The sequence below is a fragment of the Chrysemys picta genome, chromosome 10 (assembly GCF_011386835.1).
Source record: "Chrysemys picta bellii isolate R12L10 chromosome 10, ASM1138683v2, whole genome shotgun sequence".
Classification (NCBI taxonomy): Eukaryota; Metazoa; Chordata; order Testudines; family Emydidae; genus Chrysemys; species Chrysemys picta.
The window spans coordinates 46,709,206-46,781,294 of NC_088800.1; positions in this window are offsets into that span (position 1 = coordinate 46,709,206).

A 72,089-nucleotide genomic window follows, 5' to 3' on the forward strand; every position below is an offset into this window, starting at 1 on the left:
AAGGATTAACATTTCCTGGATCAATCCGAAATAAAGGAACCTAATTCTCTCATCTATTGTGGGGGAGGGGGTCATATTCTGAGGTCCCCTCAAAAGAGCCATAGGAATCCAGATCCCTTGATCTACTATGTTCTACCTTGTTCCACCACTGGGGATGGTTTTCCAAAGGTCACGTATGGTTAAATCTCATGCAACTAGACTCTCATAGTCACCAGCACACACATAGTTAAGAAACAGTGGTTACCCCAGGTTGGGAACCCAAATATTTGTGTAAAGGATACAACCTAAACAGGAGTCTATTTTCCAGGAGTACAAGAGAAGGCTGCTTTGTGGTTAAAGGATAGGCACTGGGGCACAGGATTCTGGGTTCTATTCTTGGCTCTATCCAGAGCCAAGTCAGTTGACCTCAGTTTCCCCATTTATAAAATGCAAATAGCACCAGTCCCCTCCCCAAGATGTTCTGAAGGTAGAAGATGTTAGTTAATGTGTATCATACCGGGGTGGAAAGTGCCATAGAAAGACTAACAGCCAGAGCGTCGGTTGATGTAAATTGCCCAATGACATCAGTTGAACTACACTGATTTACATTAGGGTCTGGCTCCAAATACTATTTGGAGCATCCGTCATGCTGAACTCACATATTTATGCAACAATGGAGGCGGTAGGACAGGCCAACCCTGCTCAGCAAGGGGGATAAAGATGTGGCTTCAGAATGTAGGGCAAGTGGGGTTGCTTCAGCAGATTGGGCAAGCACAATGCTTGGGGCTTCACCACCAGGACACTGGGCATCTTCAAATCACAGTGTGGCCTGGGTATTTTTTTTGCCACAGATAGTCCCTGAGCCAAAAGGTCACCTGTCAGCACATGCCAGTTACAGTGCAGCTACAGGTAGCCTCTGGGAGGGTGGATGCCATTTCAACCATGATGTGGATTAGGGTGATTGTGTAGAAAGAGGGATAGAAAGTGACTGCCCTGATGGTATCATACCAGTGGGGGGCACTGCACACTGTCTTAGAATTGGACCCAGAGTTGCCTTTGCTAGCAGTTACCACAGGATCCAAACAGTGTGCTGAAGCAGGGCAGAAATTTTTCATCTGGCTTCTCACTGGGACATGGGATCAGCCAGAAGGCCCATGGCCAGGCCCAGCTGGAAAGATGGCTTTGTGGTACAGCACTGGAGTAGGACTCGCACAATTAGAGTTCCTTTCCCAGCTCTGCCACAGACTTCCCAGGTGACCTTGAGCATGGGTAATGCGGTCGAAAGCACCTAAGTGCCATCGAATGTCAAGTTCTTTAGAGAATTGGACCTTTTCTGCCAGCTGCCACATGGATTGGAATGGCTTAAAACATTTTTTCCTCAGGAACAAGCTGTGATGGAAATGTGCTTTTTGACAAAATGAAAACTTGCACGAGAAAATTTCCACTTTTAGCCAATAGTTTGTGGGGTTTTGTCAAAAACCAACATTTTTTGATGCGTGGAAAATGGGGCATTTGCTGACAAAAACCCAGAAAATGTAGAGTAAAACACCAAGAAAACATAAAACATGTTTGTTTTCTTTGAAATTTTTCACCAAAAATAAGCTACCTTTTCTGACCAGGGCTAATGTTAATGCATTGTGTGTCCGTCTTGTCTATTTAGATCCCAAGTGTTTGGGGGCAGGGCTTTTTTCTTCCTATATGACTGTTGAGCCCCAATCTTGGTGAGGGCTATTGCAATAGAAATTATGACAAAAGAACAGGTGAGAACAGTTGGGCTGAACTGCAGGGTTCATTGCAAGAGCAGCAGTCAAAAAGGCATTTGTGATTCTAGGCTGGAAATGAAAAAGAGCATCATGGGAGCTATCAACAGGGAAAATGCCTTGCCTGTAGTCCTCTCTTTGTCAGCTGCTGTGATCCACAGAGAGACATCCAAACCCTTGCCAGGCCTCTGCCACTCTAGCTAATGATATGGCACCAAAGAAATATATTTTCTAAATGGGCTATTTGCTTTCCTTTACCATTCAACATAAACACGGCATTTTGTCTACTAGCAAAGATGCACTCTTGCTTTTATAAGCCATCTTAAGCACCACTTTTTACATCAATGACTTTAAATGAAAAAAGAAAGCTCTTTTGAATACAAATGTGGCATTTACTTCCTTAATGCCTCTCTTGTGCTAAGCTACCTCCAAACCCATCAGAGACACTTTAATATATTGAACAGAACTCCCTTCATTTTGATGCTAATGCAGCATTTCATGCAGATAATGTGCTTGGATCATGCACTGAAATACATTAAAGGTGAAATCTAGAGCTTTGGAAAACCCGCCTGGCGAGCAAGCTCTCTTTCCTTTCCGTTTGTGCCACTGCAAGCATAGGCACATACTGCCAAAGCATCTCAGTCCTGACCCACAGCCCACAGCTCTATCCTGATCTGCAGCACACCTTACTATCTTAGTGCTGGGCCTTCTCACAGCTCTGCCAATGACCCTCAATCATACCTGGTAGTGCCCCCTGATATTCCTGTCCGGGACCCATTTCCTCCAACAATAGTCGTAGCACCTTGGTCCTGATTCACAGCACCCCCCACTATCCAATGCATGGAGCATGTGGCACAGCACTGCCAATGCACCACATTGGTCCGGATGCACAATGACCCAGGCTATCCCAGTTGTGGGACCTCACACAGCCCTGCTGAAGCTTCTCATTCCTGGCCTGCAGTGCTCTTTATTACAGTCCTTATTATCAAACACTAGAAAACCTGCTGTAGGGAAGAGTTCCCCCTTTGCATGAAGATGGACTGGATGATCTAACAAAGTTTTTCCATCTCTAACTTTTACGAGTCTATGATTCCTAGCGCCCTTCACAAAACCCCTCACTAGAGACCCTCAGCACTGCTTATCATTCCAACCCTGGACAGCATCACTCTTCTGAGCTCTGAAATGCACTAAGTCCTGATCACTACTGACCTTATTCCAGTTCTGGGTCTCAACACCATCCTCTTCATTGCTGTGACTTAGCGCTCACTGCTTCCAGTGCCAGGCTTCCACACAACTCTGTAGATGCCTTTTAATCAACCTACAACACACCCAATTCTTCCATGTGCTTTGATGTGGGCTTAGAGCATTCTCAGCTATTGTTATCTTGAAACTCTTCTGAGCCAAACCTGCCAGTCCTGGTGGTTGCATGATGTAGCTGAACAGTCCCTAATCCAACAAAACTCAATTAATAGAATCATAGAATATCAGGGTTGGAAGGGACCTCAGGAGGTCATCTAGTCCAACCCCATGCTCAAAGCAGGACCAATCCCCAAATAAATCATCCCAGCCAGGGCTTTGTCAAGCCTGACCTTAAAAACCTCTAAGGAAGGAGATTCCACCACCACCCTAGGTAACCCATTCCAGTGCTTCACCACCCTCCTAGTGAAATAGTTTTCCCAATATCCAACCTAGACCTCCCCCACTGCAACTTGAGACCATTGCATCTGCCACCACTGAGAACAGCCTAGCTCCATCCTCTTTGGAACCCCTCTTCAGGTATTGAAGGCTGCTATCAAATCCCCCCTCACTCTTCTCTTCTGCAGACTAAATAAGCCCAGTTCCCTCAGTAAGTCATGTGCCCCAGTCCCCTAATCATTTCGTTGCCCTCCGCTGAACTCTCTCCAATTTGTCCACATCCTTTCTGTAGTGGGGAGCCCAAAACTGGACACAATACTCCAGATGTGGCCTCACCAGTGCCGAATAGAGGGGAATAATCACATCCCTCGATCTGCTAGCAATGCTCCTACTTATGCAGCCCAAAACTCTGTTAGCTTTCTTGGCAACAAGGGCACACTGTTGACTCATATCCAGCTTCTTGTCCACTGTAACTCCTAGGTCCTTTTCTGCAGAATTAATGCTTTATGCAGCAGGAAGCCATGTAAGCAGAGAGATTCCTTTAAAGCATGGGACTCCAACATGTGCTTAAGGAACCATACATGGAGTCTGAAGTTTCACTTTGTTGTTCTCAAGAGTGAATGTGATAAGGAGCAAATGTTTATTTGATTATGGATTGAGACTGCACGAGAGATCTGTGTCTGCATGACATCAGAGAGAGGTGGATCTGAAGGCACATGAGCAGTGTCGGGTTTACAATGGCACCAGCGGCTCTATGGAGCCGGGCCCATGTTCAGAAAGGGCCCCAGCCTGCTCCACTTGCACTGTGCCCCGAGACCCTGCCAACTCGCTGGCTCCCCACAGCCCATCACTTGCTCCTCAGGCCGAGGGCACCTCTCCGCCCCCTGGCCCCATCCCCTGCTCCTCTCTGTCCCCTGGCCCCACCTCCCTGCTCCTCTCTGCCCCCTGGCTGGACCCCAGCGCCGCTCCGGCTCTGGGTATGGCCTGTCTCCCCGGAGCTGAGTTGCCGGGGACTGGTGCAGAAGCCTGGCCAGTCTCAGCCAGGTGTGTGTGGGGGGGTGACAGTGTGGGGGGCTTGCCTGGGCCCCTCCAGGCAAGTGGGTCCTGAGGGAGCCCGGGCGAAACAGGCCCTGCCCTGGCTGATCGCTGCACTCCCGAGGAGCTGGAGTGATTCCTGGCCCTGGGACCAGCCTCGGGACCAGCCCTGGCTGCGCTGCCGGCTCAGCCCAGCAGACACAGTCACCTCCCAGCAGGGCCAGTGAGTGCGGCCAGGAGGCAAGGAGTGGCGAGTGGGTCTCTGGGGGGTGCTGGGCTGTGAGGTGACGGGGAAGATCTGTGTGTGTTGGGGCACTAGGGAATGGAGCTTCTGTGTGGGGTGCTGGGCAGTTGCAGTGGGCAGGGCTGTCTTTAGGGCACCGGAAAATTTGGGCCACCACTGGGACAGCAGGTAAGAGCAGGTCGGCTCCTGCACACCCAGCGCGCGCTGCTGTCTCCTTAGGCAGGGGCCGTATTCCCAGAGCCGAATGCACCGGCGGGCGCATTCTGCGTGAGGGAGAGGGTACACGGGTCTCTGTGGTGAATTGTGACTCTCCGCTGCCGTCAGACGGGCTGGGCGGCTCAGTATCCTTTGGTGCCTCGTCTCTCCCTCCCGGGCTGCGAGCCCCGGCTGCCGCAGCATCTGCTGCATACGAAGCTCAGTGTGTGTCAGCATGGGGGGGGGGAGGGAGAGAAGTCTTCTGGGGGTCTGCGGGCAAGGGTGGTGGCTGTGCCCCAGTTCAGGCATAGGGGCCCCAGTTTAATAATACTGTGTAGGACCCCATAAATCCTAAGGTCAGCCCTGGTGGTGGGGCTCTGGGCAGGTGGGCGCTGGGTGAGGGTGGTGGTGTGCAGGGTGCTGTGCATTTGTGGGGCAGGTGGGGGAGGTGCTGGGCATAGCAGGTTTGGGGGGGGTCTGGCCATAGGGAATTGGGGGTTCCGGTGTTGGCCAGGGGGGCTGTGTGGCGCAGCATGGGCCCACCTCCAAGGGAAAGGGGAATCTGGCAGCACAGGGCCAGGTGGGCCACTATGCATCTGGCAACTGCCGGTTTGTAAACAGTGCCCCTGTTATGCCAGGCCCCATTGCCTCTGGCTGGACCCTCGCTCTGGGGACCGACCCCCCGCGCCAGGCTCCATTGCCTCCATGGGGGCCCACAAATATGTTTGGTGCTGGGCCCACAAAACATTCATCCGGCCCTGCACATGAGGGCAATAGGAAGTGTAGGCAAGATATGGGCCTCATGTCTTCTATTCCACTTCCACTTTCTTGATGGGTCATAATCCTTGTGTGTTTTTTCCCCACAGGGGAGGAATCCTCCCAGCCTTCTGAAGGCCTCCCTTCCTCTTCCATCTCCAAGGCATCACCTAATCTCAACAACCCATGCAGCTGGTGCAACATCCCTACTTCCTCCAGCCAGTGAAGGTTTGCTGCAGAGACACTACCCATTGGGATTCCCATGGGACAGTCCTGAATCGGAGGGGGGAATCCTGCACCATGCCAGATAGAACCAAATACTCTGCTGGTGTAACTGGGCAGAATGCCGGGGAGGTCAGTGGGGCTGCACTCACTCAATCTGAGGACTTGGCTCTGAGAGTGAGGATGAGAACACGTTATGGAGGGGGGGATTTACCCCCTGTGGTAGTGGCCCATTGCAATATGGTAACACTGCTTGGAATCAGGTGCTGCAGTATGTCCCCTTTGCTCCTTAGATCCCATCTTTCCAGGCGGTAATTCTAGGTCATTACAAACTCACCCCCCTTCCACTGCAGCTCAGCATGCTGCCCCCAGAGCACTCCTAGCCTTGGCCAGGATGGGAATGTAGTTTCAGACTTAGGGCTTGGCTACACTTGCGAGTTACAGCGCAATAAAGGAGCTCCGGGCACCCTAGCTCACTCCCCGTCCACACTGGCAAGGCATGTAGAGCACCCGGACTCCGCGGCTACAGCGCTGCTGGTACTCGACCTCTGCGAGAGGAGTAACATTTGCTGCACCTTGGCTACAACGCACAGCGTTAGTGTGAACGAGGCGTTGGGTTACTGCGCTCTGATCGGCCTCCGGAAACGTCCCATAATCCCCTTAAGTCAACTGGCCACTCTTGTTATTGTTTTGAACTCCTGTAGGAATGCGGAAATGCCCTTTCAAAACTCCGTTTCTGACAGCCAGCATGCAAGCCGTTACTGTGGAATGCAGTGAGTGAGAGAGAGAGGTGGGGGGGGGGGGAGGAACAGGGGGGGTCTGCTGCTGTCTGAACTTACAAGACAGCATGCTGACATGCTCTCAGCCCCCCAAAACCCCACACTCTCTCCCCCCACATACACACAACGCACTCCCTGTCATACTCCACCCCACCCACCCCCATTTGAAAAGCATGTTGCAGTCACTTGCATGCTGGGACAGCTGCCCATAATGCACCGCTCCCAAAGCCGCTGCAAGTGCTGCAAATGTGGCCACGCCCGTGCACAAGCAGCTGTCAGTGTGGACAGACTGCAGCAATTTCCCTACTGCGCTCTCCGAAGGCTGGTTTAACTCTCAGCGCTCTACATCTGCAACTGTAGTCATGCCCTCAGTCCTAACTCTGTGGGACTTGCCTCTCCATCCCCACCAGCTCTATGCCTGTGTGACCACCCTGAAACCCCTGGAGTTACACTGACGTGTAGCAGGGAACTGGCCTTGGGTGCTGCTGCCGCCTTAGTTGCCCTAGAACTAGGAACTCTGGAGAGGGGTGAGCTGCCCTCTTTCCCACAGGATCCCTCTGCAAAGCCCAGCCTTCTTTGCACTCCCCAAGCCTTCTCTCCCTGAAAGCTCTCTGAGCTCAGACTGCCCTTTATAACTCCCAGCAGGCCTGATTTGGAGTCATCTGCTCCCATCTTGTGACCCCTGAACTTATTCCCTTCACCTGGGGAGATGGTCTGAGCCTGGCATAAGTGCAGCTGAACCCCAACCCCCTTAAAGGTCAGCTCACCAGGTAACATGACCTAGAGCAGGTGTAAAAAAGGGAAGGTTCTGTCTCTGGCACCGCACGGTGTTCTGTCTCCAGCCCACGCCTTTGCATGCAATCTGCCTGCATGCCTCCATAATTAAGGCTGGAACCAGCAACCCCTTCCAATAATACTGTGTAGTGTGGAGGAATCTGGGCTGTGCTAGAGTACAGCAAATGTATTACATTATTCCCTAATGGTGCACTAATATATGTTATTATGCTAATGCAGCATGTACATTAGGGTGCCATATTATTTTCTTCCAGAATAAGGACATTTTTCCTCCTCGCCATAACTGCAAAGTTCACCTGCAGCACTCATCAGAAAATGAAAAGGACAAAAAGAGCCCCTAATTCACCAATCAATTTCACACCAATGTCCATCTCTTGTGCCTCCTCTTGTTGGTTTCATGCCAGCCATCTTCGTCAGTTTCAGAGTGAAATAACCCCAGCAGGTGCACCCTGACAAGGTTAGATGAGCAGAACTAGGCACATTCTCACAATGCATGTTTGATATGTAGCCATGGAAACATCTGGGTGACTAAGTAGCCAGTAAAGATTCTGGAAAATGTAACCTGATTTTTGTTTTAGAACTTGCACTCTGAGCTTGGGAGCAGCATTATTATGTTTGGGTACCCAAGATGCTAGTGAGATGTATAAATGGTGTAAATACACTGTCATGCAAAGTTGGCAGCCGGTTTCAAGCGGAGTGCCCCAAGGGTCGGTCCTGGGGCCGGTTTTGTTTAATATCTTTATTAATGATCTGGGGGATGGTGTGGACTGCACTCTCAGCAAGTTTGCAGATGACACTAAACTAGGAGGCGTGGTAGATACACTAGAGGGTAGGGATCGGATACAGAGGGACCTAGACAAATTAGAGGATTGGGCCAAAAAAACCTGATGAGGTTCAACAAGGACAAGTGCAGAGTCCTGCACTTAGGACGGAAGAATCCCATGCACTGCTACAGACTAGGGACCGAATGGCTAGGTAGCAGTTCTGCAGAAAAGGACCTAGGGGTTACAGTGGTCGAGAAGCTGTATATGAGTCAACAGTGTGTCCTTGTTGCGAAGAAGGCTAACGGCATTATGGGTTGTATAAGTAGGGGCATTGCCAGCAGATTGAGGGAAGTGATCATTCCCCTCTATTTGACATTGGTGAGGACTCATCTGGAGTACCGTGTCCAGCTTTGGGCCCCACACTACAAGAAGGATGTGGAAAAATTGGAAAGAGTCCAGCGGAGGGGAACAAAAATGATTAGGGGACTGGAGCACATGACTTATGAGGAGAGGCTGAGGGAACTGGGATTGTTTAGTCTTCAGAAGAGAAGAATGAGGGGGGATTTGATAGCAGCCTTCAACTACCAGAAGGGGGGTTCCAAAGAGGATGGAGCTCGGCTGTTCTCAGTGGTGGCAGATGACAGAACAAGGAGCAATGGTCTCAAGTTGCAATGGGGGAGGTCCATGTTGGATATTAGGAAACACTATTTCACTAGGAGGGTGGTGAAGCACTGAAATGCGTTACCTAAGGAGGTCGTGGAGTCTCCTTCCTTGGAGGTTTTTAAAGCCCGGCTTGACAAAGCCCTGGCTGGGATGATTTAGTTGGGAATTGGTCCTGCTTTGAGCAGGGGGTTGGACTAGATGACCTCCTGAGGTCCCTTCCAATCCTGATATTCTATGAATCAGGCATCCATTTGTACGTGCATTTCTGACAAAACATCACAATGTCTGTGTCTCCATTCATGACACACAGGGCCACGTCCTCAGCAGCTGTCAGTCAATGTAGCTCCAGTGAAGTAGATGGCACTACATCAATTGCTACCAGCTGCGGCTCTAGCCCAGGGTGCCACAATGAGACACATGCATGATGACATCACATCCCAGAACAGCAAGGAACATTGACACAATTTCACAATGTTGCAAACCTCCAAATAAATTGCAGGCTCCAGAACAGGGCTGGGGAAAATCAAGAGCGTGCTGTGACCATGGAGATGGGGAACAGCCATAACCAGCAGCCGCTGAAGAGAGCCCTACTGAATGTTGTTCAGACCTCCTCCATTGGGTCAGGCGATCTCTGTTAACAGCTCCATGTAAACATCTGCATAGAGCAAGCTATTAGCAGAGCCCAGTTTTACTGATCCAACAAAACCCAGCATCTATGACACATATTCTTGAGCACCATTAACTGACACCTTATCGCTTGACTATTTATGTATATATAGACATGCAACACTCTTTTAATAACCTCTCAGTTTGGAGGAAGAGGGGAGAAGGAGGAAGGCCCTTTGAACTTCCAAAGGAGTGCAGAGAAGCCCTACAACCCCTGGGAAGAAGATACTTCTGTTGCATGTGCAATGGCCACTTTGACAATTTGAGATGAACAGGCACATACATTGTCAAGGCTGATTCCCCACTTTGGCACTTTGAGTGCAGAAGATGGGGGCCCGCAAGGATTTTAAAAATTAATACTGGCCACTCCAGGCGTGTATTAAACTCCCAAGGTTACAACTTTTCTCTGACCTTTGAAGGGTGATGCTGCCATCACCCAAGAGCAAACCCCACCCCCTTTTGAGAACCCAGGAAGAAACACTTGGGAATTCCTTCCTGTGGGGTACCCTCAAGCACTTTCACCCCCTTTCCCAGGAAGAGCTGAGAAAAAAAAACAAAGGAAATCAGCTGTTGCCACCAGCTAATTTAAACGACATATGCACAAACCTCTTAGGAACACAAAAATCCAACCCTGTTTTAAAAAAAGGTAAAACAAAAAGAAAGAAAATACATTTGGAATTTAGGCTTTTTGCTAAATTAAAAAAAACACACAAAAAATAAGCATCAAGATAGCTCTCTTGAGGTCCAGCTTAAAGGTTACAAGCAAAACAAAAGCACCTGGGGTTAACACAGAGGAGTCCACAAGCCATAAAGAAATAAAAGAGATAAACCTAATTGCGTCTTCCTAGACATTTCCTGATCTACTTACATATCTGGGGTTCCAACTCTGTAGTTTCTAGGTATGATTTGATGATTTTTCATACTTGGTGCAGGCTCTTACAAAATAATTCCAGCCCTGTCCCTGCTCTCCAGGAGAACAACACAGAAGACAAAGGGGAAGTTTTTTCCCAATTTTAAAAAGTTCTAGCCTTCCCATTGGCTCTTTTGGTCAGGTGCCCACTCCCTTCCTTTTACCTAGGGACTTTTTAAACCTTTACAGGTAAAGCAAGTAGAGAACAGCTACTAACAGGGGTTTTATAGCTAACTGGCTGGCTGGGTGTCCATAAAAGGGAGCTACCTGCCCCACATACACACACCCTTCATTTGTCACACATATGCATACTCCCATCCAAATGCTGATCTCATTTACTCTAGCGCAGGGGTTAGCAATCTATGGTACGTGCGCCAAAGACAGCACGCAAGCCGATTTTTAATGGCACACTGGTGGCTGCCGGGGTCCGGGCCGCCAGCCCCGCTCAGCCCGCTGCCAACCCAGGCCGGCAGCGGGCTGGGCGGGGCCAGTGGCTGGGACCCTGGCAGGCAGCAGCGTGCCATTAAAAATCTTGCCCGGCCCAACCTGCTCTTCTCCGCCCACCGCTCTCTCCTGCGGGCGCAGGGGGCAGAAGCTTGGTCCTGCTGGCTGCTGCTGCAGGGCAGCCTCCACTGGCAGCCAAGCTCCCTCCTCCCCTGCCTCTTCCCCCAGCGTGCTGGGTTCCTGCCCCTCCTCCTCTCCCTCCCTGCAGCTGAACAGCTGATTGCCCTGGAGAGGGAGGGGGAGAAACGGAGCCGGAACCGCAGCCGCAGCGTGCTCGCTGCTCTGGAGAAGAGGCGGGGATGGAGTATTGGGGAAGGGGGTGGAATCAGGGCATATCCCCTCCAGCCCCTTGCCGTGAGCCGCTCAGGGCAGGGGGCTGGGAGCATCTCCACGACTTCAGCCCACACCCCCAGCCCCCTGCCCTGACTCCTGAACTCCCCACATCCCCCCAGCCCTCTGCCCTGAGCCCTGCACCCCCCACATCCCTCAGCCCCCTGCCTTGACCCCTGCATCCCCATCACACACATCCAGCCCCCTGCACTGACCCCTGCACCCTCCCCACGACCCCAGCCCTGACTCCGGCACCCCACACACATACCCAGCTCCCCCACACTCCATGTCCTGACTCCTGCACCCCCCTCACACATCCCCAGCCCTCTACCCTGACTCTGCACCCTCCTCACACAGCCCCATCCCCCTGCCCTGACTCCTGCACCCCCTCACACATCCCCAGCCCCCCCACATCCCATGCTCTGACTCTTGCACCCCCCCACATCCCCACCCCCACCCTGAGCACCAAACGGAAGCTCCCGCACACACACGCACACCCACATTCCCACCTGCACCCCTCACACCAAATGGGAGCTGCCCAGGTAAGCGCTCCACACCCAAACCTCCTGCCCCAACCCTAAGACCCCTGCCTCATTCTAGCTCCTGGCCAGACCCTACACCCCAACCTGCTCCTTCACCCGCAGCCCTGTGCTCAGTGCACTCCCACCCTCAGCTCAGTGCAGAGAGAGAGGAAGAGAATGGGCTAAAACCAGGGAGAAGGTAGGTACCCACTCTATGTGGGCAGGGGCCAGGACCCCAGACTGGCAGCGGGCTGAGCGGGGCTGGCAGCTGGGACCCTGGCTGTCAGGAACTGGCGGACAGAACCCCAGACGGACAGCGGGCTGAGCTGTGCAGCCCACTGACGGTCTGGGGTCCCAGCCGCCAGTCCCGCTCGGCCCGCTGACGGTCTGGGGTTCTGGCTGCCAGCCCCTTGCCAGTCGGGGTCCCGGCCACAGTCCACACTCAGCCTGCTTCTGGTCTAGGTGAATGGAATCCCAGGCCGGCAGCAGGCTGAGCGGGCCGGCGGCATAAGCTCAGCATTTTAATTTAATTTTAAATAAAGCTTCTTAAACATTTTGAAAACCTTGTTTACTTTACATACGACAATAGTTTAGTTATATAATATATAGACTTATAGAGAGAGACCTTGTAAAAACGTTCAAATATATTACTGGCACGCGAAACATTAAATTAAAGTGAATAAATGAAGACTCAGCACACCACTTCTGAAAGGTTGCCGACCTCCGCACTAGCGCAATCCCACAAACATCAGTGGGACAGATTCTTGGTCCCAGTATGGCCACTGTTTATCATTTTGGCGGTGCAAAAGGACTGTAAAATTGTTCTACCTGTGCAGCTGAGGCTGCTCCATCTTGCACCAAGGGGGTAACCTGGTCCCAGGTTATGGGGTGTAAATGTGGCATACAGTCAGACTACAAATAAACAGCTTCCACACAGCTCAAGTTCCAGCTTTATTAGGTTTGTTTTCCAGGGACCACATCCTGCCTGGATCTCTGTACAGATTATAGGAGCTGAATAATCTACTGCAAGTAATCATACAATTACAGCACAGGAATGATTATGATAATACTTCTGAGCATGCCCAATGTAAATTAGAAGTTTCCAGAAAGCTGAGTACTCATTGAGCTGAGTACTCATGCAATTAAAAGTGCTAGGCTTTCTTTGCTAATCAGCTTGACTCACTAAACATTACAGGCCAAGCTCCCCAGGTGGAATAAATCAGCATTGCTCCAGTGAATACATCAACTTGTACTAGCTGATGGTCTGGCCCTAGATCTGACAGGGATGGGTCATGTAGGGAGACTCACAAAGGAGACTTAGGTGCTGCAATGCTTACCTTCCAGGTGCTCTGCTGCCCAGCTGAGTTCACTGCCCTGTTAGGTGCCCAGGATCTCAGGTGTCTGGTTTTCGACAGACGGCCTGGTGGCTCAGGTCAGCACCACTGACCGGGCAGTTACAAGTCTGGTCGGCAGTACTGCATGGCTAAGGTAGGCTAGTCCCTACCTGTCCTGGCACCGTGCTGTGCATCGGAAGTGGCCAGCAGTTCCGGCTCCTGGGTGGGGGGCCATGGGGCTCTGCGCACTGCCCCCGTCCTGAGCACTCGCTCTGCATTCCCATTGGCTGGGAACCACAGCCAATGGGAAGGGGGGAGGGGCAGTGGTGTCTGCAGGTGAAAGCAGCACGTGGAGCCTCCTTACCCCCCCAACTAGGAGCTGGACCTTCTGGCTGCTTCTGGAGCACAATGCAGTGCTAGGACAGGCAGGGCGCCTGCCTTAGCCCTGCTATGCCGCTGCCCGAGGTAAGCCCATGCCCCAACCCCCTGTCCCAGCCCTGAAGCCCCCAAAACCCGGAGCCCTCTCCTGCAGCCTAAGCCTCTCATTCCTGGCCCCACCCCAGAGCCCTCATGCTCCCTGCACCCCTACCCCAGACCAGAGCCCCTTCTCACACCCTGAACCCTCATCCCTGGCCCCACCCCAGAGCCTGCACCCCCAGCTGGAGCCCTCACCCCACCTGCACCCCAACCCCCTGCCTCAATCCATAGCCCCCTCCTGCACTCCAAATCCTTTGGCTCCACTCCCAAGCCTGGAACCCCCTCCTGCACCCCAAGCCCCTCATCCCTGGCCCCACCCCAGAGCCTGTACCCCCTCCTACACCCCAACCCCCTGCCTCAACCCGTAGCCCCTTCCCAAATTCCAAATACCTCGGCCCCATACTCCCCAGCCTGGAGCCCCCTCCTGCACCCCAAACACCTCATTTCTGGCCCCAGCCCAGAGCCTGCACTCCCAGTTAGAGCCCTCACCCCCTCCTACACCCCAACCCCTCCCCCCAGCCCAGTGAAAGTGAGTGAGGGTGTGGAACAGCGAGTCACCAAGGGAGGGGGAATGTAGTGAGCGGAGGGTGGGGCCTCGGGGAAGGGTAGGGCTAGCGTGTTCAGTTTTTGTGGGATTAGAAAGTTGGCAACCCAATGTTCATTGTATGGGGACAGTCATGCAGCTAAGAAATGGATTAAGTGGGGAACTACCTATGCACGCATGAAATGCAGAGGAAAGAGATGGGCCCAGATCCATAAAAGGAGGTAGGTGCTGAACTGCCAGCCCAGAGGGAACCATCTGGTTGTGAAAACCTCTCCTGGAGTTAGGTAGCTGAACCAGAGAGCCACACCCCTATTATAGCTGATGGCCCAGCAGTTTGATTACTGATTACTCACGTGGGGGGGAGGAGTCAGGTTCCAATCTTTGTTCCAATGACTAGTTAATTATGGATACACAATGGAACAGGTCTAACAGGAGCAATTGATAGAGTCCTACCCCTGGATGCCCCCATAAACTGGTGGTTCGGGCCCTTACCTGGAGCAGGGGAGACCTGGATTCAATCCCTGCTCCACATCAAGCAGAGAGGGGCCTCAAACCTGGGTCTCCCACTCCCAGATGTGTGCCATAACTGCTGGGTTATTGGACAAACACAAACACCTGGAGGGCTGCCCCCAGCTATCTTTTGTGCAGGTTAGATGTGCTCAGTGCAAACCTATCAGATCGGGCCCCGCAAGCGAGATAGGCAGGGGAATGCCCACCTGAAGGATCCTGCTAGGGAATAGATTTAAGCTAGGGTGCCACCGAGCTCTGTGGTGGCAGGACCTCAGGGGTTTTGCACTTGCCTGCTGGCAGAAACGTAGGTCCCCGAGAACTTTACCAACAAGAATTTAGGCACCTGCAGGGTTAGGCAGCAGCTGAGCAGAAGTTTTGTGAATGAGAGTGGTGCCTACAAAGGCAGTTAGGTGCTTAAATCCCTTTGTGATTCTAGCCCGGAAAGTCTCATCTTCTTCCTCTGCACGCCCTGGGGCTGAGCTGGCTTTTACTCCCTCCTTTGAGTCCAGCGTTGAGCACAGTATGGCTAGAGCTAAGGATTGGGGCCAATGGGATTGCACTGGTGGAACAGCATAAGTCAGCTAATAGAGTTGACTTTAAGCATATTGTGCACCGCATGCTCCATCTCATTTCATCCTAGGAGCTGCTTGGCAGCCACTCGACTGTCTCCTTGCCCAGAGTCATGGGAAGAGGAGGTTTAAAGCAGATACTGCAACCTTGCTACTGTATTTTTGACACCCATTGCCCAGCCAAAAAGCAATCCTTGGGGTGGGGGGCACATGTTTGTGAGTAATTACTGCTCCAAAACAAAATGGATTGGTCAAGCAAAGACCCTGGCTGGCAGGAAGCTCTGCCATGTTGGATTATGCCCCTGATTTTTGAGACCCTATGGAACAAACTTGGCCCTGTCTCTCTCTGAGCCAGATGTTTCCCCTTGGAAGGAAAAAATAAAAATAGAAATCCTGGAGCAGGAGAGTTCTTTCCTGGTGGTTTTATTTTTGTCTCCAAGGCAGGAATCTCCCACACCCCAACTTTACTGCACCCCGCTCCGCTGTGCTGCCATTATCTTCCCAAGCTAAGGGGACTGCAGATGGGATCCACCTTGGAGGCCATCAGCACTGCTTCTAGTTCATCCCCCAGGCATGCTGAGAAAGAAGAGGGGCATTCCCTCACTGCAGGGACTGCCTGCTCAGAATGACCCACCCCTGCTGGCTCTAGGGCCTGATCCTTAGCTGCTCTCCATTGATGTGAGATGCATTGGAGCGATGCCATTTTACTCCAGGTGATGATATTGGCCAGCAATGTTTAGTGAGTCAGGTTGATTAGGAGAGAAGGCCCAACACTTTTAACTGCATGAGCGCTTAGGTCAGTGAAAATCTGCTCAGTTTTCTGGAAACCTCTAATTTACATTGGGAGTGCTCAAAGGTATTCTCATAATCACACCTCTATTGCAATTATATGAGTATTTGCAGTACATTATTCAGCCACTGGCTGTATAGAGGCCCAGGCAAGGTGTGTTCCATGGAAAACAAACCAGAGAAAGCTGGAACTTGATCTGTGTGGAAGCCTGGTTTTGTTTGTAGTTAGCAGGTGTTTTCTTTCCTGTTTAAGAATATCTGTCAGTCCATATAGGATTCATGAGACATGCGAGTATGACACCTGTTCAGCAGCAGAGTCACTCCCATGTTGGAAACATGATACCTATCCTTCCATTAGCTTGAGCTCCAACTCAGCACCAAGTAGCAGCACTGGGGACTAACCATAGGACCACCAGCCGTGAGGTTCAGGAGGAATTTTTGTTTGGTCTCATCAGTCGTGACCTGAACCATCCTATGCCTGCCAAACACATCTCCCCAATTACAACAACCATAACTGACAGTTATGTAGTGCATTTCATCCGGAGTGCTGAGCAAACTCCCACCACCAAAACACAGCCTACAGCACAGCTTTGTGGCCGTTTGGGGAGAAGAAGCAAAGGATGCTGGGCCAGATCCTCAACTGCTGTCACTCGAGGGAGTCAATAGAGCCACGCTGATTTATATCAGCAGCGGATATATCCAGCTGCAAGAGAGTTACTCAGAGCTCTAGACAGGAAATATTTTTGATGAACAACAGGAGTCGGGGCAGGGGTACATGAAAATGTCAGGTTTTTGACCAGCTGCTGTAATTCCCTCCTAATGAAGTCCAAGCAGGACATGGGGGTAACACCCCTGCCCTCACAATACAGCTGCCAGGGGAGCTTCAGAGAGCACAAGTGACTGCATGTCCCATCTGACACAGAACCCTTCCAGCAGCATTGTGCCATGTAACCCTGTGTGGGCACCTACTCCAAGTGGAAGGATTGCCCAGTGGCTGGGGCCCTAGCTTAGGACTTGGCACAGCTAGGCTCAGGTTCCTGCGCTGCCACCCCAGACTTCCTCAGTGACCTTGGACAAGTCTCTGAGCCTCTCAGTTCTCCTCTTGCACAATGGGGACAGTGGCACTGCTCTGCCCATCAGGGGCATTGTGAGGCTAAACATACTAACAATCTGGAGATGCTCACACACTATGGTGATTGGGGCCATAGAAGTACCATAGATAGCCTTGCCCTGGGACCCTGCCTTTTGCTGCTCTTCCATCCTGCTGGGCAGGTCTGATCTTCCTTGGCTTGTGAGCCATAACAAAGTAACAGGCCCAAAGAGCCAGCCACAAGCCCCATCTCTCAAAAGCCATTTCATTGGCTGCCAAGATTAAATACACGGCTTCCCTGCGGCAACTGCTCTGATTGCAGATTGAGTGGGGTGCGGTCATAGGGTCCCAACAAACAGGGAATTCCCCAGTGACTGCAGGGACTTAGAGCCAGCACTACCCGGGTATCAGGCCTATAGGCCACCAGTGAGCCAGGCTGGCTTGATCCTCTGACTCACAGGGAAAGATATTCAGCTTGAGAGAGCAGAACATCCCTTCTCCCATGGGGACCAGATGCACTCTGACCTTGCCTACCACTGGTGCAGACCCTGATGCTGGAGATGGTGCCCAACTGGAGACACCTGACGGGGCCTGGTTTTCAAGGAGTGGTTGCCTGATCCTTTTCTGACAGCCCCTTTAAAGTATCTTGAAATCCCTAGTCACATTTGATTAACTAGCCCCAGGAAGCAGCCCAGGTGTTTGAAATTCCAGTGCAGCCAAGGCCTAAATCTAGGGTTGCCAACCCTCCAGGGTTATCTTGGAGCCTCGAGGAATTAAAGATTAATCTTCAATTAAAGATTATGCCATTTGATGAACCCTCCAGGAATACATCTAACCCAAGTTGGCAATCTGACCTAAGCCAGTCTGTTATGCTGAGTGAGGTGTGGGGTGGAGGGTTTGAACAGAGATGAACCACTGTGATCTCAAGTCAATGCCCTGATTTCCTGGGGGTCAGGGTCTTGTCAAATGGAAAGTTACATGAGTGAACGGTTCAATGGATGAGTCTGGCTCTGCTGGGGTTTGAATTGATGTACTGCATAATTACCAGTGCGATCAGCAGTTTGTCACTATGTCGGGTTGTATTAAAGGAGCAGAACAAGGAGCTCTGAGCAGCAGCAGAACTTTGGGTCTAGATCTATGTATTACAGGGCCTGTAAAATCCAGCAGGTCTCTGCGCACAGACTCAGTAGCGAAACTCTTCTCACAATTATTGCATGGTCAGATCTCCTCCTGGCAAAGGAAGGTGTAACTCCCTGGGTGACCAGTCTCTGGAGTGCCTGAGCTACAGAGAATAGCAATAATCCTTAGCTGTCTAAGGGCTTTACAAGGGAGGTCAGTATCATCATCCCCATTTTACAGATGGGGAAACTGAGACACATAGATGGGCAGTAACTTGCTCAAGGTCACACAGCAGGTCAGTGGCCAAGCCTGGAATACAGCCCAAGTCTCTTGAGTCCAGGTACAGTGCCCTAACCACTCGGCAACTGAGTCTGCTACAGCCGCCTCTTTAGCTCCACTGGCCAGAGCTCATGCTGTGTGTGCCGGAGGGGTTGGGGTCAATTCCCAATGATGGCAGCTGTTACTAATCAGGGCTGGTCCAGGATTTGAATGACCGTGGCCATCAGATGCTCAGCACCAGCTTGCTGTGGCCTGGGAATGCCACGTGTGTGTTATGAGTCTACTACCTGTCTGCTACTACTGTGCTCCTGGAAGCAGCACGCCAAGGAGAGACTCTTCTTGCTGCATGTCATGGAGCGGCTGCCCAGACGAATCTTAGAGCTGTTAATGAGCAGAGCTTGACTGAGGTTGGCTGCTGGATTCTGCTAATTAGGGGATGGGTTAGGGTGAAGGAGATTTATCACAATGGGTGCTTCCTGTTTCCCCTTAAATCTACTTGGCTTCTGAAGACAGGTGCGCAGTAAATAGCACCCAGCATGACAGCTGAGTCCAACTTCTGTAAAAGGGGAGTAGGTATGTAGAGAGAGGTAAGCCCAGAGGAGCATCTAGTGCTGTAGAAACATGGATAGCATCCCACTTTCCAGCTGGGACCGTCATGCTAACCTGGACATCCAGGGTTGGATTAAGGCATTGGCACTACAGCCCCAGCTCCTGGAGTCATGTGAGTCCATCTCTCAGATTTCCCTTAAAACAAACAAACCAAGCCCACATTTCAAACTGGTTCAAACCTTTGATTGCAACAGAAAGCTTGGAAACAAGACTTGAGTGTAACCACTGCTGTGATGCCTGCCTGTGTCTGCAGAGAGCCTGGAACAAGAGGTCTGAGAGAGATGAACTTCAAGGCTTACTACACAGGGGACCCTGCCCACCCCTTGCCTTCCTCCCAGCAGAGGGTTGTGTGTGTGGCAGAAGAAAAGAGCATAGTGGACCAGCTGGTGATGAGCTTATTTCCTGAAGCATGAAGATTGATTATTTATCTATATTAGAAGAGCATCTCAAGGTCCCAGCTAGCCTCAGAGCCCCACTGTGCTAGGTGCTATACAAACGTATAGGAGAGGTGGTCCGTGCCCTGAAGAGGTGACAACTTAATGCCCTGGTATATTACAGCCTGGCTAAGTGTCACTGCAGGTGGTATCCTTATTCATATCAATGTCTGGTCTTTTTTCTTTTTAAACATATGCCCCATTTGCCCCATGCCATCATGTGGCAGTGAGTTCCCCAGGTAATTATTATTTTCAGCTCTCTACATCCCTTCTTTCACTCCCACCTCCAAAGGAGGTTTGCTCATACCCTTTCTAAACACACCACCAATGTTTTTAAGCAGGCCTGGCTTCCAAGGAACAACATGTTTGAGCTGTGCCTGTCTTTGCCTTTTAATTATTGATTGGCCTCCGTACATTACATACTAGTAAACACCACAGTTCCTTGGCAGCTTGCACAGTCACAACTCATAAAGTATTGAGGGGGATGGGGTGGGAAATCAAAGTAAAAACCAGGCTAAAGAGAAGTGCATTTTCAGGGCCAGAGGTAGCTGGGAAACTGGGACTCAGAGCTAGGAGAAAGAGACAAACATATAACTTGTGACAGTTGGAAAATCCATTGGCTCTTTGGATGGAATTGAACTGACAAGTCAGACCTAGGAGCAGCTTGCTCCCTTGTGGACTACAAAGTGATCAGACTAATTCCTGCCTTCTCATCATATCAGAGATTCAGCCTGAAATGCTGACTGAAACCCCCGACCCATCATAAAGACTCGGCTTTGAATGCTGCTCCATACAAACAGCACGGTGGCTTTAGACGTCGCTAAGTGTAGCAGAGCGCTGACTCACCGGCGCAGCGCCTCCAGATGGTCAGTCCGGGAATTAGCTTATCCAGCTCAGGAGCTCCCTCTTCTGGCCGGTTTCTCCCTGCCCTTACCTGCCCCACTGCAGTTTTTATATCTCCACCAAGTGTAGGCTCCACATCCCTCCCAGACCTTGGTGCCCCTTACCTTGGGGTGCTGCCCCTTACACAGGGAACCCCACTCTCCTGAGCCCACCTCACCTCCGTGACCCACTGCCAGTGCTCATCTAGTCCCTTTACTGAGAAGCAAACTGCAGTCTGCAATGGCCACTCATCATTAGCTAGGGGGTTGGACCTGCTTCCTTTCCCTGCAGCCCCAGTACCTCCTTAGGCCTGCCTGTCAGGCCTCAGCCTGGGAGGTCACCAGACCTGAGCTCCCTAGTTCAGCCTGCCCCTGCCCATTGAAGGTACCCTGTGCTCCCATACAGCCAGCTCCTTCTCACCCCAAGACTGGAGTGAGACTACCTACCACCTAGCTCACTGCCCTTTTTATACCAGCCCACCCATGCCTGGATTGGCTGCTACCTGCTCTTCCCTGATTGGCTCCTCAGGGCAGCCCTTTCCCAGAGCTGATTTAACCCTTTTCTGACTGGACCGGGGTGACTGCCCTGCTACACTAAGGCATTGAGGGTGTGTGTGGAAAAGGGGCACTGCAGAGGCAGGCGCAGGGCATCACCATGGTGCTGGTGGAGTGAACCCAGGACATGTCCCTTTTAAAAAGGGGCTGAACATGCTGCCCTCTGACCACCAGTTGGTTCTGTCAAGGGGCAGGGGTGTAGATTGGCCTGCCCTCCCTAACCACACCCATATGGGTGTGGCTAGTGCCCTCCAGGGGTGGGAGTGTTCTCAGCATCTTGGTCTGCAGATGGAAGCACCAGGATTTCAGCTGCCTGCTGCCTGAGTGCACTAGGGGTCACAGAGAGGGCCCCCTCCAGCCTCTTGCCACCACTTTGTGCACAGGGCACAAGCTACCAGAAGCCGGGCCTGCCCCTAGTCTCCCTCTGTGTCTCCTCCCAACAGTTTTGAGGTAAAAAAGGCTGTTTCCTCCACAGGGCTCCTGAATGTTGCCTAGTGGCCACTGCTTGTGTGTGCAGCAATATCAGGCATTGCACAGACACCTGCATGCTCAGGCAGAAGGCAATTCACTGACATGCATGGTCCATGCTGCAAGCCGCCGATGGCATGCATTGCCCTCAGTGCCTCTCCCTGTGATGGCACACGAATTCCCATGCCGTCCACCCCGTCTGCTCCTCATTGGGGAGTGGGGTCACTTTCAGTTGCATGCCTGCGTGTGTTTCTACTTGGAGAGGAGAATCGCTGGGCCTTTCTCAGCATTGGTGTGAGGAACCCACTACTATTCAGGATGAGACAGACAGCAGCTGGATTGTGTCATTCACCAGCTGCCATCCTGACTGGGGGAGGGCAGGTCTGTGACATTCTTCTCAAAGAACCCAGCCCCATAAGCCCCGGAGTTAGGCCAAGAGTGAGCTGTGTTGGGGCTTGAACTGTGGGTCAGCTCCCTGCCACGCTCACCTCACCAGCACACACCCCGAGACTCTGCTAGTCTGAGCCATGCCTTGGCTGTTCCCAAGCTCTCCAGAGACATCGCCAGCCTCTCTCACTGGACACTCACAGAAATAGGGATGTTTACTGCTTCCAAAGAAACAGTGCACTCCCCAGTCAGGTGGTTAGCTGAGGTGTCCCGCCTCACTTTAACATGCAGCACTGCATAGCTTTGTTATAGAACAACAATAATTTTAGCAATAATGGCCACAGACTTAAGTGATACCAAGCAAGAACAAGAGTGATAGAAAAGGGTTACAGACCAGACAAAACAAAACAAAACCACTTCCTAGTGACTAAAACTTAATTTTAGCAAGTTCCAATCTTTGCCCAAGCTTCTGTCTCGCTTACAGCAAGTTACCAGCATCTCCAGCCTTCAGGTGAGAGGATCCAGAGGCGCTGTCTCTCTGTGCCCTAAGTGATGGGTAACTAAAGGGGGATAGACTAGCACACCTTTGAAATGTGTTCTTCTAACCAGTATCCTCAGATTGAGTGCTTCTCCTCTGCTGTGTGTCTTTGTTTACCTTAGATGCAAATGGCCTTTCATTGTTCTTTGCTTGTACTCAAGGTCCCGACAGGGAAATCCACGCTCCTTTGTATAGAGCAGGCTTGTTTATTAACTCTGCTCAGATCGCTTGGTCCAAACAGATTTCACACATACACATGTAACTTTTTATACACCAGCCATACATACATCTCAGAATGATATTAATGATAGGTGTGCCACCGGTTTTCATAAAAGACCTTTCTCAACACACTTGTATAGTACAATAATATCATATACAGACAATTGATTCAAATTGCTTGTTTTGGGTAGGGTGTCTGGTCCCTGATTGTCACAGGGTCTAGGAAGCTCTGGCCCCTACTAAGTCGCCACACTCACCTGGATGGTTCTGATTGCTATTTTCTTCTCTGCGGGAAGAGCGGCGAACAGCAGAGGAGCGGCGAACAGCAGAGGCTAACAGCAGGAGTTTGCCTGGGAGCTGTCCAAGAGGAGGTACGCTAAGTGCTGCATTAGGGGGGCTGTGTTGGTGGGCCTTGAGTGGGCCTGACTGGTATATAAGGGCAGTCAGCAGCGAACCAGCTGAGCGGCGAACAGCAGAGGCTAACAGCAGGAGTTTGCCTGGGAGCTGTCCAAGAGGAGGTACGCTAAGTGCTGCATTAGGGGGGCTGTGTTGGTGAGTATCTGAGTGCCTGCTGCTGGGACAGTTGGTCAGTTTGACCGTGTGCTTGATTGCTTGCTTGTTTGTTTGAAAAGTGTGAATTGGGAGTGCTTTGTTCCAGGTGGGCCTTGAGTGGGCCTGACTGGTATATAAGGGCAGTCAGCAGCGAACCAGCTGAGCGGCGAACAGCAGAGGCTAACAGCAGGAGTTTGCCTGGGAGCTGTCCAAGAGGAGGTACGCTAAGTGCTGCATTAGGGGGGCTGTGTTGGTGAGTATCTGAGTGCCTGCTGCTGGGACAGTTGGTCAGTTTGACCGTGTGCTTGATTGCTTGCTTGTTTGTTTGAAAAGTGTGAATTGGGAGAGCTTTGTTCCAGGTGGGCCTTGAGTGGGCCTGACTGGTATATAAGGGCAGTCAGCAGCGAACCAGCTGAGCGGCTAACAGCAGAGGCTAACAGCAGGAGTTTGCCTGGGAGTTCGCGTGGGGAGAGCGCACTGAGGCTTTCATCTGCAGGTTTCTCCGAGTAGTTCCTGCAACAGTTGAGGAAGCTCCTAAGAGGACGGTGATATGGAAGGTGAGCGATCAGCTGTTGTAACCTGCACAGGTTGTGCCATGTTTGTCTTTCTTCCGCAGGACAGAAGTGACTTTGTCTGTACAAAGTGCAAGCTGGTCTCCATATTGGAGGAGAAGGTTCGAGGGCTGGAGAAACAAGTATCGACTCTGCGTTGCATAAGGGAAAATGAAGATTTCCTGGACAGACGTCAGGAGATGCTTCTACGGCCACAATGTTCTGAAGATTCAGAGCAGGCGCAGCAGGGACAGAAGGATTGTGAGGAGGTTTGGCAGTATGTGACCTCCAGAAGAAGAAAGAGGAGCGTCCATGCACCAGCAATGGAGATACAGGTGAGCAATCGTTTCCATGTTCTCTCTACAGGTGCTAATGCGGAGAGTGGACTAGATGGCCCATCTGAGGGAAGGGAGCAGAAGGAGACTCCACCGATTGGAAGGCAAAAGATGCACTGTCCTAGGGATGCGGGTTCCACGACCACCACTCCCAAGAGGAGGAGGAGGGTGGTGGTGGTCGGGGACTCCCTCCTCAGGGGGGCTGAGTCATTTATCTGCCGCCCTGACCGGGAAAACCGAGAGGTCTGCTGCTTGCCAGGAGCTAGGATACACGATGTGACGGAGAGACTGCCGAGACTCATCAAGCCCTCGGATCGCTACCCCTTCCTGCTTCTCCACGTGGGCACCAATGATACTGCCAAGAATGACCTTGAGCGGATCACTGCAGACTACGTGGCTCTGGGAAGAAGGATAAAGGAGTTTGAGGCGCAAGTGGTGTTCTCGTCCATCCTCCCTGTGCAAGGAAAAGGCCGGGGTAGAGACCGTCGAATCGTGGAAGTCAACGAATGGCTACGCAGGTGGTGTCGGAGAGAAGGCTTTGGATTCTTCGACCATGGGATGGTGTTCCAAGAAGAAGGAGTGCTAGGCAGAGACGGGCTCCACCTAACGAAGAGAGGGAAGAGCATCTTCGCCAGCAGGCTGGCTAACCTAGTGAGGAGGGCTTTAAACTAGATTCACCGGGGGAAGGAGACCAAAGCCCTGAGGTAAGTGGGGAAATGGGATCCTGGGAGGAAGCACAAGCAGGAGAGCGCAAGAGGGGAGGACTCCTGTCTCATGCTGAGAAAGAGGGACGATCATTGAGTTATCTTAAGTGCCTATACACAAATGCAAGAAGCCTGGGAAACAAGCAGGGAGAACTGGAAGTCCTGGCATAGTCAGGGAACTATGATGTGATTGGAATAACAGAGACTTGGTGGGATAACTCACATGACTGGAGTACTGTCATGGATGGATATAAACTGTTCAGGAAGGACAGGCAGGGCAGAAAAGGTGGGGGAGTTGCATTGTATGTAAGAGAGGAGTATGACTGCTCAGAGCTCCGGTATGATACTGCAGAAAAACCTGAGAGTCTCTGGATAAAGTTGAGAAGTGTGAGCAACAAGGGTGGTGTCGTGGTTGGAGTCTGCTATAGACCACCAGACCACCAGATCAGGGGGATGAGGTGGACGAGGCTTTCTTCTGGCAACTAGCAGAAGTTGCTAGATCACAGGCCCTGGTTCTCATGGGAGACTTAAATCACCTTGATATCTGCTGGGAGAGCAATACAGCGGTGCACAGGCAATCCAGGAAATTTTTGGAAAGCGTAGGGGACAATTTCCTGGTGCAAGTGCTGGAGGAACCAACTAGGGGCAAAGCTTTTCTTGACCTGCTGCTCACAAACAGGGAAGAAATAGTAGGGGAAGCAAAAGTGGATGGGAACCTGGGAGGCAGTGACCATGAGATGGTCGAGTTCAGGATCCTGACACAAGGAAGAAAGGAGAGCAGCAGAATATGGACCCTGGACTTCAGAAAAGCAGACTTTGACTCCCTCAGGGAACAGATGGGCAGGATCCCCTGGGAGAATAACATGAAGGGCAAAGGGGTCCAGGAGAGCTGGCTGTATTTTAAAGAATCCTTATTGAGGTTGCAGGAACAAACCATCCCGATGTGTAGAAAGAATAGTAAATATGGCAGGCGACCAGCTTGGCTAAACAGTGAAATCCTTGCTGATCTTAAACGCAAAAAAGAGGCTTATAAGAAGTGGAAGATTGGACAAATGACCAGGGAGGAGTATAAAAATATTGCTCAGGCGTGCAGGAGTGAAATCAGGAAGGCCAAATCACACTTGGAGTTGCAGTTAGCAAGAGATGTTAAGAGTAACAAGAAGGGTTTCTTCAGGTATGTTAGCAACAAGAAGAAAATCAAGGAAAGTGTGGGCCCCTTACTGAATGAGGGAGGCAACCTAGTGACCGAGGATGTGGAAAAAGCTAATGTACTCAATGATTTTTTTGCCTCTGTCTTCACTCACAAGGTCAGCTCCCAGATTGCTGCACTGGGCAGTACAGCATGGGGAGAAGGTGACCAGCCCTCTGTGGAGAAAGAAGTGGTTCGGGACTATTTAGAAAAACTGGACGTGCACAAGTCCATGGGGCCGGATGCGCTGCATCCGAGGGTGCTAAAGGAGTTGGCGGGGGAGATTGCAGAGCCATTAGCCATTATTTTTGAAAACTCATGGCGATCGGGGGAGGTCCCAGATGACTGGAAAAAGGCTAATGTAGTGCCCATCTTTAAAAAAGGGAAGAAGGAGGATCCGGGGAACTACAGGCCAGTCAGCCTCACCTCAGTCCCTGGAAAAATTATGGAGCAGGTCCTCAAGGAATCAATTATGAAACATTTAGAGGAAAGGAAAGTGATCAGGAACAGTCAGCATGGATTCACGAAGGGGAAGTCGTGCCTGACTAACCTAATTGCCTTCGATGATGAGATAACTGGCTCTGTGGATGAGGGGAAAGCAGTGGATGTGTTATTTCTTGACTTTAGCAAAGCTTTTGATACTGTCTCCCACAGTATTCTTGCCACCAAGTTAAAGAAGTATGGGCTGGATGAATGGACTGTAAGGTGGATAGAAAGCTGGCTAGATCGTCGGGCTCAACGGGTAGTGATCAATGGCTCCATGTCTAGTTGGCAGCCGGTTTCAAGTGGAGTGCCCCAAGGGTCGGTCCTGGGGCCGGTTTTGTTTAATATCTTTATTAATGATCTGGAGGATGGTGTGGACTGCACTCTCAGCAAGTTTGCAGATGACACTAAACTAGGAGGCGTGGTAGATACACTAGAGGGTAGGGATCGGATACAGAGGGACCTAGACAAATTAGAGGATTGGGCAGAAAAAAACCTGATGAGGTTCAACAAGGACAAGTGCAGAGTCCTGCACTTAGGACGGAAGAATCCCATGCACTGCTACAGACTAGGGACCGAATGGCTAGGTAGCAGTTCGGCTGAAAAGGACCTAGGGGTCACAGTGGACGAGAAGCTGGATATGAGTCAACAGTGTGCTCTTGTTGCCAAGAAGGCTAACGGCATTTTGGGCTGTATAAGTAGGGGCATTGCCAGCAGATCGAGGAACGTGATCGTTCCCCTTTATTCGACATTGGTGAGGCCTCATCTGGAATACTGTGTCCAGTTTTGGGCCCCACACTACAAGAAGGATGTGGAAAAATTGGAAAGAGTCCAGCGGAGGGCAACAAAAATGATTAGGGGTCTGGAGCATGTGACTTATGAGGAGAGGCTGAGAGAACTGGGATTGTTTAGTCTCCAGAAGAGAAGAATGAGGGGGGATTTGATAGCAGCCTTCAACTACCTGAAGGGGGGTTCCAAAGAGGATGGAGCTCGGCTGTTCTCAGTGGTGGCAGATGACAGAACAAGGAGCAATGGTCTCAAGTTGCGGTGGGGGAAGTCCAGGTTGGATATCAGGAAAAACTATTTCACTAGGAGGGTGGTGAAACACTGGAATGCGTTACCTAGGGAGGTGGTGGAGTCTCCTTCCTTGGAGGTTTTTAAGGCCCGGCTTGACAAAGCCCTGGCTGGGATGATTTAGCTGGGAATTGGTCCTGCTTTGAGCAGGGGGTTGGACTAGATGACCTCTTGAGGTCCCTTCCAACTCTGATATTCTATGATTCTATGATTCTATGAAGATTGCTGTGAGTTCCCAACTGCAAGGCATCTCTGAGCCTCCAGCTACTGCTCCAACCACCTAGGGGCTGCAGGGACTTTCCGCATAACATGAGTTTCACTATCACATGTAAGCAGGGTCTGAATGAATGCTTTCCTGACAGCTAGCGGGGAGAGGAAGAGACTATGGGTGTGTTTATGTAAATACAGCTTGCTCCTGCTCTGTTTACATATTCAGCAGATACAGCTTTGTCAAAGTGATCAGCTTTGCCAGATGTTTGGTAAAAATGACCTTAGTACTGAATGCAGGGGAGTGAAATATAGTTACCAATGTTGTAATTCTTGTAGGAATACAGGAAAGCAGGACTGTGCTTAACCTGTCCCAAATGAGGAGGGATCACCCTCAGTTGAAAAGTTCTCATTAAGCAGGGGTTCAACTGTCAGAGCCTTGTGAAACAAAGAAGGATGTGGGTAGGTATGTGAGCCAGGAGGTAGTACTTGCTTAAGAGTCTTTTCTAGATTGCAGTTTCTCTTCCCTTGATCCTTACATCTCAACTGCTAGAAAAGGACCTTATTCTTCCTGATTGAACTAACCTTGTTATTTTTAAGACTGATTCTTGTCTGTATATTTATACCTGCCTCTGAAAATTTCTACCACATGTGTCTGATGAAGTGGGTATTCACCTACAAAAGCTTATGCTCCAATACTTCTATTACTCTATAAGGTGCTACAGGACTCTTTATCCCCTTTCTAGACTGGTTTAACCTGTTTCTCCCCACTGTTCAAAGACTAGAGCTAAATAACAGGTTTCAGAGTAGCAGCTGTGTTAGTCTGTATCCGCAAAAAGAACAGGAGTACTTGTGGCACCTTAGAGACTAACAAATTTATTAGAGCACTAAGGTGCCACAAGTACTCCTGTTCTTTCTTAGAGCTAAATAGGCTTTGTTAGAAGCCTCTTTTGTTATTTTAATTGTTCAATCAGAACTAAAACCAGTTGTGTTAGAACTGTGTGTTTACCATACCTTCCCAGACCTTGAAATCACTGTTGGTAAGACTGTGTTTCTGACCAGAGCTGAAAATTGTTGAGAGCTGAAATCACTTGTGGCAGGACTGAGTTTCCTGCATGGAGCTAAAATCATTAAGAGACTGGCTGCCAGTGGTAACTAGCAGGAACTCTGACAGTGGTGCGAGCATGGTGGTGTTCGCCCCCTACCCCCATGGTGGGAGGAGAATTCACACAGCTGTACCTATGGATTCTGAGTCTGTGTTGACTAGGCACAGCAACTGACAGTGGGGTGTTAATGTGGGGGCACACAATACAAAAACTTGGGTATTGGAATCAAGAACCTGAAGCAAAGTACACTGCCCACCATACTCTGTGGAGGGTGTCTTGCTCATTCTTTTATGTTTATGAATACTGCTTGTGCTGTTTTCTCAGATTAATGCTAGGTTACTTTCATTAAAGAAACTCTTTCTACCTCAGACTCTGTGCTTGCGAGAGGGAAAGAATTGCGTCTTAGAGGCACTGGAGGGCAAAGTGAAATTTTCCCAGGTTACTGGATGGGGGCTTAATCTGGTTTTGGATATATTGTTGAAAAGAACCCCCTGAGATATTGAACCTGGCCCTTCTTACTGCCCACTCCAACTGGCAGAAGGGTTACATTTTTGATAGCCTGTCCTTCTTTTTCCAAGAATGCATTGCAATCACATTAATTTGGGGAAAACAATCTTGTTACTTTTGAATAAGTCAGTGTGTATAATGGCTGTCCACATGTTAGAGGAGTGGTGCAAAGGGATGGATATAGACGCTAAGAAATGCCTGCTAGTAGCGGGGATTCCTGAGGCCTTCGAGGAGGGCTTAATTGAAGCCACTTTAAGAAAATCAGTGACTCCATGAGGAATTGCCAAGTTGTGGGTGCAGATTTCATAAGGCGGGAAAGGCTTTCGCAGTTTTGTGTGAGCTGCCAGTGGCTGTGGAATCCTTGCAGGTTCCAAGTGAGATAGCAGCATCCAGCAGCATATGGAAGATAGTAGTTGCTGAGGGCCAGTTCCCAGTGGCCCCTGCCTCAGAGGTAGAATTCTTAAAGATGTCAGCATTCTTGGAAAAAGAAGGAAAGACTATCAAAAATGTAACCCTTCTGCCAGTTGGAGTGAGCAGCAAGAAGGGCTGGGTTCAATATCTAGAGGGTTTCTTTTCAACAACATAACCAAAACCGGCTTGAGCCCCCACCCAGTAACCTGGGATAATTTCACTCTGCCCTTTGGGCGCCTCTAAAAGGTAATTCTTCCCCTCTCATAAGCACAGAGTCTGAGGTAGAAAGAGTTTCTTTAATGAAAGTAGCCTAGCGTTAATCTGAGAAAACAGCATAAGCGGTATTCATAAACATAAAAGCATAAGCAAGACACCCTCCCCAGAGCATGCTGGGCTTTGCTTCAGGTTCTTGATTCCAACACCCAAGTTCTTGTAGTGTACCCCCTCCCCCATTAACACCCCACAGTCAGTTGCTGTGCCTAGTCAACACAGACCCATAGTTCAGAGGTACATCTGCATAAATTCTTCTTCCACGCTGGGGTGGGCAGGGGGTTCATGAACACCACCATGCTCACACCACTGTCAGAGCTCTGTCCTTGGCAGCCGGTCACTTAGTGATTTTTAGCTCTGTGCAGAAAACCCAGTCCTGCTACAAGTGATTTCAACTCTCAATGATTTGTCAGCTCTGGGTACGGAGGGTAGCAACACAGTTCCTATTACAACAGGTTTTAGTTCTGATTGAACAATTTAAATAACAAAAGAGACTTCTAACAAAGTCTATTTAGTACTAGTCTTCAAAGAGAGGAAGATGACCCTTGAACACATACAACCTCCTAGCTCAGATACCTGCCCCTATTCCTTTTACTTTTATAAACCTCTGACAGTCAAGACTCTGCTTAATAAGGACTTTTCAACTGAGGGTGACTCCTCCTCATTTGGGACAGGTTAAGCACAGTCCTGCTTTCCTGTATTCCTACAAGAATTACAACATTGGTAACCATATTTCACTACTCCCACCTTCAGTACTAAGGTCATTTGTACCCAACACCCAGCCAAAGTCGATCACTTTGACAAGGCTGTATCTGATGAATATGTAAACAGAGCAGGAGCAAACTGTATTTACTAGGGTTACCATATTTTAAGTGTCCAAAAAGAGGACACTCCATGGGGCCCCGGCCCTGCCCCAACTCTGCCCCCAGCCCCTTCCCGGCCCCGCCCCAACTCCACTGCTTCCCACGAACATTTGATTCGCGGGAAGCCTGAAGCAGGCAGCCAGCAGGTAAGCTGGGGCTGGGGCAGGGGGGCGCGAGGAGTCTGGCCCAGTCTGGCCCCCCCGGCCGAGCGGCTTCCTCTGGTGGCCGGCCGGCCGGCCCAGGCCAAGAGGCTCTGGCCCTGGCGTCTCCCCGGCCCCGGGCCGGCCCCTGGCCCCACACCGCCAGCCCCGCACTGCCGGCCCCCCACCGCCAGCCCCCGGCCCCGCACCGCCGGGCCCTGGCCCCGGCCCCGCACCGCCGGCCCCGGCCCCCGGCCGAACATCGCTGGCCCCGGCCCCCGGCCGAACACTGCCGGCCCCTCCCTATTTTCCCGGACATGTCCGGCTTTTTGGGATTTCCTCCCGGATGGGGATTTGAGGCCCAAAAAGCCGGACATGTCCGGGAAAATCTGGACATATGGTAACCCTAGTATTTACATAAAGACATCCATAGTCTCTTACCCTTCCAGCTAGCTGTCAGGGAAGCATTCATTCAGACCCTGCTTACGCAGGTATGCCAAGGAGGCTGATGTGGCCCATTTTCCAGCTAAGGGAGGGGTACCTCCAGAGATCTGAGGCTGGTGAGCCAGCTGCATTTGTGACCGTTTGGAGCATGACAGTGTGTCCGTGTCACAAAGGAGGCATACTGATGGGAGGTATACTTTTCCTGCTGCTTGGATAGCCGGCAACCAGGGCCGTCCCTAGCTATTCTGGGGCCCGCGGGGTGTATGTGTTTGGGGGCCCAGGCTTCCATGGGGGGGCGCGAGGCTGGCTTGGGAGGCGGGGGGGAACCACCCCCCAGCACTCACCGGTGGTGTGGCTGGGGCCGGGTCTGCACTTCCCGCTGCCAGTGAGTGCAGGCCCGGCCATGCTGCAGAGCTCAAGGAAGTGGGGGTGGGGTGGGGGTGGGAAGAGGTGGGGCTGGGGCAGGGAAGGGGCGGGGTGGGGCAGGGGCAGAGCAGGGCAGGGGCCCTGGGGAAGAGGCAGAGCAGGGGCTGGAGCAGCACGCAGCGGTGCAGGGCACCAGAAAATTTAGTGCCCCAAATTTCCTGGTGCCCTATGCAGCTGTGTACTTTGCGTATGGGTAAGGACAGTCCTGCCTGCAACCTCCCTGCAAATGCCTCATGTGCACAATCCCCCTTCGGGTGCTGCTCCACTTCCATTCCGCCAGCTAAGCCTCCGTCCTGGAGGGCAGAGCGGATGAGGGGACTACATCTGTCCCATCAGAGGGCAGGTGTCTTTCTAGGGACTTCTCTGTACATGCATAGGGTTACCATATTTCAGCAAGAAAAAAAGAGGACGGGAGGAGCCCCGCCCTAGCCCCGCCCCTGCCCCTCCCACTTCCCGCCCCCCCAGAACCCCCAACCCTCCCCCCGTTCCTTGTCCCCTGACTGCCCCCTCCTGGGACCCCTGCCCCTAACTGCCCCCCAGGACTCCACTCCCTATCTAAGCCTCCCTGCCTCTTGTCCCCTGACTGCCCCAACCCTTATCCACACCCCCACCCCCAGACAGACCCCTGGGACTCCCACGCCCCATCCAACCACTCCCCACCCCCTGACAGCCCCCCCCCCAGAACTCCCAACCCATCTAAACCCCTCTGCTCCCTGTCCCCTGACTGCCCCGATCCCTCTCCGCACTCCTGCCCCCTGACAGCCCCCCCCAGAACTCCCAACCCATCTAAACCCCTCTGCTCCCTGTCCCCTGACTGCTCCGATCCCTCTCCCCACTCCTGCCCCCTGACAGCTCCCCCCCTAGAACTCCCAAACACTCCCCCCCTGCTCCTTGTCCCCTGACTGCCCCCTCCTGGGACCCCTGCTCCTAACTGCCCTCCAGAACCCCACCCCCTACCTAAGACTCCCTGTTCCTTGTCCCCTAACTGCCCCCTCCTAAGACCCCCCCCAACTGCCCCCCAGGACCCTACCCCCTACCTGTACCCTGACTGCCCAAAACTTTCTCCACTCCCCCCAAAAAGCCCCCCCCCCCGTTTCTTGACTGCCACCTCCAGAACCTTCCTGCCCCCTGACCTCCTTACCCTGCTGCTCAGAACAGAGTGTTGGGCTCTGTGCAGCCGAGCCGGACACGTGGCTGAGCTCCCCAGCACAACAAAACCCGGTCCCTGGCCCTGCACAACAAAACCCGGTCCCTGGCCCTGCACAGTGCTGCCGGACTGGGCTGCAAGGGAGCTGCTGGCTCAGAATGCAGGGCGGATCCGGCTCCTCTACAGCTGCTCCTGAGTCCAGCCCGGGACTTCCCTGCAGCCCTCCCAGCCGCTCGCTTTGCTCTGCCGGGGGGAAATCCCGGACATTGTGAGTGCTTTACAAATTCCCCCCGGACGCTATTTTTAGCACAAAAAGGAGGACATGTCCGGGTAAATCCGGACGAATGGTAACCCTATACATGCAGGAGCGTATGGTCAGTATGCAGATTCCTGCCTTGGTCCACAAGCTAGGGTGACCAGACAGCAAATGTGAAAAATCGGGACAGGGGGTGGGGGGGTAATAGGAGCCTATATAAGAAAAAGACCCAAAAATCGGGACTGTCCCTGTAAAATTGGGACATCTGGTCACTCTACCACAAGCCTTGGGGAGAGGAGTGGAGCTGTGATCCGGCTTCTTCTCCACCCCCACTCCCGCCACTAGTGCACCAAGCAGTCACAGCTGTTATGGGAAGGTGTGCGTAAGGTGAGGGCAGGCAGCTCGCTACTCCCCTGTCCCAGCTACTCCTAACCTCACCCCATGCCCATTTTTGCTAGCCCTGCCCCTCCAGCTGGCTGCAGACCCATGGCAGTCACACCCTCTCCTTCCTTTCCCTCCCCCCAGCTGAGGTTTCATGCTGTGGCCCTGTTTTGTCTCGCCCTGCTCAGTGCCAGTGGAGTTTATTTCCACAATTAACCATCATTGGCCCTGGAGCGACAGGGAAGGGTGGTGGATGGGGAGGGCTTTTTATTGGGAAGTTTTTACTTCTTTCATTGCATTGAGCCCATTAACGATGACAAGGAGAAGCAAGAGGAACAAAGGCCAAACGAGAGGTAAAGGAATTTAATTCACTTCTGCGCAAGAGGAGCTAATATTAATAAACTGCTGGGTAAAGGGATTTATGAGGGTTTGTTAGGGAGATTAACTCTAAAATGGTTATTAAATTTCCCAGAGTAAATTCACCAATAAACAAGAGAAATGAGACTGATAAATATGCTCTGTAGCTGTACAGAGGGGTTCCTCCATCTTAGAACGGACACCAAGATTATCCTCTGGATGCGCTGCTTGGGGGGAAGGGAATCCTCCCCAGGCTGCCCCATGGCCACACCTGGGTCAGTAGGCTGGTTGGTGTGGGACTGGATAGACCACTGGAGTGGGGCTCCAGAGTCACAGATCTTGTGCAAGTCACTTCATAATAATAAAAATAATCCCTAGCTCTCATCTAGCACTTTTCATCCTTAGATCTGAGGGCGTTTTACAAAGGCGGTCAGTGTCATTAGCCCCATTTTACAGATGGGGAAACTGAGGCACAGGGAGGCAGTGACTTGCCCAAGGTCACCCAGCAAAGCAGGGGCAGAGCTGGGGATTAAACCCAGATCCCCTGAGTCCCAGTTTATCTGCCCTGTGTCTCAGTTCCCAGGGGTACTGTCAGGACAAATCCATGGATAATTGTTAGATGCTCAGATACTTCTGGGCTGAAGGGCTCTATGGTGATGCAGGCCATAGAAATACCAAAATCAATACCAGAGCAGCATTCCTCCAAGTATTGCCTTCTTGGGAGATGGGCCACCAGCTGGTGCCAAGTAGTTACATTCATTTCAGCTCTGCTAGAGCCATTCTGTATTATCCAGGGTGAGAATCTGGTACATCAATCTGCATTCCTCTGGAATCCCTACCCTCCTGCTAACGCAGTTCCCCATGCTGCTTGTTCAAACCTCTCCTGTTAACCCAGCTCCCCAATGGGTCATGGAGCAAGCCCACACTAGGGCCATCAGCAAGTACTGAGCCCGGGGACCTCTCACCCCAAAGCACAGGCAACCAGTCCTTGGGCAAAGTGCGGCCAGTGGGGGCCATAGCAGACTGTGGCCCTAGCAATAGAGGGAGAGACTAACTAGCCCCAGCCCACTGCATTGGCTCCTCTGCTTCAGTGTGTACCATCTACGTCAGGGCCAGCTTGTGAGCTGTTTGTTCCTCGCAGTGAGCCGTTATTCACCAAAGTCAGCAGTCCTGCCCCTGCCTGTGCTCCAGGAGCTCTTCAGGGCAGCAGCCCAGCTTTGACAAGTATGTCTGAACTCCCCTCCCTGGGACAGCCTCCATTATCAGAGCACCCCACAACCTCTAATGGTTTATTCCCACTATAGCCCTGCAAGGTAGGGCACAGCTATCATCTTCATTTTACAGCTGGGCTAAGCTTGCCCAAGGTCCATGAAGATGGGACTTGAACCTGGGTCTCTCTGTTTCTCGGCCAGGGCCCACACAACTGAAGTGAGCTCCCACTCCACTATTTCTGCCACTGTACTGTGGTGCCAGCCCCCGAGGGTGCAATGGGGAGGGAGACTTCACCCAGGGTCACTCATCTTTGGAGAAGACCAGCGACACTGCTGATGGAAAGTAGACCTGGGCCAGAAGTATGGAGAAGGGTACTTCTCTATAGGCAATGCACAAAGCCCCGTGCAGTAGTGGTGCCCAGGAGCTTGCATCTCAAGAGGTTCTGCCTCAGCCATAATACCAATAAAACCAGAAATGTTTTAATCACAGAAATAGAGAAACAGCCTGGGGGGAGGGGAAAGTCCAATGTGAATCTGTTGCATCTTTTCCCTTGTCAATTCCCAAGATCAGGGGAACATTTCAAGCATTTGCTGATATTCCATTTTGCCCTTGATGATTGTACAAGTTGTGCTATTGTTCCTCCTGTGAAGTTCCATTCATCAGCCAGAACTCTTCCTGATTGTGCACGTTTGCTGGTATCTGAATGTGCATCTGGCCCCAAAGATTAAACGCTGAGGCAGCTGTCAGGGAAGACCCACTTTTCTGGAGGTTGTTTAGCATGTGTGTGGGTAGCAGACACACAAGGGTCTTTCTGCTGCATTCTTCTCTTCCCTGGGACCTAAGTGAGCAATGTGATAAACTGTCAGGCCACACTCATCCCTAGCCCAAGTCCCAATTGCCTTGGATGGAGCTGCAGTGTGGAGAGATTTGGCCCAGAGTAGGTCTGAATGCCACAGTTGGAGGAAATCAATGAGCAATCTGCACTGGGTGGTTTCATTACGCACGCTTCTCTCCGAAACATTGACTATTTAAGAGGGGGAACAAATCCTTTCCAGGGCTGCCATCAGCCGCAAGGCCTAAAATTTCATCTGCTGCAGATTGTTCTACTCAGACAGGGAATGCCAGCTGTCTCTTCAGTCTTTGTTTCCCCCTCCCCACCTCCCGCCCCACTCCAGCACTCTGCCACTCTGGGAATTTAAGAAGTAAAACAGTAGCCACTTTTTCTGGAGAAAGACGCAAACTAGCACCTCCATGGGGCCGCAGTTCACGTCTGATTTGATTGCTCACCCAGCGCTCCATCTGCTGTGCTGGGAAAGAGAGCTCTTTGTGCCATCCGGAGTCAGACAGCCCTCCCTCAATGGCCTGCACTGGTGTTGAGAAGGGTGGCCCAGTAGTTAGTGTGTTAGCCTGGAACTCAAGTTCAATGCCTGCTCTGTCAAGATTGTCTGTGTGACCATGGGAAAGCATGTAGGCTTGGCTCCCTAAAGGTATTTAGGCACCTACCTTCTAATGGGAGTTAGGAGCCTAAATACCTTTGAGGATGTAGGCCTGGGCTGCTCTGTGCCTCAGTTTCCCTATCTGTACAGTGGGGGATAACAGTACTGCCCTGCCTACCTGGGTGTTGGGAAGAAAAATTCATTCAAGATGGTAAATTGCTCAGCTGCTACAGTGATGGGGGCCAGGTCAGTACCCAAGAGGGAGATAGATGGTGCAGAGTGAACAGAGTGGGAATGTGTGCATGTACTAGGTGTTAGGGGACACTACGGGGCATGTAGGGAAGAAGGAGGATGAAGTAGAAAGGGAAGGAGCTGGTGGAGTTGTTATGCTTTTGCCAATGATCTTAAATAAAGCATCCAGTGGTACTGCAGTCTCCAGCTGCTGGCTCACTGCAGTGCAATAAGAGTTCAGCCAAGCTCATGCCCGGGTGCAGCAAAGCATGGTTCAGCCTCTACTTCCAACAGGGCCAAACTCTGCTTTCTCAGCACTGGTTTGTTGGCCCTGTCTACTTAAGTAGGTTACCCTGCATGGAGAGAGCACCGAGGAGAGACATATCTGAGCGTAATATGAGACACACAAGATTCTGCAGCCACAGTCAAAAAGCAAGCATGACATCTGCCCTCCCTGACCATGGCCCATTCACATAGCGGGAAGCCCTAGATGCAATGCAGGAAACCTGAGCCAGAGCCTGTAGCTCTGATCCCTAATATTTCTTGGCTACTGAATGTCCATAACTCCTGGAACTGAGCTCATCCACGTCTCCTTTGAAGTAGTATGGCCTAATGGATAGAGCACCGGACTTGAACTCAGGAGATCTGGAGTCTGTTTGCGGCTCTGCCACAGGCCTTTGTATGGTCTTGGGCAAGTCACATCACCTCACTTGCTCTCTGCCTCAGTTTCCCCCTTTGCCAGGGCTGGCAAATCATCAATTTTTTGGTTTCCTGGCAATTCCAAAAAGTCAGAAACAAAAATAGTTTTCTATCGAAACAAAAATGAAAAATTTCAAAAAAAATGTGGTGAATTTAAAATCAAGACCATAAGCAACATTTTGTTTGACCCCTAACAAAATGATTTGTTTAGATTTTGAGCTTTTAAAAACATTTTTTATTAAAAAATAAGATTAAAGAAAATTTCCAAATTCAAAGTCATTTCAAACTGAAAAATCAAAATATTTCCTCTTAAAAATGTCAAATCACAACATTTCCATTTCGTCAGAATTTTTTCAGGGGTTTTTTTTTTTCTTCAGACTGATTCAATTCAGCAACATTGTCACAAATTCATGGAATGTTTCAGGGTCTCTTAATCTGGATTTTTCACTGAAAAAAAAGTTTCAGTGGAAAAATTTCACACTACTGCCTTAGTAAAATACCTTGAGATCTACTGATGAAAAGGGCTAGATAAGAGCTAGGTATTATTATTGGAAAAAGGAGAACTACCCCCTTGTATCACAACCCAAAGCATGCCATAGCTTGGCTATCACCCAATATCAGAGCAGGTAGAAACTTTTATAATGAAACCATTTTTGTTAATAAATGGCCTTTTCCCCCCAAATCAGAAAGTTTTGAAAGTATGCGTTATTATTATTTTTCTGAAATTGTGTGGAGTATTTTGATCAAACAAAACTGTAGTTAGATGTTCGGCTGCATGTGTGTGTTCTCCCTGTGTGCTGCCCTAGCTCTGCACAGACAGCAGACCTCAAGCAAACCGCCCAATGACCACAAGACCCGTTAAGGTACAAAGGCACCAGGCCAGGTTTATTGTCAACAAAGCACGGTAAATAGCACCTGGCAGACTCTACGAGGATACTAAGACATGTATGCCCATGACAATAGACACAGCTCAGTGAATGGAGAGACTTTCCAGTCCCCCCTCGGTTGGACAAAGATACTCTCTCTGAGATACATCTTTATACCCTGATACAAACAAGTTACATACTTAGTTACTGCCCCCTGACTTGACTAATTATTACCCATCACCTTGTACATGTTGGTTCCATTAAAACATCTCTATTCATCACACTGTCATCCTGACCTTATCTTTTAGAATGGGTCAGTGTGTTCCTGTTATCCTTGGGGAATGTTTTTGTACCATCCTTTATATCGGGATGTTCTGGTACCCCTCTTCTTTATACCCTGATACAAACAAGTTACATACTTAGTTACTGCCCCCTGACTTGACTAATTATTACTCTTTTCTGGTTAAAAAAAAAAAAAAAAAAAAAAGGAAAAGTGCAGATTCAGCACCAGTCAAACATTTCATGTGTTCATGTCAATTTCACTGAAGTGGTTCAAGCGAACAAGAATCTTTCAAAAAAAAAAAAAAAGGAAAAAACCCACAATGTTTTGTTTTGACATTTCGGAAATGAACGGTTTAGTTTTTTGGTTCTGTTTCAAAATTTCCTTCAGTTTTATTAGAAAAACACTTCACAAATGTTTAAAAATGCTTAGAAATCAGAATGAAACACTTTATTGCAAGTAGAGCAAAACATTTAGTTCAGCCTGAAATGATTTTTTTTAAACTTTTTGATTCACCAATAATTTTGAAAAAACTCATTTTGGTGTCAACCTGAAACAAAGTGGGTTTTCCCCATTGTTTGCCATTGCCAGCTGTCAGGACTCAGGGCCTGTAGCGGCTGCCTGATTGGCTACACTGCCTGACTGCGCTAACCACTCGGCCCCACCGCCTACATCCTCGTTTCTGACACGAGCAAACCAAAACATCTTTTTTTCTCCCAGCTCTAGTTTCAACTCAACATCTCCTGCCTATGCACAGCCGGTGTCCTATTGCGAAGGCTGACATGGAGTATGGGCCTAGAACTGTCCCTCTGCACAGGGCAGAAATTCACCCTCTGCATGAGATTCACGCTGGTGTGTCTGCACTCTGTTGCGGCTCTGTGGATGATACCTATCAATCATTTGCCTGTACTCTTTCTATGTGTCCTATACACAGTAACCCAAGATTCTACAAAGGAGTCACAAAGATGGTAGAAATATTGGATTACATTGGTATTGTATCAGTTTATGTGAGAAACAAAATGTGCTCCATCATGGAGTGAAAAACTATTGCAATGAATGTACACAAAGGGGCAAGGTTAAGGTTATTCTTTCAACCTTGTCCCTGGTTACTATGACTTTGGCGTTTCTTCCTTGGGAATGCTTTGCCATGAAACCTTAACATTTTTTTAACCTAGGGCCAAAATCTCTGCTGGCATAACTCCATTGAAGTTTTACATTAGCAGAGAATTTGGTCCATACATTTGTGTGTGTGTGTGTGTGTGTATACCTATATGTATATTAGACATTAGGAAAAACTCCCTAACACTCAGAGTGGTGAAGCACTGACACAAATTACCTGGGGAGGTTGTGGAATCTCTGTCATTGGAGATTTTAAAGATAAACACCTGTCAGGGATGGTCTAGATAATACTTAGTCCTGCTTCAGCACAGGGGTGTTGCCTGATCTTTAGATTACGTATTAATTATATTGATTACTTAAGAATCCCCAGTTATCACTTTGAGGGTTGCCAGGTTCTTTCCCCAAGATCAGGCCCAGCATTATTCAAATGATTATATAGTTGGGAACCCCCATTTAGCACAGTCACAAACACTCCAGCTCAGTAAGGTAGATAGAGATACTACAGAATGTATATCTGCACATCCATGTACTCACACCATCCCTTGTAGAACAACCTGAAATGTTAGTCATCATCTTCCTCATCACCATCACCTTCCGCATCATCACCAGCGGCCATCATTCTGGCACTTCCCCAGGACTACATCTCTCTCTTCTACCGCCCGTAGGCTGGGATGCCACTTTTATAGTATGTTACACTGACGCCGCTATGTCTTTTTCCTATAGGTTAGTACATCAATGATCTCAACTTCTTATCATATACAGCGATTTGTTTCCATGGCCTCTTGTGATTAGGTATCACATTTGTTATTTTTGTCCTTACTGGTTATTTCGGTTCTTTCCAAGTTCCAAGTTGTGGTGTACCTGTTAAGTTTAAAAGGGTATGAACTTAGGAAAGCCCCTATGCCAACCTGCTTTAATGCATCCTCTGTATTAAAGGTCACAGTCACACATGGACCTTATGCTTTAGCTCATCACCATCTATCTAGGTGAAAGTTCCCAAACATATTTATGCTAACCTTGCCTTAGCTCAACATATAGGATGTGGCCTGCAAGTCCCTTGTATTACAGCCAAAATATACTCAAATATAGATCTATAAAACTATTATAATAGAACAAATAATCAAACCTATAAGAAAATAAGAAACTTATAAGAAAAGATATATAGGCAAGCAAGCAGGCTAGCCTTAGATGTATCTCATGTACCAGTTATGTATGTCAGTTTATTGCCAGGACACTTCTGTGGTTGACTCATGTGCCTGTGGTCAGAACTTTCCCTTAAACTCTATTTTCTGCTCCCCAAATACTTGGGGTTTTCTGTCGGGCCATTCATCTGTGCAAAGTTTATCTGTTCAAAGTGCATAGGCCTCAAACCTTATGCTAACTTGCTGAAGTTAATGTCTTACAGGATACAGGCTGATGGGTTTCTTGCATTACTGCTGAATATAATGCAAAGCAGTAAATATAACAGAGGCAAGGTAGCCCACTGGGCTACAGGGGACCGGACTAGATGACCTCTCAAGGTCCCTTCCGGTCCTACATTTCTATATTATATATAAATCAATCATATGGATACTATTATGTATAGCTATAATGTTAATTATTAAATCTCTGAAGGTATGTTATATAATATTGCTGCATATCATGCACATTATGTATTCTAGCTTTTGTTTAATAGTGAACCATCTTTATACAGCATCACTCAGACTGTGAATGGTGATGGGACATATTGGTCATACTGTATGAAGGACGCTTGTACCCACTCTCTGAGTGGAGGCCTGTATTCCCTAGCACAGTAAATACAGCATCTTTCAACACCTGACACTGCTTGTTGCTGTGGTATAGCCAGCATGCTGTGGATGGTGCCCAGGAAACAGGCTGCCATGGCTGCTTGGCGGCCGCCACCTCTCGCTTGTTATTGTCAAGATGTTACAAGAAAAGGTTCCCCGGGTAACGCAGCCTCACCATCATATCAACTGCTCAGCAAGTTGGAGCCGCACAGCCCGTCAGTAGGAAGTTATGAAGCTCCAGTTTATTATGTAAAGTAATTGCAGTGCAATCCATTTTATTGTAACAACAATTCATCCTCGTTAATTACGTCACAGGAAAGGGTAAAAAAAAAGAGGCACAGATGTAATGTTTATTAGGAGGCTAGAAGCTGCAGATGCAGTTGCTCTTGGTTTATTCAAAAGGTTGTATGACTGCTGGGTTGTTGTGGGTTTTTTTCCCCCTTCTGTGTCCCCAGAGAATTCCTGTCTGCTCAGGAAATAAATTCTCCCTGCTGGAGCTACTTACAAAGCACTAGCGTTCTAACTCAGTGTTTTATTCAACTTCATTTTTCCCCAAGAACCATTAGTCATATCTTGGTGGCTTTCAAGTATCCTTAACAGCACTCCACTACATACAGGAGGATCTAGGTTTATACTTAGAGGGGAGATGCTGGGTTTCCTTGCCATTCTTTTGAGAGCAAAATAAAGGAACATTATCTTCTGTTTCTATAGAGACTTTCAGACAACTGGTTCCTAAATAATCTAAGGGCTTGTCTACACAGTGCGGCAATGAACCCCAGAGGGATGTGATTTCTAAAGCACATCCACATGTTGCACACTAACTGGCCTGTGCAGTCCGTGATGGTGTGAACTAAAGGTTCTTTAGTGAGAATTAACACGTTGGTGCACTTTAGAACTTATACCCCTCTAGTGCACATTGCCGTGCTGTATAGATAAGCCCTAAGTCAAGTGTGCAGTGTTGTTGTAGCCGAGTTGGTGCCAGGACATTAGAGACCCAAGGTGGGTGAGATGCTCTGAGTTAGTTTCCCAGACTTGAAGAAGAGCTCTGTGTGGCTCGAAAGCTTGTCTGTCTCACCAACAGAAGCTGGTCTAATAAAAGATATCACCTCCCTCTCTTCCCCCCCACCCCTTGTCTCTCTAAGCCAAGTACAAATTACTGATTTAGGGCTCACTTCCCAAGAGGAGTGTGGAAGGTGTTTAACAGCACACAGCAATGTGGAAAAAGCTAATGTACTCAATGATTTTTTTGCCTCTGTCTTCACGCACAAGGTCAGCTCCCAGATTGCTGCACTGGGCAGTACAGCATGGGGAGAAGGTGACCAGCCCTCTGTGGAGAAAGAAGTGGTTCGGGACTATTTAGAAAAACTGGACGTGCACAAGTCCATGGGGCCGGATGCGCTGCATCCGAGGGTGCTAAAGGAGTTGGCGGGTGAGATTGCAGAGCCATTAGCCATTATTTTTGAAAACTCATGGCGATCGGGGGAGGTCCCAGATGACTGGAAAAAGGCTAATGTAGTGCCCATCTTTAAAAAAGGGAAGAAGGAGGATCCGGGGAACTACAGGCCAGTCAGCCTCACCTCAGTCCCTGGAAAAATTATGGAGCAGGTCCTCAAGGAATCAATTATGAAACATTTAGAGGAAAGGAAAGTGATCAGGAACAGTCAGCATGGATTCACGAAGGGGAAGTCGTGCCTGACTAACCTAATTGCCTTCGATGATGAGATAACTGGCTCTGTGGATGAGGGGAAAGCAGTGGATGTGTTATTTCTTGACTTTAGCAAAGCTTTTGATACTGTCTCCCACAGTATTCTTGCCACCAAGTTAAAGAAGTATGGGCTGGATGAATGGACTGTAAGGTGGATAGAAAGCTGGCTAGATCGTCGGGCTCAACGGGTAGTGATCAATGGCTCCATGTCTAGTTGGCAGCCGGTTTCAAGTGGAGTGCCCCAAGGGTCGGTCCTGGGGCCGGTTTTGTTTAATATCTTTATTAATGATCTGGAGGATGGTGTGGACTGCACTCTCAGCAAGTTTGCAGATGACACTAAACTAGGAGGCGTGGTAGATACACTAGAGGGTAGGGATCGGATACAGAGGGACCTAGACAAATTAGAGGATTGGGCAGAAAAAAACCTGATGAGGTTCAACAAGGACAAGTGCAGAGTCCTGCACTTAGGACGGAAGAATCCCATGCACTGCTACAGACTAGGGACCGAATGGCTAGGTAGCAGTTTTGCTGAAAAGGACCTAGGGGTCACAGTGGACGAGAAGCTGGATATGAGTCAACAGTGTGCTCTTGTTGCCAAGAAGGCTAACGGCATTTTGGGCTGTATAAGTAGGGGCATTGCCAGCAGATCGAGGAACGTGATCGTTCCCCTTTATTCGACATTGGTGAGGCCTCATCTGGAATACTGTGTCCAGTTTTGGGCCCCACACTACAAGAAGGATGTGGAAAAATTGGAAAGAGTCCAGCGGAGGGCAACAAAAATGATTAGGGGTCTGGAGCATATGACTTATGAGGAGAGGCTGAGAGAACTGGGATTGTTTAGTCTCCAGAAGAGAAGAATGAGGGGGGATTTGATAGCAGCCTTCAACTACCTGAAGGGGGGTTCCAAAGAGGATGGAGCTTGGCTGTTCTCAGTGGTGGCAGATGACAGAACAAGGAGCAATGGTCTCAAGTTGCGGTGGGGGAAGTCCAGGTTGGATATCAGGAAAAACTATTTCACTAGGAGGGTGGTGAAACACTGGAATGCGTTACCTAGGGAGGTGGTGGAGTCTCCTTCCTTGGAGGTTTTTAAGGCCCGGCTTGACAAAGCCCTGGCTGGGATGATTTAGCTGGGAATTGGTCCTGCTTTGAGCAGGGGGTTGGACTAGATGACCTCTTGAGGTCCCTTCCAACTCTGATATTCTATGATTCTATGAATGCTTCACAATATTTTAGGACAGGAAATTAAAAAAAAATCATATCCCCTCGAAAACAAAGAGGGAAGTTATATTAGGTAAGTGGGAAAAACGCACCTATGTTAAAATCCAGCCAGGACACCCGAGCAAAAACCACGACAGAAAAATAATCCAGTGAGATCATTGTTTCAGTTTTCATCTCATCCAGAAAATGACACAACTGCATAACCCAGTAAGATGAAGCTGGGGTGTCAGCTCAAGACTTCTGAAGCACTTGGTGGAGAGGAAGATGATCAGGAACAGTCAACATGGATTCACCAACCTCAAGTCATGCCTGACCAACCTGATTGCCTTCTATGATGAGATAACTGCCTCTGTGGATATAGGGAAAGTGGTGGATGTGATATACCTTGACTTTAGCAAAGCTTTTGATATGGTCTCTCACAGTATTCTCACCAGCAAATTAAAGAAGTATGGATTGGATGATAGAAAGTTGGCTAGGTCATAGGCTCAATAGGTAGTAGTCAACGGCTCAATGTCTAGTTGGCAGCCGGTATCAAGCGGAGTGCTCCAGGGGTCGGTTCTGGGGCCGGTTTTGTTCAACATCTTCATTAATGATCTGGATGATGGGATGGATTGCACCCTCAGCAAGTTCGCAGATGACACTAAGCTGGAGGGAGAGGTAGATACGTTGGAGGGTAGGGATAGGGTCCAGAGTGACCTAGACAAATAGGAGGATTGGACCAAAAGAAATCTGATGAGGTTCAACAGGGACAAGTGCAGAGTCCTGCACTTAGGATGGAAGAATCCCATGCACTGCTACAGGTTGGGAACCAATTGGCTAAACAGCAGTTCTGCAGAAAAGGACCTGGGGATTACAGTGGACAAGAAGCTGGATATGAGTCAGCAGTGTGCCCTTGTTGCCAGGAAGGCTAATGGCATATTGGGCAGCATTAGTAGGAGTATTGCCAACAGATCAAGGGAAGTGATTATTCCCCTGTATTCAACACTGGTGAGGCCAAATCTGGAGTATTGCGTCCAGTTTTGGTCCCCCCACTATAGGAAGGATGTGGACAAATTGGAGAGAGTTCAGCGGAGGGCAACGAAAATGATTAGGGGACTGGGGCACATGATTTATGAGGGAACTGGGGTTATTGCAGAAGAGAAGAGTGAGGGGGATTTGATAGCAGCCTTCAATACCTGAGGGGGGATTCCAAAGAGGATGGAGCTAGACTGTTCTCAGTGGTAGCAGATGACAGAACAAGAAGCAATTGTCTCAAGTTGCAGTGGGGGAGGTCTAGGTTGGATATTAGGAAACACTATTTCACTATGAGGGTGGTGAAGCACTGGAATGGGTTACCTAGGGAGGTGGTGGAATCTCCATCCTTAGAGATTTTTAAGACCCAGCTTAACAAAGCCCTGACTGGGATGATTTAGTTGGGGTTGGTCCTGCTTTGAGCAGGGGCTTCGACTAGATGACCTCCTGAGGTCTCTTCCAACCCTAATCTTCTATGATTCTATGACTTGTTCCCTCCCATAGACAGAGCCAGTAATGTGACCTCCCTCAGAAAATGCTTACTAGAGAAGAAGAAACCTGGATCATCATTGTTATTTGTATTCTAGTAGTGCATAGAGGCCTCAATGAAGGCTTCAGCTCTTCTGCAAGGCCAGGGCTTTTAGGGTCCAAAGCTCTGGGCAGCTTGCCAGGCAGACTGGCCTGGGGCCCGAGCTCAAGTTCTGCTGCGTGGAGAATTTAATTTTTTTTTCATTTTCATTCTGAATCAATCAGCAAAACCAAAATTTCAAAATAGTGAAATTCTCCAGCCAGGATAATGCCTTTCACTGCCCCAGAGCTTATAATGTCTCATTCTATGTGCTGGGTGCTGAACAGAGACAATGGGGCCCTGATCACACTTGGCTATCGTGAGCCCTATTGGAATAAATAATGCCTATTCCATACTTGGCTTCTTTGATGTAGCGGACAATTGCAGAGGCCCACCAACTGGCCCTTACAGTACACAATGGCTTGTTAGGTGTGGTTGTGTCTCCCTCTAGTGGTTGGTTCAGCACCTACAACAACCTGCTATTACTGCTAACAGAATTACTCCTTCAGGTCAAGTGGGGAAGCATCCTTGTTCTTCTAGTGCTAATGCCCTTGTGTTTCATCTTTGCTAGCAATTCTGGTGGATGCATCTGCCATGCACTGTTTGTGGATCATGTCTATATATGTATGCCTCTCCTTAAAAAACATCCACTGCTCATGCCCTGCACACAAGCTCCAAATCTACCACCTGTATTAAATCAAACCAGTATTTTCCAAACCACGCCAAAATGCTATTCCTCAGGGAGGCCCCTGCACATACAACATTTCGCCCACCAGACGTCAGCTACCCTGGGTTCTGCTCAGGCTAGGAAGTTTTCTAGTTGGGAAAAGTGTATTGCTTTCACCTTCCCATAACTCAGAAATAATGGCCAAAGGAATTTGTTGAACATTGCCAGAAACAGTCAACTGCAAGAAAGAACCAAGGATGGAAAAATTCCACTTAAAAGGATGAATATTTCAGAAACATATGGCCATATTAAAACCAGAGTTTGGAGCAATCTTAATTATTCTGTCAAGACAATAGTCAGGGAGGCAGTATGTCCTCAGGGGCAGCAAGTTGTATGGGCCCGTGGTGCCTGTGCTCCACCAATATGAGAGCATGGGGGCCCAGCTCTACCAAAGTTTGGGGCCGGGTCTCTCCCCTGGCCCCCCCTGCTGCCCCCCGTGCCTCCCCCGGAGCATCCCCCCTCGCCCCGCCTGCCACACCTGGGCAATTTAAAAGGGCCTGGGGCCCCCGCTTCCACCACCGGCAGTGCAATGGGGCTAAGGCGGCTTCCTGCCTGCCCGCTCCACTTCCAGAGGCTAAGACACAACACATTTTATGCGGACAAACATGGCTGTCACAATATACTTTCTCTTTAACCAAGAGATACCATACACCACAAACTAGAGGCCAATATTAAGTGCGTTGTCTATTGTTAATCTGGAAGTTGGACACTGGTTCTGATCAAAACCAGAAAATGCTCGCTATCTTTCTGCAAGAAACTCAACTGACTGGTTAGAAGCATGCAGTATAACAGAGAAAGACTCAGCACTTGAAAAAGTGAAGAACTCTCTCACTGCATTCAGAAAATGTGCATACATGGCTGATAAATGCACGGATGCAAATGGGTATCAAGTAGTAAGTCACTGCCTATGTTATCTTGATATCAGTGATAAGTCAGTAGATGAATTTCTAGGTGTTCAGGTTATAGAAGACACATCGGCTGCATCTCTGACAACCCACATCTTAGAAGAGTTAGCAGATGGCAGCTTGTGCATTTGATGGAGCTGCAAACTTCTCGGGAAGACATAGTGGAGTACAAGCTTTGCTCAGAGAAAAGTGTAACTCTAATCTCTCCAATACACACTGCAGAGGCCATCTACTCCAACCAGCACTAGTACAAGTTGCAGAATCTTCAAAAGGGTAGCTTAAAAAAAGCTATACATTTAATGTCTTCATTATGCTCTTTTTCAGCAAGAGTCCAAAAGGACTGAACGTCTTGGAAAATATAGACGATACATTGGGACAGAAGTTCAAATTAGCCCAACCTGGGAAAATCCACTGGCTTTCTAATGAATGATCCTTGGCTGTTGTCTTAAAATTACTGCAACATTATTAGTAGCTTTGGAAAGTATCTACCAAGATGGGACGGATCTAAGTAGTGAGGCTGGTGGATTACTTTTGCTACTAAGTTCAGAGAACACCATCGCCATTCTCTCTTGTAAGTCTACTGTTGAAACAACTTGGGTCATTATACAATGCCATCCAGGCATCTGCTACAACAGTAGTAGATCTCTGTCCAGCACTGGACGCTACACTTGGTTTAATCAGAGAGATTGCCATTGAAAACGTACTGGAAGAAGCAAAGACTTCAGTTCAGAAGCTGACTAATTAGGGCACTTATATTAACTCCCTAAATGAAGAAGACAAGAAGTGCTTGTTAAGCCATCTGAAAAAGTAAAGTACACGGACAGTGGTTTGAGCATTGGCCTGCTAAACCCAGGGTTGTGAGTTCAGTCCTTGAGGGGGCCACTTAGGGATCTGGGGCAAAATCCGTACTTGGTCCTGCTAGTGAAGGCAGGGGGCTGGCTCAATGACCTTTCAAGGTCCCTTCCAGTTCTAGGAGATGGGATATCTCCATTAATTTAATTTAATTTAATTTAAAAAATCTATCACTTGGGCAACACAGCTCTGTTTGCTGGATACCTAGGTAGATTAGGTGTGAATGTAAATACAGTCTGGTTCTGAAGCCTTTCCCTCCAGCCCCAGCTCATCACTAGCTGTCAGGGAGAGCTCATTGAGGCCTTGGCTATACTCGGGACTTCCCAGCGCTGCCACAGCAGCGCTGTGAATCGCAAGTGTAGTCACGCCGCCAGCGCTGCGAGAGCTCTCTCGCAGCGCTGTATGTACTCCACCTCTCCAAGGGGAATAGCTTGCAGCGCTGCGAGCGAGCGTGCAGTGCTGCAGGCTCTGATTACACCGGCACTTTACAGCTCTGTACTCGCTGCGCTCGGGGCGGGGGGGCAGGGGGCGTTTTCACACCCCTGAGTGCAGCAAGTTGCAGCACTGTACAGCGCCAGTGTAGCCAAGGCCTGAGACTTCACTTACAAATCATCATTTGAAATTATTAGGTTGGTCATCACCAAAATGAATGCACTGACATTGTCATAAAAAACAACAGCTGTATAAGGAAGCTAGTCTATGTTCATAATTTTCAAATCTATTATACTTTTTCAGATACATGTATTTTATCATACACTGTATATGCTTTTAAAGTGTGTATTAATGTTTCAATTTCAATTCAAATTTCCAGACAGTCACTAAATTGGCATGTAACTAGTTCACAAAACTGGGGGGGGGGAGGTGTTGGGAAAATTCAGGGGGGGTGTAGGGAAATCACTGCTCTCCTCACTAGCTTTCCTCATATAAATCCCACTGGGTCACGGGTGCGTGGATGGGGTAAATGTTAAGTCTAATCGTATTCTTTCGATTATTTTCTTTCCCCACAGACTCATCCTTGTCAGCCTCCCAGCCACAGAACACTAGGTTCTGGCGCATTCTGTAATTGCGCTGGTACAGATCGGATTTTATGCTAGCTTCTGCAAAATTCATTCTGAATTCGAATGGCCATGCCAGAGAAAGGACATGTGGAAGCCAGCTGAACGCAGCTAATGCATTGTCTGAAAGCACTAGTAAGAGGGTAAAAACCCAGATGTGTTCACTGGGGACAGGTGGAGGGAGGCAGATTCTCCACTCCATCAGGGTAGCTTTAGTGTCCCAAAGCCACAGATCCAGCCAGTGCAAGATTCCTTTTGTAGGGAGTGACAAGGGAAGGGTGCTGCAGCTTGTTAAGCATTAGCAGATCCTGGATGGGTATGCAGCAGCTTGGGGAGAGCAGGGGATTGGACTAGATGACCTCCTGAGGTCTCTTCCAACCCTAATCTTCTATGATTCAATGAAAAGGGAGGAGGAAGGGTAGGCATGAGTGAGAAGGAGATTGATTGCCACTGCCCAGTGTTTTTCAGTTAGTTTGGGAGGATAACACTAAACACTGACTGGGGGAATGAGAGGGGTGCAGTATACTGGCCTAGGGCATGTGCCAAGGCAGCATTACCTTCTAGCGCCTGGGAGAGGCTGGATAGCCAAGCACTAGAAGACAGGAAGAGCAACTCTCAGAGGGACCCTACAAGGGGTTGATGTGTTTGGAGACCGAGGCCCAGGGGTAGGGAAGGACTTGTGCCTAGGAGGTGAGGCCCGTACGTTGGTGTCTCTCCTTGAACACACATGTGCTGCTGGTGGTTTATTTAACTTGCACACGTGGACAGGGGTGTGTAAGGTGCCCAGGATGCCTCCACTGCACAGAGGTCTGTGCCTAGCACTCACCTGGCATCACCTTCCAGTACAAGAGTGAGGATCACCTGGGGACTACCAATGGCAAGGCCTTCACCTGTATGGCTCCTGCAGGAGGCAGTGTGATATAGTGCGCAGGGCCCAGAACTATGACCCCCAACGCCCAAGCTCTCTATCTGCCACCAACCAGCTGTGTGACTTCAGCCAAGTCAATTCTCCTCAGGTTCCTCCCGACCATGCTCTGCCTTGTCTACTGAGATTCTGAGCTCTTCAGGGCAGGGACTGAAGTCTCTCTAATCTGAGGACTTCAGTACCTCAGCCAGAGGTTAGGGGTCTGTTACAGGAGTGGGTGGGTGAGGTTCTGTGGCCTGCAAAGGGCATGAGGTCAGAGTAGATGATCTTGATGGGCCCTTCTGACATTACAATCTATGGGTCTATGTGCAACACCCAGCACAGTGGGGTCCTGCTATGCTACTGTAATCGTCCTAATAAAGCCCAACCTAAATGCCTGCTGCTCATTCTCTCTCCTTCCCCTGTCTAGGTACCAATGGAGCATGGTTCCCAGTCATGCCTCTCCATCCTGATGCATGGAACAAATTTTACAAGAGTTAAAATGACCTGTGTCTGTCCAGAGTGTAAGACAGTGGATGAAAAAAGGGTGGCTTATGAATCTCTCTGTTGGTGGAATGTTAGTTACAGAGCTGGGCTGACATGCCCCCCTCCCCAGAAAAGCACCACAGATGGTGTTCTTTACAAAGGCACAGTGGCTGCAAGAAATGGTAAGGTAGTTTCCAGGTGTGGGGAGGAGGCAGGGGGAGTTTAGGTTTTTTTTTTTTAAGTTTTGGTGGAAATTTCCTATTTTTTATTTTTCTTGTCCTTTTTCTCCATTTCTCCTGGTGTGTTCCCCCCTCCCCCCTTCTTTGTAGTTTGCTACTGGAAAAGGGTGGGAGGAAAAACGGAGAGAAAGTGGTTGTGTGTGTGTGTATGTGTGTGTGGGGTAGAACATGTTGGTTTTTGGTTAAAAAAATGAATGTTTTCTGGAGAAATGTTCCCTTGGGGAAAAAGGCCATTTCCCCCTCAAAATCCATTTTTCCAATGACACCTGTACTGCCTGCCGGCTATGTCTGCATGCTACTGCCCTCTACTGGATGGAATATGAACTGCTCATCTGTATGTGATGATGTCACCCTCTTCTGGCTGGGCCCAGAGACGAGCAGACATAATCCCTTGTATTAACTAATGGTCAGAGAATTGCTTAGTGGAACAAATGTTGAAAGATAAAGTAGTTAAGGACATAAAGGTAAACAGTAATTGGGATAAAATACAACACGGTTTTACAAAGGGTCGATTGTGTCAGACCAACCTGAACTCTTTCTTTGAGAGGATAACTGATTTGTTAGACAAAGGATATGCAGTAGATATAATCTACCTGGATTTCAGGAAGGCATTTGATACAGTTCCATGTGGGAAATTATTAGTTAAGTTGGAAAATATGGCAATTAATCTGAGAGCTGAAAGGTGGATAAAGAACTACTTAAAGGGGAGACTACAACAGGTCATACTGTGAAAGGTGAACAGTCAGGCTGGAGGGAGGTTACTAGTGGTGTTCCTCAGGGACTGGTCTTGGGACCAATTTTATTTAACATTTTCATTCATGACCTTTGCACAAAAAGTAGGAGTGTGCTAATAAAATCTGCTGATGACAGAGTTGGGAGGTAAGCCAAAATGGAGGAGGACTGGGATATCATACAAAAAGATCTGGATGACTTTGAAAACTGGAGTCATAGAAATGGGATGAGAGTTAATAGTGCAAAGTCATGCATTTAGGGAATAAAATAAGACTTTTTGCTATAAGCTGGGGCCTTACCAGTTGGAAGTGACAGCGGAGGAGAAAGACCTGAGTGTATTGGTTGATCATGGGATGGCTATGAGATACCAATGAGATGTAGCCATGGGAAAGGCTAATGCAATCCTAGGATGCATCAGGTGAGGTATTTCCAGCAGAGACAGGGAAGTGTTATTGCTATTATACAAGGCACAGGTGAGACCTCATACAGTTCTGATATTGCATGTTTAAAAAAGATTAATTCAGACCAGGGAACAGGGCAGAGAAGGGCCAGGAGGATAATCAGAGGAATGAAGAACCTGCCTTACAAGAGAAGACTCAAAGAATTTGGCTTGTTTAGCCTAACCAAACAAAGGCTGAGGGGAGCTCTGATTGCTCTCTATAAATACATCACAGGGATAAATAACTCCTCTCCGTCCCTGGTATTTAAGTTAAGCGCCAATGTTGGCACAAGAACAAATGGATGTAAACTGGACATCAACAAGTTTAGGCTTGAAACTACATGAAGGTTTCTAACCATCAGTGAAACAAAATTCTGGAACAGCCTGCCAAGGGGAGCAGTGGGGGCAAAGAATCTCACTGTCTTCAAGACTGAGCTTGATAATGTTATGGAGGGGATGGGCATGTGGACCATCAGCGACTGCCAGTAGCAAATATCCCTAAATGGTCAGAGATGTCACACTAGATGGGAAGGGTTCTGAGTTACTAAAGTAAATTCTTTCCCAGGTGTCTGACTGGGCATCTTACCCACCCGCTCAAGGTCAAATGGACCATATTTGGAGTCTGGAGGGAATTTTGCCCCAAGTCAAATTGGCAGAGACCTTGTGGTTTTTTTGTCTTCCTCTGCAGCATGTGGCATGGGTCACTTGCAGGTTTAAACAAGTATAAATGGTGGATTCTCTGTAACTTGAAGTCATTAAGTCATCATATGAAGACTTCAGTAACTAATTGGTTCTAGTCCTATTACAGGCGTATGTATGGGGGGGAGAGGTTGTGTGGCCTGCGATGTGCCAGAGATCAGACTAGATGATCACAATGGTCCCGTCTGACCTTAAAGTCTATGAACACCCTCTGCTTTGAGAGAGGTGACACCTGAGAGCCAGCTGGTAGGGAAGCCTCAATATCACAACATTGCTCCCCCTTCCCTGCACCCCACAGAAGCTCCTCTGCTGTAGTGCCATAGCGATGGGAGAGAATTTCCCTCCATGCATGGGTGCGGGAAGGGCTGGAGCCAGGGACTATCTCCTGTATTTCAGTCCTACAACTCCAGGGGACCTAGTTAATGGGAACACAACTACCACTCCTGAAGAGACCATGCTGCCAGGTGGGAACCCTGAGAATGGATCACAAGACTGTGAGAGGAAGACTTGCTGGTGCTTAAGTGGGTATGAGCTCCCTGACCCCACCAGTCTGTGAACTCTGTTCAGAGCTGTGCCAGCCCTTACTTTGCCTGGCAGGTTAACAATAGGTGCATTCCAATCCCTGAGCTCTCCTGAAGCCTTCCCCTGCAGAGTTCAGTACTGAACCGCTGGACACTCACAGAAATAACCAGGTAAGCAGTCCCCAAAGGAACAGTGCACACACCTCATTTGCTTCAGCTGAGGATCAGCGCCAATGCAACATCACAGCACTGAGATGTATGTATAGTAAAAACAAGCACAGGTTTATTATCAGAGGCTACAATTTCAGAGCTAAGGAGTAAAGACAATAATGGAGACAGAAATGGTTCCATATAAAATCAAGTGTAACATGCTTCCTGGAGACTCAACTTCAGACAAGGTTGTTAGCCTGTTAATGTTATGTAGTTTATCTCCCAACAAGGCCAGGGAGCCCACAGTCATGAATACAAAAAGCATGGCACCTTTTGCTTCCTCAGTGAAGGAGCCTTCTGTTTAACCCCCTGCCCTGTGGGATTGTTTTGCACACAGCCAGGCTAACCCTCTTGGGTAATTTATTTTTTCCCTGTGTTGTTGTGACATACCCAGGGCACAATCCAGACTAGTTAGTAGCTGCATCATCCCTGCCGTCTAACCTGGGGTGCCCTTTACACTGCTTTGTTGCTGTAACCTCCAGTCTGGACTGCTCACAAACAGCCTCCATCATGCAAGTCACTCCCAGCTATGTCTGCGTGTGCTGCAGTCAGCCAGCCACACTATGGCTCTCACCAGCCTTAGTTGTACTGCAGGGTGACCTCAACACTCTCCCAGTCCTAGATTTGCCCCCAGCAATGTACATCTTGTACTGCCCAGCCCCCTCCTGGACAATACAAGCTCATATACAGTCCATCATTTTATTAATTGAAATGATACACACACATCTTGTTACCCCAAATGGAGTTTCCCTAACAAACACACTGGTTTAGATAAAACAATAAAGCAAGTGTATTAACTACAAAGAGAGATTTTAATTGAGTACAAGTAACAAGGCATAAAAGCCAGAAATGGCTACAGGATAAAATGCAACTAGTGTCTAACTGAACAAACTATGTTCAATTCAAAGCAAAATTTATCACCACATGCTCTCAACAGTCTTACAGGCCAAACTCCTTAGACCAGGACCCCTTCTTCTGGTTAATGGCTGTTGCCTTTGTCCCTTCTTGTTAAGTGAATCAGTGGACAGAGAGAGAGGGAGGAGGAGGGAATGCCCCTTCTTTTTATAGTCCTGTCCCCTCTTTGAGAAGCATTTCCAACTGGGAGCATGGTGACAGGCAGGCTGCAGGCAGACTGTGTGGAAGGAAGCTCCATACCGTTTCCTTGTTAAGATATAGATTTGTGCCCTGTCCCCTCTCCTTAGCAGGTAAACGGCCCATCAGCCTTGTTTACACATGGCTGAGGCACAGGTTGGGCTTTGTCTCTGAGGAACTGGTTTGGCCATTCCCCAGACTTCCCTGGCAAACATACTTTTAGTCCTGATCCTAGTGTATGTTTGTAACTTCACAATAATGCTGTATTTTGCCATGGTATTATTGATCAGCAAATTCTGAGTTTTTATAGGACATCTGACAAGATGTACTTTGTACAAAGATGACTGCAGGAGTGTGTAAAGTGTGGACACGGATGCAACAGAAATCTGACCAAATGTGCCTCTGTATAAGTGCGGGTCCTCTTGGGGTGGCTTACAATGCTTAATGTACATGGCCAACAGGTGAATCAATGTCCTTTGCCTGATCCAAAGCCCACCTGTCAGCTCTGCCTTGGAAACAGGCTTCAAAATGTCTTGTCTATACATCTACTTAAATACCCTCCCTGAATACAGCTCGCAATGGTTTGAGGATCAGTAGGATATAAGCTTTTATTAGAGACCTCACATGACATCACCAACAGAGATAAATACTGTGAAAGCAGGGTGCTAGGTGTAGTGAGTTTTTCAGGCTTGTTAGGAGTTACAGAACTGTGGCCCCTTGGCCAGCTGGCACTAGGCTTGCCAACTTTCTAATTGCACAAAACCAAATACCCTACCCCTTTCCTGAGGCCCCGCCCCCCCACCGCTCACTACATTCCCCCTCTCTCGGTGACTCGCTCTCCCCTACCCTCACTCACTTTCACCGGGCTGGGACAGGGGCTTGGGGTGTGGGAGAGGGTATGGGCTCTGGGCTGGGGTTGTCGGCTCTGGGGTGGGGCCAGGGATGAGGGGTTTGGGGTGCAGGAGGGTGCTCCAGGCTGGGGGGTGGGGCTAAGGGATTCAGAGTGTGGGAGGGGGCTGCGGGCTGAGGCAGGGGGTTGGGGTGCAGGAGTGGGTGAGGCCGGGGATGAAGGGTCAGGGTGTGGGAGGGGGCTCTGGGCTGCGGCAGAGGGTTGGGGTGCAGGGAGAGTGAGGGCTCTGGGCTGTGGGTGCGAGCTCTGGGGTGGGACGAGGGATGAGGGGGTTGGGGTACAGAAGGGGGCTCTGGGTGGGGGGGCTCAGGACTGCAGCAGGGGGGTGGGGTGCAGGGGTGTGTGAAGGTTCTGGGCTGGGGGGACAGGCTCTGGGGTGGGGCCAGGGATGAGGGCTTTGGGGTGCAGGAGGGGGTTCCAGGTTTGGGGGGCTGAGGGCTGGGGCAGGGGGTTGGGGCTCTGGCTTACCTCGCACGGCTCCCGATCAGCGACGCAGTGGTGGGGCTAAGGCAGGCTGCCTGCCTCTCCTGACACCGCGTTGCACGCGCACCAGAAGTGGCCAGAAGGTCCAGCGCTAGTAGGCGGGGGGTGGGGGCAGGAGGATCCGCGTGCTGCTCTTGCCCACAGGCACTGCCAATGGGACTGCTGAGCTGGTGCTCGGGGCGGGGGCAGCGCATGGATCCCTGTGGTCCCCCTGCCTAGGAGCCGGACCTGCTGGCTTCTTCCAGGGCACAGCGCGGTGCCCCAGGCCAGGTAGGGACTACTCTGCCTTAGCACTGCAGCCCTGCCAACCGGACTTTTAACTGCCCGGTTGGCGGTGCTGACCGGAGCCGCGAGGGTCCCTTTTCGACCTGGTGTCCCGGTCGAAAACCCGACACCTGGTCACCCTATCTGGCACCCATGGGCATGTGTGTCACAGCAGGGGGATCAATGTGGAGGGATCTACCCTCCGTGGCCCTGAGATCTGTCTTCCCTGTGGATCAGCCTGCTAAGGCTGTGACTCCTACTCATAGTCCCAGAAAACCCTGCCCACCTGAGCAGAGGGCCACCAGGAAACTCTACAAGCTTAGCTTCAGTTTCTTGGTCCTGCCCCCTCCCATGGGATCAGACAGCCCTAAAAGCCTGGGATCTTTGGATCTCCAACTAATCCTGGCAGACTCAACTTCACACTTTCGACAGCTGCCCTGTCCCTCACTTGGCATAAGTGTTTACACCTCACAGCTGCCTCACGTGCCAAGGAAAAACAGGAAGCCAACATCAGGAAGACAAATGCACCCAGCTGCCATTTTGTGGGTGACTCATGTGATCTGGGAAAATCCTGTTCTGGTTTCCAAGGACTTCCTGTGCCAGCAGGCTGGCTGATGAACCAGTGTCTGTAGCCCACCTAAATGGGCTGAGTCTCTGCTTGAGCTCCCCAGGTTGCATCTCTGCATTAGATGCCTCTGCATCATGACAACAGATTTTTATCACACCCTCCCCAAGGGTGCGGGCTGCCTGACATATAGATCCAAAGCACTCACTGTCTAGCATGTACCACTGCTGGGTCTGTAAAAGGCACAGTCCCCTACACCTACCCTGTCCTCAGAGCACCCCCTCCCCCCCCAAGTTAGCATCCAAACTCATTCCATTCCAGGGCATTTGCTCACTGAAAATCAACAACACAACATAGACCTCAGCCTAAACTGGCTCCCTAGCTCTCTCCTAGTCCCCAAGGGATGCTCCCATTTGATAGTGAGCAGCATGTCCAGTATTGTCAGTCCCACATGTTTTAAAAAAACTAAAATAAGAGTCATCAGCACCCTCCCCAAAATCAGGTTTAAAAAATAAATCTGATGATTTTAAAGCCAAATACATTTTAGGTTCTTCTAAACCTTCAGGGTTCAGATTTTCCAGCCTCCCCCTACCCCCCCCCCCCAAGGAGGGCTAGAAACTTACTCTGTTTAACAGAAAGCTGAGAGTCCCAAGTAATCACATGACTACAGGAGCTGAGGCTTTAAAAAGCCACATGAAATATTGCCATTACAGCTGGTTAAAACTCAGAATTCATTTTGGGAAAAAATGTTGATTTTAGACATGTTTGTTCCAGATCAGAACAAAAATGAACGTTTTTAAAATTCCCTATAAATTTTTTGGAAAAATCCATTTTGATAAAAAGCTAAGTGTTCTCTTCTGGTTTTGATTTATAAAAATTTCACTCTAGTTTAGAATATAAACAGACAACAAAACAAATTGGGAAATGAAAGGTCATTTCAAAATGAAAAATCAAAGTGTTCCAATAAGGATCTCATAAAAATGCTTGGTTTCATTCCCCCCACCCCCAAACATCATTGAAATTGACACATTCCTGAAGGAAGTGTCATTTCCTGACAGCAAAAACATCCCCTCAGAAAAACTGCAGTTAGTGGTAGTTGCCTACACTGCATCTGGCACAGAGAGTCAGCAACACTGTGTTTGGCATCTGACACTTGCTCCCAGGCGCAGGTAGTGGCAGGCATACTGCTGACATGTCTACACAACAATGGGAGATTTGACCCCAATCGGGGTTGGATAGACATAGAATCATAGAAGATCAGGGTTGGAAGAGACCTCAGGAGGTCATCTAGTCCAAGCCCCTGCTCAAAGCAGGACCAACCCCAACTAAATCATCCCAGCCAGGGCTTTGTCAAGCCGGGCCTTAAAAATCTCTAAGGATGAAGATTCCACCGCCTCCCTAGGTAATTCATTCCTGTGCTTCACCACACTCCTAGTGAAATAGTGTTTCCTAATATCCAACCTAGACCTCCCGCCACAGCAACTTGAGACCATTGCTTCATGTTCTGTCATCTGCCACCACTGAGAACAGCTGAGCTCCATCCTCTTTGGAAGCTCCCTTCAGGTAGTTGAAGGCTGCTATCAAATCCCCCCTTACTCTTGTCATCTGAAGACTAAACAAGAGTTCCCTCAGTCTCTCCTCGTAAGTCATGTGTTCCAGCCCCCTGATAATTTTCATTGCCCTCCGCTGGACTCTCTCCAATTTGTCCACATCCTTTCTGTAGGGGGGGCCCCCAAAACTGGACACAATACTCCAGATGTGGCCTCACCAGTGCCGAATAGAGGGGAATAATCACTTCCCTCGATTTGCTGGCAAGGCACCTACTAATGTAGCCCAATATGCGGTTAGCCTTCTTGGCAACAAGGGCACACTGTCAAGTATCAGAGGGGTAGCCGTGTTAGTCTGGATCTGTAAAAAGCAACAGAGAGTCTTGTGGCACCTTTAAGACTAACAGATATATTGGAGCATAAGCTTTCGTGGGTGAATGCCCACTTCGTCGTTGCATCCGACGAAGTGGGCATTCACCCACGAAAGCTTATGCTCCAATACATCTGTTAGTCTTAAAGGTGCCACAAGACTCTCTGTTGCTTTTTACAAGGGCACACTGCTGACTCATATCCAGCTTCTCGTCCACTGTAATCCCCAGGTCCTTTTCTGCAGAACTGCTGCTTAGCCAGTCAGTCCACAGCCTGTAGCGGTGCATGGGATTCTTCTGTCCTAAGTGCAGGACTCTGCACTTGTCCTTGTTGAACCTCATCAGGTTTTTTTTGGCCCAATCCTCTAATTTGTCTAGGTCACTCTGGACCCTATCCCTACCCTCCAGCGTATCTACCTCTCCCACCAGCTTAGTGTCATCTGAGAACTTGCTGAAGGTGCAATTCATCCCATCATCCAGATCATTAATAAAGATGTTGAACAAAACCAGCCCCAGGACCGACCCCTGGGGCACTCCACTTGATACCGGCTACCAACTAGACATACCTATACCTGTGCTAGCTTTAATTTAGCTAATGCAGCTAAAAACAGCAGTGAAGACACGGCAGCATGAGCTGTACAAACTCAGCTGGGACTCAGAATACATGAATTTGCATTCCTAGCCTGAGCCAGGTCCATGCCACTGCACCTCTCTGCTATTTTTAGCTGTACTAGCTAGAGTAACACTAGCCTGGGTATGCCTCCTGCAGCTGCAATCACCCCTCTGTCTGCAGTGTTGACATAGCCTATGTTGCTCTTGTCTTTTGCTCAGTGGGACCCAGTTAGGGCCAGTCAAACAAATGGTAAATATTTTCCAGGAGAACATTTCAAACAAAACAAAAAGAAGGGTTCACTTGGTTTGAAACTGGACTTTTGGGGTCCCCCTCCACCCAAAATGGGCAGCTTTGTTTTGAATCAAACTGTTGTTTTATTTCAGTTTTCAAACATTAAAAGGGCCGAAACATGGTATACACCCATCTTACTAAGTAGAGGCCCTCCAATCATCAATGCATCTGTCTTCACAACACCCCAAGCGGCAGGGCAGAGCTAGTATCCCCACTGTACAAGGGGAAACCGAGGCAGAGAGACGAAGGCCCAGACCCTCAAAAAGGCATTTATGCACCTATTCATCTTGATTTCAATGAGAGTTAGGTGCTTATATACCTTTGAGGATCTCAGCCCCAGTAATCTGGTCAAGCTCAGAGGAAGGACTTAGACCCAGCTACCAAGTTAATGCTCTAAACTTTGGAGTCTAAAGAGTTAGGTCAACCCAGCTACGTTGCCACGCCCCAGAGCAACATAGTTATGCTGACCTAACCCCTGATGTAGACAGTGCTAGGTCGACAGAAGTGTTCTTCTGTCAACCTAGCTACCACCTCTTGGAGTTGGATTAGCTACACCAATGGGAGAACATGAGTGTAGGCAGTAGCTACATTCTGTGCTGCTGTAGCATTTCAAGTGTAGACAAGCTTCATTCTCCATTCAAGACACCAACCCTTCTGCAACTGGGCAAACTATTAGGGTCTATTTCAAGAGGTGCCCGGAGTCCATTGAGCAGGATTGACCAACCTCTCCTTCCTGTTACCAGCTTTGCCCGTTACTTTTGGTATGCTCATTTATTAGGGTTACTCTTCTGGATGTGGGGAGGGGTCTGTAATTCTATCAATGTACTGTTTGTGTCACTTGTGTTCTCATACGGAGCTCTACTTCTCCCTGCTGCAAGTTCCCTCCCAATGGAGCTATCCTGCAGGACCTAGGTTCCCCAGGGCTGGGTTCTTCCAGCTCCAGAATCAGACAAACACACACACACACAAACAGAGCATGACTGAGCAGGCAGGGTCGAGCAGCCCTTCCAAGCTGCCACCCTCATATGCCCCAGGTTCAGCACATCTCTATCCCAATTTTCATGTTACAATTGTTCTGGTAATAACCCACTTGATGAGCAAACCCCACAGTATTTTTGGGCACTGCAAGGATCTTTTAGCTTAGGTATGAGGAGTGTTGCTGCAGAGTAAATGAGGAAACCAAAAAACACCCACAGGGAGGTGGAGAGAAGCAACCAGTTTAATCATGAAAGTTATTTATTGCCAGGTAATAACCATAGGGCAGCCAAACAAACAAAACAGTTATAATATTAAATCTAACTTAAATTTGATTATAAAAGTCAGGTTTACAAAACTATAACTGATCACACAAGTCAGGGTCAGAAGGCTATACTGAGAGAGAGAGAGAGAGAGAGAGATGGTTTCTCACCACTCCATGAAGCTTGAATCGATCAGGGGTCCCAGGTGGTAGTAGCTGAGGGTCCAGAGTGCTGGAGACAGGCAGAGCTGCCAGCACAGTCAGTTAGGAGAAGGTGAAGTCCCAGTGGAACTGATGCAGATTTTGGATCCAGGCATCAGAACACTTACTTGAGCATGGGTAGGGGTTTTTGCAGAGAAACAACAATGGTTCAAGGGAGAACACTAGATTTGTTTATGTGTAAACTAGGGAGAATACCAAAGTTGTTTTGTTCAGGCTAGACATGATCATTCCTGGCTCTGGGCAGTGTTCCTTGGAGGAAGCTCACAATGCAATAAGGGAGCTTCACTATTTTGGATACCAATAAAGGATTTATTACTAGAATTGGTCTGATAACTACTGAGCTGGGTGTGTGCAGGCGTGGGTTCATTAACAGCTGGAGCAGAGATCTCCCATCATGCAGTGCTTCCCTGCTTTTCTGGTCCCAGAGTTCCGTGCGGTTCTTGCCTTGGAATCTCTGTTCTCCATTCTGTATGCTAATGGAGATGCCTCCTTGTCCCATCTTTGATGCAAATGAGGCTAGGGGAGTTTCCTTAATCCTGTCATCCTTATCCCAGGGGTTTAGGTGTGTCTCCCACTGCCTTTTCATTGCTTTTTGTAAGTTTTTCTTCTGATGCAGATTTGGTTCAAGCAGAGGCTGCGGGGGTGCGGGTCTTTCATGAGTCAGACAGGCTGGGTACTGTGCCCTGGTTCCCCAAGAACACAGAGCTGCTAGGTAACATGCCTGACCCACCTCTAAGTGTCTTGCCATAGGGAACTGTCTCCCCTCCTCCAGTCGAAGGAATATCTGACTCCTGAGATAATCAGCACAGGCACCCTGCTGGTTGTACAAGGGTTCCTCTGTTGCTGGGAATCATAGACCCCAAGAGCTAGGAGCTGGACTCCTTCTGTTCACAGCAAATAAAAGGGTGAGATTCCTATTAGAGGCAATAACAAACACTGACACAGGAAAATGTTTCCAGTCACTCTGTGAGTGTTTTTATGGAAGCTGTGAGTGTTGCAGAAGTGCCATTCATCTCCACAACAATGGGATTGATTAATTAGCCTAGGTGGTAATTAGGGTGACCAGATGTCCCGATTTTATAGGGACAGTCCCGATTTTTGGGTCTTTTTCTTATATAGGCTCCTATTACCCCCACCCCCTGTCCCGATTTTTCACATTTGCTGTCTGGTCACCCTAGTGGTAATTTAATGATGATCCAATTTAGCTGCACAGCAGCTGGATAGGCTCAGTGCAGAGCAGCTACCTTGGGAGAGCTTGCAGGGTGTGGGCCCTTGGCAGTTAAACAGAATGTGGTCATAAAGGGATCTCCACCATTTGAACATGCAGCCAGAGGGAGACTGAGATGGACTTTGGAGCACCCCAAGCAGGGGCTGCCTCCATTCCAGTGTCCCACTGAACCCAGTGCATCCTGGGACCAGCATCTGGGAGCTGAGTGAGTACTGTGTCTCCCTGTGGAGGTTCAGTGCCCAGATGTGGAGAGGTCCCCTGGAATTAGGAGCACAACAGGAGGAGAAAGACAGGCCAAGAGCCATATCAGCCAGGCGAGGCACTGGATCTGAAGGGTCACCAAATATTTGCTTGTTTATCTCACCAACTGATTGTGAAATGCTCAGGGAGAGATTGGAGATGCTACAGAAACAGCAAACCCAATAATAATGGAGGATTTCAACTGTCCCCCTATTGAGTCCAATATGTCACGTCAGGACAGGATGCAGAAATATTATCGGACAGTCGAGGTGTTACAGGAGCACTCAAGGAAGACAAGGCCATTGCAGAGAAGCTAAATGAATTCTTTGCATCACTCTTCACTGCAGAGAATCTGAGAGAGATTCCCACATTTGAGACATTCTTTTTAGGTGACAAATCTGAGCAACTGTCCCAGAGTGAGGTGTCATTAGATGTGGTTTTAGAAAAAAATGATAAACTAAACAGTAATAAGTCACCAGGACCAGATGGGATTCATCGAAGAGTTCTGAAGGAACTCAAATGTGAAACTGCAGAACTACTAATTGTAGTATGTAATCTATTGATTAAATCAGCCACTGTACCAGATGACTGAAGGGTAGCTAATGTAACACCAATTTTTTTAATAGGCTCCAGAGGTGACGCTGGCAATTCCAGGCCAGTAAGCCTAACTTTAGTACTGGGCAAACTGATTGAAAATTCTGTTTTTTACTGTAGTATCAGACACATAGATGAACATGATATGTTGGGGAAGAGCCAACACAGCTTTTGTAAAGGGAAACCATGCTTCACCAATATACTAGAATTCTTTGAGGTGTCAATGAGTATGTGGACAAGGGTGATTCAGAAGATACAGTGTACTTGAACTTTCAGAAAGCATTTGACAAAGTCCTCAAAGGCTCTTAAACAAAGTAAGCTGTCATGGGATAAGAATGAAGGTCCTCTCATGGATCAGTAACTGGTTAAAAGACAAGAAATAAAGGGTAGGAATAAATTGTCATTTTTCACAATTGAGACAGGTAAATAACGGGGTCCCCCAGGGATTTATACTGGGACCAGTGGTGTTTGACATATTCATAAATGATCTGGATAAAGGGGTAAACAGTGAGGTGAAAAAGATTGCAAATGATACAAAATTGCTCAACATAATTAAGTCCAAAGCAGACTGTGAAAAGTTACAAAGGGATCTCACAAAACTGGGTGACTGGGCAACAAAATGGCAGCTGAAATTCAATGTTGATAAATGCAAAGTATTGCGCATTGGAAAACATAATCCCAACTATACATATAAAATGATGGGGTCTAAATTAGCTGTTACCACTCAAGAAAGAGATCTTGGCATCATTGTGGATAGTTCTCTGAAAACAGCCACTCAGTGTGCAGCGGCAGTCAAAAAAGCTAACAGAATTTTAGGAACCATTAGGAAAGGGATAGATAGTAAAACAGAAAATATTATAATGCCATTATATAAATCCATGGTACCCACATCTTGAATACTGTGTGCAGTTCTGGACACCCCAGCTTCAAAAAGGTATTAGAATGGGGGAAGGAGGGGAAGTGCAGAGAAGGGCAACAAAAAATGAATAGGGGTATGGAACAGCTTCCAAATGAAGAGAGATTAAAAAGACTGGCACTGTTCATCTTAAAGAGGCGACTAAGGCAGGGCATGATAGTGGTTTATAAAATCATGAATAGTGTGGAGAAAGTAAATAAGGAAGTGTTATTTACCCCTTCACATAACACAAGAACTAGAGGTCACCCAATTAAATTAATAGGCAGATGGTTTAAAACAAACAAAAGGAGGTACTTCTTTACACAACACACAGTCAACCTGTGGAACTCATTGACAGGGGATGTTGTGAAGGCAAAAAGTATAACCGGGTTAAAAAAAGAATTAGATATGTTCATAGATATGTTCACTACCCGTCGGGCTCAACGGGTAGTGATCAATGGTTCCATGTCTAGTTGGCAGCCAGTTTCAAGCGGAGTGCCCCAAGGGTCGGTCCTGGGGCCGGTTTTGTTTAATATCTTTATTAATGATCTGGAGGATGGTGTGGACTGCACTCTCAGCAAGTTTGCAGATGACACTAAACTAGGAGGCGTGGTAGATACACTAGAGGGTAGGGATCGGATACAGAGGGACCTAGACAAATTAGAGGATTGGGCCGAAAAAAACCTGATGAGGTTCAACAAGGACAAGTGCAGAGTCCTGCACTTAGGACGGAAGAATCCCATGCACTGCTACAGACTAGGGACCGAATGGCTAGGTAGTAGTTCTGCAGAAAAGGACCTAGGGGTCACAGTGGACGAGAAGCTGGATATGAGTCAACAGTGTGCTCTTGTTGCCAAGAAGGCTAACGGCATCTTGGGCTGTATAAGTAGGGGCATTGCCAGCAGATCGAGGAACGTGATTGTTCCCCTTTATTCGACATTGGTGAGGCCTCATCTGGAATACTGTGTCCAGTTTTGGGCCCCACACTACAAGAAGGATGTGGAAAAATTGGAAAGAGTCCAGCGGAGGGCAACAAAAATGATTAGGGGTCTGGAGCACATGACTTATGAGGAGAGGCTGAGGGAACTAGGATTGTTTAGTCACCAGAAGAGAAGAATGAGGGGGGATTTGATAGCAGCCTTCAACTACCTGAAGGGGGGTTCCAAAGAGGATGGAGCTCGGCTGTTCTCAGTGGTGGCAGATGACAGAACAAGGAGCAATGGTCTCAAGTTGCAGTGGGGGAGGTCCAGGTTGGATATAAGGAAAAACTATTTCATTAGGAGGGTGGTGAAACACTGGAATACGTTACCTAGGGAGGTGGTGGAGTCTCCTTCCTTGGAGGTTTTTAAGGCCCGGCTTGACAAAGCCCTGGCTGGGATGATTTAGCTGGGAATTGGTCCTGCTTTGAGCAGGGGGTTGGACTAGATGACCTCTTGAGGTCCCTTCCAACTCTGATATTCTATGATTCTATGATTCTATGGAGGATAGGTCCATCAATGGCTATTAGCCAAGAAGGTCAGGGACCAGCTCTATGCTCTGGGTGCCCCTAAATTTCCAACTGCCAGAAGCTGGGAGTGGATGACGGGATGGATCATTCGATAAATTGTCCTGTTCTGTTCATTCCCTCTGAAGCACCTGGCAATTGGCCACTGTTGAAAAACAGGATACTGGGCTGGATGGATCACTGGTCTGATCCAGTGTGGCCATTATTACGTTCTCAACCCTCCATAATTCCTGGGATATGAGTCTGATGCTAACAGGCTTCCCCGTGGGCAGATCTGTCCCATGAACTGGGTGCTGCAGCAGGCGCAGCTTCCTGGCTCCACTGCCTTCTCTGATGGTAAAGAGCACGGGGTTGGGAGAAGGAACTCTCAGCCCCTGCTCCAATCTCAATGCCTCAGCCTCCCCCCAACACACACACAAAGCTGATTGCACATTTCAAGCTGGGATGAGCAGGCAGCAGTTCTGCTGGATTGATACATTGTTTACAAGGGGGCAGGGGAGGAGAAATATCCCAGCTGCTCAGAGGAGATACAAGTTCAAGCAAATCTCAGGGCACGTCTTCACTACCCGCCGAATCGGCGGGTAGCAATCGATCTATTGGGGATCGACTTATCGCGTCTAGTGAAGACGCGATAAAATCAATCCCCGATGGCTCTTCCGTCGACTCCGGAAATCCACCGCTGCAAGAGGCGGAAGCGGAGTCGACTGCGGCGTGGCAGCGGTCGACTCACCGCCGTCCTCACAGCCAGGTAAGTCGACCTAAAATACGCAATTTCAGCTACGCTATTCACGTAGCTGAAGTTGCGTATCTTAGGTCGACCCCCCCCTGTAGTGTAGACCTAGCCTCAGAGGAGATACAGGCACAACCACTGTCTGACTCCCCCACCCCCAAACCTTTCCAGTCCTGTGTCAGTACATGACTAATGCAGTATGTGCCATCCCGGTGTGACCATGTGGGAGGTCGCATGTTGCCCATGTGGTCCTTAGAGTGGCAAAGCATTAGCACCCCAGCATACACCGCTGGCTGGGCATGGTGCAGCAGCTCGTTCCTCTCTAGTGCCCCTTGCCAATGGTCATTCGAGTCCCATGGTAATCTGCCTCTTCTCATAAAGCATCCCTTTGGCCAGGTCGCACTTTGGTCCCACCCCGTCCAGGGTAACATTCCCACAAACAGCAGTCCCTTTCCTTACGTCTGCTCTTTGGCCCCAGCTCTGGGCCCCAAGGTCCTCGCACCCTCCTCCCAGGGCTTTAGACTGTCCTGATCCCCTTATGTCAGGGGCCTCACACCACCCTGCCCAGTGAGGGGCACTACACTGAGGTCCAGTCCACAGACCCTACAACCAGCAGCCAAGAGCTGCTCCATCAGGCTCTTCGTTGCTGCCTCCTTAGACTCCTTCCTCCCCTAGCTTGCCAGCAGGGCTCTCCCACAGCCTCTCTAAGGTCATCCCTCTTTCAGGGCCAGGAATCACAGGACTCCCCCTCGAATCCCCAGAAAACCCCCAACTCAGCTTCTGTCCGCCACAGGCTCCACCTTCCATTCCTCTGAAATTTCCCGTGCTCCATTTCTAGCTGGACACCTCCCACAGCTCCAGCTTTCCTTGGCAGTCCAGAGCCTGTCTTTTTATCAGCACTCACCACTGGACTCTGCTCCATCCTAGCAGCTGAGCCCCATATGTCCCAACCACTTGCCAGGCTTTCTGTTCAGGCAAATCCTCCACCCAAGCTTCTGCCTTGACCCTGCCCAGCGTTCCACACTCTCCTCCCAAGACAAGGACTGCACCACCCTCATGTCTCTCCTTTCTCACTGCCACTTTCCTCCTACCCTGGGTTCCCTGCCTTTCCACTAAACACCCAGCTTCTTCCCCAGCTGGGACTCATTTCAAATTGGGCCTGGGACACTTTCCAGGTGCAACCAGGTGTGTAAAGCCTCTCAAACCCACATTATTCCTTCCCTCATCCGCGTGGGGTAGCCACCCCATTGCACCATCTCTCAAGGGCTGGCATACTGTGTGTGGACGGTAGCCTCGGTTGTGCCTCTTGCAGTTTTCCCTTCCAAACTCTTTCTCTCTCTTTGTTTCCTACCTCTCCCCTCCCCAGCCCCCTTTTATCACTGTGTATCCCACAAATCAAAGGAACCAACTGCCAAAATCAAAGGCATTGCTGGGCCAGGGTTTTCCACAGGGCAGGGCAGCCTCTGGGGATATGTGTTTTGCCCTGTCAAGACTCATCGGATACCCAGTGTGGTGCAGAGAAAGCTGAGAGTTCAGGTCACACCTGCTGTACATACCAAAGGAAGAACTGAGAGGCTGAAAGGATCTCTGCCTGCAAAGCCAGCTGAGGCGAGGTGTCAGAATATGACTGTGCAACCCACATTAAAACCAGTGGGACTCTTTGTCCCCTTCCAGTGCCTGAATCACATATAGAGATTTATGAGATCATTACTGCCCTTGACCTAAGGGGTCTAGTCCTTCGGCTAAGGAGGCAGTACTCCTTGCTGTAGTTCTAGAGGTTGCAGGATCAGGACCTACAGCTGACCCACCTAAGGGGGGATTACAATTATTTGGCCAGTTTACAGTGTTGCTGACACTAAAACTTTTAATTCCTCATCTCTCAAGCTTTGCAACATAGAAGGATCACCGTGTTAGCTCCTAGGAGCCAGGTGGGCTGCACCAGACTGGCATACAACCTTCCATTTAAAGATCAAATATCCATGATCACAATTAAAGAACCAAAAATAAATCAAAAGCACTGCCCAATATAAATGCCACCTGCTTGGACTTGCCTCTTCCTTGAGAGGCAAATAGAATGTGACTTTAGCTTGAGGTCACCAGCCAGGAAAGGTGTGCCTTCTGTAAACCCAATCCTTAAAACTATGATGCAGACACAAAGCAACGTATAGAAATCTATGGAATCCCTCTCACCCTTACTCTCCATCTCCTCGGAAAGGGCAAATGGGCCATAGAGCTTGATCCATTCTCACATTGAGCCAAATCCCAAAGTCTGTTCTGAGGGTGAATTTCACCATTAGGTCACAATGAAGCAAAACTTCCATTGAGTTAATAGGAGCTGCTTCTTATTCTTTTTCCAAAGTGCTTCAGGATGTGGTCCATTCATTGCATGAGAGGCAACGTATACTGGTGGCTTGGGCAGTGGAGGGGAGCCCCAAGAGAGATGGGGCAGAAATTCCTGTTTTGTGGGAAATTCTGACATTTGAAAACGTGTTTTCATTCAGAATCAGAAGGAAAAGTAACCACTTCAAAATGTTTCCCTGAATAGAAAGTCTGAAAAAATTCAGTTGAGAGATATTGAAATGTTTAATTGCAATAAGGATGAAGCATTTATAATATATCTAAAATGGTAATATAATATTTTACATTAATTATAATATAAAATATATAAAATCAAAATGAAATGAAACAATAAAATGGAAGCAAATCATTTTACCTGATCATAATGATGTGTTTTAACTTTATTGGAGTCAACCATTTCAACAATATCAAAACAAGATGAGTGTGTGGAAATGATTTGATTCAATGTGTTTCCGTCAAAAATGTGTAGAAGTCGGCACATTCCCATTATTTCATTTTTGGCCAAACTGCATTTTCTGATAGAAAATGTTCTGTGTAAACTTTTTCCAACCAACTCTAGTTCTGTACTTGTCAAACACACTTGATACCATTTTTTCTTAAGATCACAAGTTTGGTTGATAAAGGCAACTGTGTTGACATAACACACATAGGCTTCTGGAAGGCATCTGATTTTGTCCCACATGACATCCTGATAAAAATTTAGCACTTTACAAACTCAGTGCAGCCCACGCCAAGGAATTAAAAACTGATTAACTGATGGATATCAAAAAGTAACTGGAAATGTGGGCTTGTCATCCAGAGGGGGTGGGGTGTCATAACTATAAAGGGAAGGGTAACAGCTCTCCTGTGTACAGTACTATAAAATCCCTCCTGGCCAGAGACTTCAAAATCCTTTTACCTGTAAAGGGTTAAGAAGCTCGGGTAACCTGGCTGACACCTGACCCAAAGGACCAATAAGGGGACAAGATACTTTCAAATCTTGGGGGGGGGGGTGAAAGGCTTTTGTTTGTGCTCTTTGTTTGGGAGTTCGTTCGCTCTTGGGACTGAGAGGGACCAGACATCAATCCAGGTTCTCCCCATCTTTCTAAACAAGTCTCTCCTATTTCAAACTTGTAAGTAAAAAGCCAGGCAAGGCATCTTAGTTTTACTTTGTTTTCTCAACTTGTAAATGTACCTTTTACTAGAGTGTTTATCTTTGTTTGCTATACTTTGAACCTGAGGCTAGAGGGAGGTCCTCTGAGCTCTTTAAGTTTGATTACCCTGTAAAGTTATTTTCCATACTGATTTTACAGAGATGATTTTTACCTTTTTCTTTAATTAAAAGCCTTCTTTTTAAGAACCTGATTGATTTTTCCTTGTTTTTAGATCCAAGGGGGTTGGATCTGTATTCACCAGGAGTTGGTGGGAGGAAGGAGGGGAATGGTTAATTTCTCCTTGTTTTAAGATCCAAGGGGTTTGGATCTGTATTCACCAGGGAATTGGTGAAAGGTTTCTCAAGGCTTCCCAGGGAAGGGAATTAGCTTTGGGATGGTGGCAGCGGACCAGATCTAAGCTGGTAGTTAAGCTTAGAAGTTTTCATGCAGGCCCCCACATTTGTACCCTAATTTTCAAAGTGGGGATACAGCCTTGACAGGGTGTTTCTGCTGTGGTCCTCACTGTGCTATTGCATGAGCCTATATAATTCAATATCTTTATCAAGGATCTGTAAAGAAATAGAACATAATTATTGGCAAAATGTGCAGAGGACAGAAAAATTGGCATGGTAAATAATGATGGGGACAAGTCTGTTATACAGACTGCTCTGGCATGAGTGGTAAGGTTGGTTTATTTGCGTAACATGCATTTTAATACAGCCAAATGAAAGGTCATACAGCAGGAACCAAGGTTATAGGTCACACTTACAAGATGGGGGGAGGCGCTAGTGTACACTGGAAAGCAGTGACGTTGAAAAGGACTTAAGAGGTCATGGTAGATAACCTAGTGAGATACTGTAGCTAAGAAGGTGAGTGCAATCTTTGGATGAACCAGCAAGAACAAGCAGAAAGAAGAATATCTGTATATGGCATTGGTGAGACCATTACAGAAGACTATGTCCAGGTCTTATATCCACACTTCAGAAAGGATGTTGAAAATTTGGATTTGAGATCTGGAAAACTTGCTTTATAGTTAGACTCAAGAAACCCAGTCTATTTAAAGCAACAAAGAGTCCTGTGGCACCTTAAAGACTAACAGTTGTATTGGAGCATAAGCTTTCGTGGGTGAATACCCACTTCGTCAGACACATGATCTCTCACTGTGGTCTGTGCAGTATATAGATAGCAATGGATTTTTCACCTTCAGTCCATTTGGTATGATGTCCATCCGTTTGCATTTGGAAAGGAAGATGATATCTGTATTCACCCACGAAAGCTTATGCTCCAATACATTTGTTAGTCTTTAAGGTGCCACAGGACTCTTTGTTGCTTTTTACAGATCCAGATTAACACGGCTACCCCTCTGATACTTGATCAGTCTATTTAGTTGATCCAAGAGAAGTTTAAGAGGTGACTAGATCACGGTCTACAGATACCTACAGAGGGAAGAGATTTCTGATACTAACCTGCTCTTTAGCAGAAAAGGCGTAATGAGATCCAGTGACTGGATGCTGAAAATAGACAAATTCAGGCTAGAAGTAAGGGGCACATTTCAACAGTGAGTGTAATTAACCCTTGGAACAAATTCCCTAGGGAACGTGGTGGATACGCCATTACTGGAAGTCTTTTAATCAGGACAGGATCTTTCTAAAAGAGATGCTGTAGCTCAAGCAGAGGTTATGGGCTGGATGCAGGACTGAATGTGTAAGGGGGTCTGGCCTGTGTTATGCAGAAAGTCAGACTACATGATCATAATGGTCCCATCTGGCCTTAAAATATATGAATCTATTCCTAGCTCTGCCATTGACCTCCTGAATGACCTTGAGCAAGTCCTTTTCTGTGCCGCTCTTTCCACTCAGCTCTTGTCTGTCTTATCTGTTCAGATTGCAGGCTCTTTGGGGCATGGGCTGTCTCTTGCTGTGATTGTATAGTGCCTAGCACAATGAGGTAC